The sequence below is a fragment of the Rosa chinensis genome, chromosome 3, assembly GCF_002994745.2.
Source record: "Rosa chinensis cultivar Old Blush chromosome 3, RchiOBHm-V2, whole genome shotgun sequence".
Classification (NCBI taxonomy): Eukaryota; Viridiplantae; Streptophyta; class Magnoliopsida; order Rosales; family Rosaceae; genus Rosa; species Rosa chinensis.
Window position 1 is genome coordinate 35,827,144 of NC_037090.1, and position 72,089 is coordinate 35,899,232.

The following is a 72,089-nucleotide window of genomic DNA, read 5'->3' on the forward strand; positions in this document are numbered from 1 at the left end:
CGGCTGCTCTGGTATCAATCATGATTTTGCTGACTTTGATACCGCTGATGTCTGCCGTAATGTATAGTGGTCGCATGTGCTGGACCATAGCTGGCGTTGGCTTGGCGAAGTGCATGAGTGACCCCTTGTTCGGAATCTCTTCTGTTTCCTGCTAGACTCCATATTCGGCAGGCGTCGCCGCTGCTGAAGTGACCTGCAACGGCTGTACACCTTCTTCTTCTACCCCCACACACTCCTGAGCAGCGACTGGCAATGCATATCTCGCGGGGAGTACATAAACCATTTTGCAAGAAACATCGGCGGTCTCTGCCCCTTCCATGTCATTGTCCAACTCAGGCTTGGATTCTTCGCCCGGGATATCAGTTTGGAATTGCTTAGCCAAACGATCTACCAACAACTCTTCCGTGAGGCCTTTTACCTCGCAATGTGCGAGCTCTTGTGATTCCAGTTCCTGCTCCACAACAACTGGCTTAGCGCTCTCCGGTTCCAAGCGCTCCTCTGAGGCAGAGATGACCATACTTTGGACTTTCTTAGGTCGCCACTGCAAGGTGTCACCAGTTCTTTCCTTGCCCCCCAGCCTCTCAAAGACTGAAGTTTTGACCACTGGTGCTTCACGGAATAGCCGGCGCCTGACATGCGGACGCCGAGTTGGCGAGTTCTCCGTTCGCGCCAGAGGTGACCGCTCTTCTGAGATCCTGTAAAACACACTGGGCTTTGAGGCCCCTGTTAGTGAATCTGTTTGTTTGTTAAAACCACGGGGAGGTCTTAATGGTTTAGCAGCCAACGCTTCCATCTCTTTCTGGTATTGTTCGGGCGATTTGACCAGTTGGGACGGTTTGATCAGGCCTTGATCTAAAGCCTCTAGAGCGCGTTTGGCTTCTCCAAATCTGCGCTGCAGTTTCCGTTTCCTGGACGGGCTAATCTCCACCGCCTTCCCCTTTTCCCTGGTGTACCATCTGCCCTCCTTAATAGGGTTGGCTGACGCTGGTGGTATATAGGGCTTGGTCAGCACATCTGTGCAATCGCTCCTGGACTTTTCCTGTTTTGGACCAACCGCGGCTGCTTTTAGCTTCATGAATAAATTGGAGTCTCTAGGGGATGGTGGTGATTTCGTCTTCTCCCTTTCTCTTGGACTGGAAGGCTGATAGTTCCGTGACGAGGAAGCCCACTTGATTGGTGGCAGGGAGCCAAAGTGAAATGTCTGCTCGACCTCCTCGTGCGGTATTTGGATAGCGCACTCCTCTTTACATCGCGAGCATAAGATCACGGGTGAAGCGTGGTTGGTTGACTCAATTCTACCCCTGGCTGGCGTTTCATCCGCGACAGACTTATCATTCTGCTTGCTCGGAACCAAATCCAGAGTTGTTTTCCGTCGCTGCCGCTTGTTCCAATCCACATTGACCATATTGATCCTGGTATCAGGAAAGGGATCCACGTCAACTAAAGCCGCCGCGGTGCCTGGAGCCTCTACCTGCAAACTACCGTTATTAAGCCATATCTGAATCTGGTCTTTGAGTTTTACACAGTCCGCGGTATTGTGGTTCCACAGATTATGGAATTTGCAGTACTTCTTTCCTTTCAACTGTTCTGGGCGCGGAAAAGGCCCAAAATCAGTCTTCACCATCTTCGCAGAGATCATAAGTGTATGTCGCGAACTCCGGCTTGGTGAAGGCCATTGATTTAAGCTTAACAGGCTCCTTTGAAATCTTCAACTGCTTCAAAGACGGGCTCTTCTTCCCGGTTAGCTCATAGGCTGCTATATCATTATCCTCATCCTCTTCATTGTCCTGGGCCGCTTCTCCAGTATTGTGATTATAATAAGGGTCGTAGGTGGCCGGCTGGTAGCTCAAGGCCGCTATAGTACGGTGTTTACCTGGCACGTACGTCCCTCTGGAAGCGTTCTTCCTCGCATCTGTTTCTCTGAGGAGGTGCTCGAAACTGCCCACCTCTGTGATGAGCTCTCCCATTGACTGAATCATGCTGCCATGCTGCTTCTTTCATTGTCGGGGCTCCAAACCTTTGACCGCCAACTTGACTAACTCCTTCTCGGGCAGAATGACATTCAGTTTGGCTTTCTGGATTTGAAAGCGCTGAAGATAAGCGACTGCCGATTCTGTAGGCTGTTGGGCCATCTGGGTGAGAGAGGCGAGGTCTACTTCAGGTTCAATAGTCCCAAATGTCTCACGGAAAAGTAGTTCCATCGCCAGCCAGTCCGTCACAGTCCCTGGTCTGAGTTTAGAAAACCATCTGAAGGCAACGCCCGATAGCGAAGTGCCAAAGATCCTGCACTTGAGGATGTCATCATTCTGGTATTGGCCACATTGTACCCTAAACCTGGCCAGATGAGTCGCCGCATCTTCAGTGTCCTCCCCTGAAAAAGTAGAAAAGATAATGTTCTTATAACCTCGGGGGAAAGGTGCGAGCATGATGTGTGGCGGGAAAGGTCCTTCATAGACCTCATCTGGCTGGGCTCTAGGGTTTGCCAATCTGATCATCTCCTCTACCTCATCACGTCTTACGTAATCTGGTCCCGGAGGCGGAGGAGGTGCCATTGCGGCTCGATGGGTAGCTTGCCCAGATGCTGCCTGGTTTGCTATCGCTGATCCTGCCCCAACATGCACAGTGCGGGTAGTAGCCTGTTGCTGGAGCGTTACTGCAGGCAAAACCTCTTCCTTCGATAGAGCTGTTATCTTGACCGGGGCGCCTGTCTGGTCGAGCGCATAATAACTCCCTGGCAGTTCCTGATAAACTACTTCTGCTCCATCGCTGTCGTACTGGACGAAAGTCATAGATTTCGACGCAGTTCCTGCGCCCTTCGAGACTTGGTGTTTCTTGGTGGCATGTCCGCTTGATGAGGTAGTCTTTTCTTTGCTGCCATTCATAACCAAGGCTTGTTCTTTATTCTTCACCAGAGCAGTAGCGACAGTAGCTGAGGAAGACACAGCATTTTGGTTAGTCTTTTCGCACTGATTTGGTGGCACGTACTTGCCTGAACCGGACGGCTGGCCAAGAGAGCCAAGGATAGCATTAGGATCCCCTAGGGCTTTATTCAGTACATCTCTCGCCTGGTTCAATTCGGCTCTCTGCATGGCCACCTCAGTTGCCAAGTTGGCCCCGTCTTTGCGCAGATCTGTTATGTTTGACGCAGTCTGCTTGGTATGATCCACTATAGCGTCCAAAATTTCCTTATGACGCTGATCTTGTTCTCTAGCGATACCTGCAGCGTGCGCTTTCAAGGCACTTTCTGACTGTGTGATCTGCTGCCGGGTACTCTCCGTATGTAGAGTCATCCACTGTTTAATTTCGCGAAGAAGCTTTTCCGATTTTGCGGTTTCCCTGGCAAAGTCGGCATCCATCTTCTTGCGATGGTTTTCGACGTTCTCCATGATGATCGCGAACTTGACCTCAGCGGTCGCTCCTTCCAGAACAGGCTTCGAGACAAAAGCCTCTTCTTCTCCGCCTCCCACTGTAGTGTTGACAGTGGCGGGAATAACAGACTCGTTGGTCTGATTGACATTGACGCTCTGACCCTCAGCAGCGGTCGAGCGATTCTCACTTTGTGCAGTTGACATATCGGGTGATTGGGGCTGATGAGAGAATCGTTGTGTCACTTGTTCTTCAGAGAGACCACGACAGTCCGCATGAGAATGCGGTCTGTAACTGAAGGTCTTATGCTTTGAGCAGTTAGTGTAGCCCTTTTGGTAAGGGTTATCGCTAGACTTCCCAATGGTTGCGTTCACAAAGAAACACTATTGTGGTCCCACTGGGCGTGCCAAAATGTTTGGCTCCAAAACCAGTTGGCTTGCAAACTGTCTCTTTTGGGCGAGTGATTGCGCAGGCGTGCCAGCACCGCGGGGTGCAGTCGTTGGGGTAGTCCCTTGATCTGACTTTTTCTTCAAGCGCTGTGGACGAGGAGAGCACCAACCTCGTCACAAAGTTCTTCTCTTGCCTTTTGGGAAAGGACTTTTGCCTTACGGATAAGGACTTTGGTTGTGATCTCTTTGCGTTCACCGTATCGATACTCAACGTTGTAGGTTGAGCAGAGCAATCACTGGGAAGTTGTGAGAAAGCACGGGTTTTGCTAAAGCGTGACTTTAGCTTCGCTGGGTTGCGAGGGCGTTACCCTTGCTTCGCTGGGTTGTATCGGTGGCAGTAGTACTGGCAGTCGGCTCGCGAGGAGACTAAGACTGGAAGCATGGTCGCCGGGTTTCAACGAGGTTGAAGGTTCGCTCCGGGGAGGCTTTGTAATCGCTGGGATTAGTTGAGTTGAGAGAGGTCCTTTCTTTGTCCTTGAACCCTAGTATTTATACCTAGGTCTTCGACTGTTCCTTGCTACCGAAGGATTATTGATTGAAGCTTCCTATTCAATCTCTGCTACTCAACTCCAATAAGGTTTCGTTTTCCTTATGGATTACGGAATGGGCGAAGCTGTAACCCAAACCCAAGTAGGCTTATTTTTGGGCCGCAGTTATCGGCCCGCTACGCTAAATCCACTAAAGGATCTTGCCAAAATTACTTTTGGGCTCAAACAAACTCAACCTACCGCTAGAGTCAAGGGCTACTGCCCTGAGACAAACGACGAAGGCGTCAACCTCGACAGGGACCTCCTAGAAGAGAAACAGCCCAAGGCCCATTTGCACAATTTGCAAAACAAACAACGGGTATCGCGTTTCTACAACGCCAGGGTCAAAGCCCGGAACCTCCAACTGGGGGACTGGGTAATGAAGGAAGTCATTCCACCGCCAACGACACTTTGCCCAACTTGGGAAGGTTCATACAAAATTGTGGAAGTCATTAGCCCCGGCACCTTCTACTTAATAGACAAGGATGGCGTCACAACAACCCACCCTTGGAATACCGAACACCTTCGGTATTACTACAAATAGTCATGTCACTACCCAAGAGCATCTTGACTTAGCTAAATTTTTGCTCAATATTTAGCTAAGGGAAGCTACCCAACGGGTACAACCCTGCTTTTAGTAAACGCTGACATATCAGCTATCAATGAAACGAGGAATTATTCAAACCATTGTCGCCAAGTCCAAGCACAAGAATTAACTGGCAACGAAAACAAAGTTCGGCGGACTACGTCCGCTACATCGTGCACTTGGAACAATTTTAATTCCTTTAATGTTTCATTGAGTCAAAAAAAAAAAAAAAGCAGTCAAAACGCTAGCGGTTCATAAATATTCAAACAATACAGTAGACAAACACATCCACACTTTGCGAAAATTTCAAAAGCAAAGTACCAACTATACATTAAGGGTCAGGACTCCCCGCCCAAGGATATTGTCGAATTACAAAAAGCCTTAGCGGCGTTAAAACAAAAAAAACAGAAAGCCAGGCCTCAGCGGCACTACAAAATTAGGAGGTCTTCATGGGTTCGGCGGAGCTGCAGCGACATTCTCGCCCTCCAGCGGCGGTTGTTGCTTGGATATCTGGCTCGTCTGGTCGGACCCACTAGCAGTGGGACTTGGCGTTATGATGGTACCATCAGCTCGGGTATGGGCAGCCAGCTAGCCGGCACGAGAGACCTCGGACTAAGTGGGAGGTGGAGTTCGCTAAGAGTCATCCGCCGGATGCTCACCACTCTCTCTGCTACCTAAGCGGACACCCTCAGCCTTAGTGGGAACCACACCACTCGTAGGAGGAGCTTTTTACCCTGACGGTCCAGCGGGTTGGGAGGCCTTAACCCAGTCGATGGCGCCCTTTTGGTTCAGCAACTCAATGTTAGCGGCGGCACCAGCCTTCGCCGCATCAGTCATTGCCTTCTTGTATTCCGCCGACTGCTTGAACGCCCCCACGGCTGCAGCCTCAATGCAGCTCATATCCGCTACCCGCGAGCAACCTCAGATTCCAGCCTCTTCACCTCGGCAGACTTGTCGGCAGAATACCGCTGAAGGATCTCAATCTTCTTGACCTTGGCCGCTAATTGATCCTTCATAAGGGCGATGTCCTGCTCTAGCCTGGACACGTGGTCATTCCGCTTGAGGTCCAGCTCAATGGCGACAGACAGCTTGCTGCGGGAATCCGCAACATCACACTCTGCCTTGGTGAGGTGCCGTTCCACGTCCGCCAACGTGTCTTTGGCCTCACCCAACTCCCGCTGGAGACCTTCAATCTCCTCTTTTAGCTGCCGCTCAACCTTAGGCTGGCCTGATGCGTCAAGGAATAGCTCATGCAGCCGACAGACAGATGCCCAAACGCCGAACTGAATGGCGACTGCTGCAGTGTTGTCGGGCGAACGGTCCCATCTAGACCACCGAATCCCAACAGCTCACAAAGATGAAAAAGGAATTCCCTCTCTGGATCTGTCAGGAATTCGGCGTAGGCGCCAAAAGAGTCTAGGCCGCTCGCCTGAGCCTCCTCGGCGACAGCCACAGTCACCTTCGGCGGGGCCTGTTTAGCCTTCTTCAGCTAGCGGACCCCGATGATCTCCTCTTCTTCTTCTGCCTCTTCTTCCTCTGTGTCATTTTGGCGACGCTTCCTCTGAAGCACAGCCCATATGGTTTCAGCGGCGGCAGTCTTCGATCTCTTCTCCGGCTCTAGCCCTGCAATGGTGACTGTTCTCGTCGGCGGCACCACCTTCTCCTTCTAGGGCCCACGCCGAGTAGTGGGCATCCTCTCTTTCTGCTTCACAGGTGCAGCAGGGGCCTTGCTCTCGCCGGCAGTCCCTCCATCGACACTAGCCCCCGCCTGAACCACGGGCCTGCCGTCGGGGCCTAGATGTGAGTGGTGAGGCATCGACAGCACCACGAGAACCTCGGACTGGCTCAGCGCCAGGGTCTGGGGGTCGACGGCAGTGTGCTGGGCTGCCAGCCCAGAGGCGTACATGCTCTCCAGGAAGTTATTGACCTCGGCGCGGTCCATGGCTTTAGTAAAAGCGTCTCGGCTCGCTCTATTACCCGGCGGAGAATCTAAAAAAAAAAAAAAACCGACTTAGCTTGTTGCATACAAAGCTGGAACACACAATCAGCGGGAGCTACTTACCAAGGGCACGCGTCAATTCTTGATCGACTAGCAGCTCCCAACCGGTGAGCAGACGAAGGTTAAGCAAATTTCAATTCTGCCAGCAACCTCTGATCCTTCCCACGCGACACTCTTCCTCGCGCGTCAGGTTATAGCGCAGGCCCGCTACAAAAAAAAACAACGTAATCGTTAGAACAGAATACAGGAGTTATCATAAAGCAAACCGCCAGCTTTTGCCAGCGGAGGCCGGCGACAACCTCGGATAGGCTGGAACTCCGACTTAATCCTGAACGTCGGCGCCCCATCATTTGAACCCGCTTGGTACTCCCACACGGAGGTGGCAACACAGAAGGTTCCCCGCCAGGGAGACATGGAATCCTTCAAGTTCTCGATCAGTTTCGGCGCTCCCTGGCGGCGGGACAGGTTCACTTGACCGCTGCAACCTTGGCGCTTCACATACACGAGTTAGTAGAAGTGTAGCACCTCCGCCACGGTTGGACCCTCACAGCCGGACAAGCGCCATAACGAGTTGAGCGCCATCAGCAACTGCCACATGTTAGGGCAAATTTGCCCAAAGGCAAGCCCAAACTCGCACACCAAAATTTGAAGATTTGGCAGTAGCCGAAATGTAACTCCATGGCGGAAGATTGCGTCATGCACGGCAACGTGCCCCGCTGGCAGGATCGACGCTCTCTCGTCCTTCAGCGGCGGTCGCAGCTTCACTACGCCCGGCAAGCTGAACACCTGCTTCAGATGGTTGACGGCGGCCACAGTCATCCCTCCTTCCGCCTCATCCACTGCAGTACCATTACTCAGAACCCAAGCGGACTCTATCTCTTCCCTGCTAACTTCTCCCCCGCCAGCAGAACCACTAGCGGCGCTGTTGCTCACCAACCTATCCTCACGCCTATTACGAGCGGCAACTTCCTCCCCTGCCCTAGAACTCTCCGGACTACTGACACGACCCATGGCTACTGCCCAAGGTATGGTCTGTAGCGGCTCGGGCAGTGAGGTTCCCGCATCGACAGACGGACTCAATGAGTCAATAAATATCCTATCCGCCACCCTGATCGACACGTCAGACCCAGAATCCTCAATGCCCGAGATCTCTACGACGCTAGCCATCACAAACCCTAAAACCCAAACCAGTCAGTTCACACAAGATCTAAGCTAGCCCTATGTCAGTTTCATCTAAGAACATCAAAAACACTAGCCCAGAAAATGCCAAAACAAGAACAAAACACACCCATACACAAACCCAGATTCGACCATCTACCAAGTCCCTAAACCCCAACTCTGTCAAACACCAAAACCCATCCCCAAAACTCGCTTTACACCCTCAGAACACACCGGGGAAGAACATATTACACCCCAAATCGAAAACCCAGCAACTGACAGAAGCAAACACACAAAATCCAATAAAACAGGGATGGGATTCAGGCTACCAACCTCAAAGATGAAGACTTCGGTGTGGTCGAGGGCGTTCGTCTTCGCTGCAGGAGATCTTCGTCCTTCAAAGATCGATAACTTCACGGAACCGTAGAAATCTTCTTCTCGGGTACTCGGATTTCAGACAAAGCTTGGAGACAACGATGGTGGGTAAAAATACAAAGTGTTAAACCCCCACGTTTTCCCTCTCTTTTATGTCAACATCAAAGCAATCCAGGTCGTCAGCTAAAAAAAGACGCCAAACAACAGCCGAACATGTGGCCCACGATCTCAGTTAATCACCGGATTCACCGAGGCATCGGTTACAAAATCAATAATTACTAGCATTTATGGCGAAGCGACGGGCGTGCTGCGAAGACTTCATTCCACACGCTAACCCAGTACATGCTAGCCACGTGTCGAACGCCGTCATATGAAGCGTCTATCCAGGGTAACCAGTGAAAAGAAAGATCACCAATCAGCAAGATTGTCTCCACCAGCGGAACTTCTCCCTTTTCATCTTGCAAGCGAGATAGTCTCCGCGAAGCGCAGCACCGCTAGCGAAACTTCTCCCTTTTCATCTTGCAAGCGAGATAGTCTCCGCTAGGCGCAGCACCGCTAGCGGAACTTCTCCCTTTTCATCTTGCAAGCGAGATAGTCTCCGCTAAGCGCAACACCTCTAGCGGAACTTCTCCCCGTTGCACCCTGCAAGCGAGATAGTCTCTGCTAGAAGCAACACCGCTAGCGGAACTTCTCCCTTTCCCTTGCAAGGCCGTCACTGTTGATCGCAACGCCATTCACTGGGCTACCGCTAAGAAATTCCCGCGACACTGCTGGCCACTCACTATCAGCAGAGGGACTTCCGCCAACGGCGATTCCCGAGGCAACGCCACACTTGGACAACGACAGCAAAGCGGCGTTGCAGTCAAAGCATGATCCTCCAGGACAAGTAAGGGGACACATCAACACAGTCTTCGACCGCCCTGATCAGGCACGTTGACCCCGCCACTTGGGTATCAAAGATTGGGCTCGCTACCCAACACCCTCTGCTCAGCGCAGCTCCCCTCAACAAACAATACACCGGCAAAACGAGGTCTATCTTAGCGGGGGAGTGGGGGACTCCCTGGGGGCCTAGCAGGGGTCCACCCGAAAGGGTATAAAGCGTTTGCTCAGTGACTCCATGATTGACAACTCACTGACGCTAATTATGCTTTTGCAAGTCTAGCAGAAGTAACGCTTCGAACAGCTAGGCAACTCCCCAACCAAGATTGCCGTCCTTGACTGGGGACTTGGGGGACTTGTACTTACATAGGCATTTGCAAGCATAATTATCTATAATGAACCACACTCATGCTACCGCCAGCGGTACCAACTCCCGCCAAAGGAGTAACCTACGGGAACACAGCCAAGCAGGCTACCGCCTGAGCCCCGGCTTACCCCCAGATCACCGGTCACGCCCCGCCACTCGCTGCGCCAAGATAGCATCAGAAGCTCCAGAAGCTGGGAACTGAAGCACATTAGTCCCACATCGAAAACATGGAAAAGATCAGCTCTGTCCTCACTTATAAAAGGTTCTCTCCTCTCTCCTCATTAATTACTCATTTACTACTTACCTACTGTTACTTTGTCAACATAAATACATTGACTAACTTAGGCATCGGAGAAGAGAAGACAGCCCAACGCGGTCTCCCTCTGACGCCCTCTATATTTTACTTGACAGGTAGCGGAAGCTCTGAGAATATCACAAGTAGCGGTCCGCCCATCGGACCAACATTAAGCTAGGTTTAGCTACTGCTGAACTTTAGACATTAACAGCTCCAGTGCGCCCCCTACAAATGCTCCTACTTGGACTCTAAGAGGCTAGATGATGGAGTCGGGGCAGGACCCGAAGCTACAGTTGTTGATCCGGGCGACGTTGGGGTCGTGATGGGAGAATTCAGCAGCGATTTTGGTCGGCAGCGATTTCAGAGGGGTGATGAAGGAGAGTTTGGATCACCGTTGAGGGTGTCGTTGAGGGAAGAGGTTGTGGTCGGGACGGTCGCCGAGGGTGTTGAGGACGGAGCGGGTCTGGGCGACTTAGGAGACAGCGTGGGTCATGGCGGCGATGACTTTGGGGTCGGAGAGGTGGGGCATCTAGATGAGGAGGTCTGAGGATGGTTGCTGGGGTATGATCAACTGGGGCTGGCCACGTTTGTGTGTGAGTTTGTGTTTATACTAAACAAAATGATGAGCCAAATTTCTTGTTTTGTATTTTGCTTACTGAATGGTTCATTCCGCTTGTTTTCTGAGTTTCTGGTCATGTATATTTTTGGTTGATGGTGTTGAAAGCATAGAGTCCTCTCATTGATTGTGGGGTTTTTGTCTTTGTGAGTTGCTCTTGATTTCAGTACTCTTGCTTGGATGAGTTTATATTTGGAGTATTTGATGTGTTTTGGTATGCATTTGATTTTAGTATGACAATCTAAGTGAGCTAGTAGTGGGGATCGATCTTGGGAAGTTTCTTGAGAATTGAACAAGGGAAGGACTGAGAAGAAGGAGAGTTTGTGTCTATACTTGTATGGGTATTTTGGGAATTTTCCTGTGAAAAGGTACCACGTCAACACCTTAACAGAGAAAATTGACGGAATAGTGACTGAATGGATCGATTTGATGAAATTGGAGAGTGCAAGGACTTTTCTGATTAAATTAAAAGTGCAGGGACTGAACTGACGAACCCTTAAAAGTACAGGGTAGTAAGCAGAATTTAATCCTTATATTTTTAAGTTGATTGGGAGATTAGAAATGAGAACAAACTAGCTAGACAGAGTAATAATCATTTATTTAAGTCAAGTTCTACTAGAAGATACTTGACCATTGAAGAGACAACGAGTAATTATCTTGTTTTGCATTTGGACTGTATTGGTTGTGTTTTTTGTTTTTATTTACTAGAAAATCTATAGAAGTCATTCATAATAAAGTACATAGAATCAATAAAAAGTCTGTTGCTAAAATCAATGGTCTTAAGAAATCAATAGCAGTCTATCAACTTTTTAAAGAGTCTGTGGACTTTTCAAAAAGTCTGTCATTTAAAAAAAAGTCTGCACAAATCCAAATACAATACACCCCCTTAGGTTTAAATGAAGGAATTTTGTCCATTTATCCCATTTCTAGGGATTTTTTTCCCACTTACCCCATTAAGTTTTTTTAATTCCCCTATACCCAAAACACTCTAAGGAAGTCTTCTCTAATAACCCATTAAGTTTTTATTTTATTTTATTTTAAAACTATTTTACCCTCACTCCTTTGTTACTTAGAGAGAGAGAGAGAGCCAGAGTCAATGAAAGAGAGAGAAATCATGAGAGACTTCGCAAGAGCCTCGTCGCCAGAACCCGACCACCGGCCGCGTGATTCCGGTCATCAGCTGTGTGCCCACCAGACTTTTCTGAAAACCTCCCCAGAGGTCTTCAAAGTGGTCGTCGGAGATCTTATAGGTCGCCGGAAAGATTTATTGCCCCCAATAGACGTCTATTGCCTCCCAATAAAGGGGCAATAAGCCTCTATTGACCCCCAATAGACGTCTATTGGGGGCAATAGATGTTTATGAAACCTCACCGGAAGTCTTCAAAGAGGCTGTTGTAGATCTCATATGGGGCCGGAGAGGTTTATTGTTGTAACGCCCCAAACTGCACCTCACCAGCTTGAGTACGTTACAGTGCTGCGAGTCTCTAAAACATAAACCGAAAATTCAATTTACATTCTAGAAATTCGCTAGGCATTTGTTCGAAATAAATTTTGACAAAAATTCGCAATGGAAGCTTTTAAATTCTTTTGAGGTGAAAACCTTTCTAAAACTTTAAATTCAAATGTTCGTCTAGGACTTAACGTTGCAAACAACCGAGGAATAAAGGACTTAGCATATAACAAACAAATTGTGACAAGTTCCGAAAATACAATTTTCAGGAACAAGAATAAGATTGGAACCCAGAACCTGACTTCTATTGAAATCTGCACACCCAGCTCCGTCCGCTCCAATCTCGTTTCCAGTACACAGTACCTGCAACCACACTGTTGTAGGGGTGAGCTTTCGTCCTCGCTACTCAATAGGGGCTTCACCCGACTAGGTTTGAAAACCGACACATAAGATAATAATTTGGGATCCCAGTATGAAAAAGTTAGACCATTTCTTTAAAGAACGAAAAACTTTAAATATCTTTCAGACTCAAAATCAAATGCACGAAACTCAAAGAAATGCATAATACCTGATGGCCAGTCCCATGGACCAACTACACGGCCTTACCTCAAATAAAATCATCACCAAGTAAGCGTAGTGAGAGTGTCCACTTACACCATATCACCTAGAAATAGTGCCACACCTCAAAGGATGTCAGAAACCATTCCGTTCATACGGCCCCTCCGGAGGTTTAGGGGATCGAAGCCCAAGGAATTGCTATGTTCCACTCACTCTCAAGCCATCAATAACCAAACCATGCAACTCAAATATGCATAAACATTTAATTCAAAACTGAAAACAACTAACCGAATGAGTCCCGAGTCTTCTACCTGAATTCCGATGCTTTAACCTTTTACGTTGTCCGAGATTCACGAATCTTCCGTTCCTCGGGTAATTGGAAAACCTAGATTCTGACATAATTAACGTTAATGATCCGTCGAACAAATATTTAAAGCCAACCTTTCCAGGTTTGACCAGGATTGACTAAGGTGTGACCAATCGTAGTAGGTTCAACAATGAACTTAAATAATCGAACATTCACTTGAAATTACAGTACCGATCAACCATATATTAATTTCTTTCACTTTCTATCAATTTAACATATGCACACGCATAGAACATGTTTCCAATTTCATCAACAATTTATCCCAATCCCCTTACACCTGGTCTTTTACTTCCATTTTGTATCTTGTCGCATAGTAATTCAATGGAAATTACTATGGACAGCCAAAACTTTCTAATTCTTATACAGGGTGTGCCCAAAACTTCTAAGGACACCCAAAATCATAACTTGTCCATTTTCCAATTATTTCACAACCAAATTTTCCAGCATAACAACAGACATGCAACGCAAGCAGCCAATGTCAGTCCAAAATCTCAATTCAAATATCCATTCCCAAATTTACTCGCAACAACTCAAAACACTATGATCAAGAGAACATAACAAATCCGATAACAAGTCTTTAATTTCACAATACCAACCAAACTCAATATGGACAATTCCACAGCTTCCGATCACTAACACAAGAAAAAAAGGGAATCCAAGTTCGAGATTATACCTTAGAATGCAAAAATTGACTTTGATCAAGCCAACCTCAGTTCCCAGAACAAAGCCTATTGATCCAAACCCAGTTTCCCAGCTTCACTGCCGAAGATGAACTAGTATCCAGGCCTCAACGTCCACAACCCAGTACTCTTCGAAGCTTCGTACTCTCATTTGTGGTCAGCTTCCTCCTATAGATGCAACCAAGCCAAAACGAAGCCGGGAAGAGCCCGGAAAGCTGCCGGTGTCGAGGAAGTGCAACAACCCTAGACTAACCCAGAACGCAACCCAATCAAAACTCAATCCAAATTGAAAACTAATTACACATACTTGAAGAGCATGACAAGGAGAAGAGGTTTTATACCACAGACGGCCCAGATGGTGGCCGGAGGCGCCGGAAATTGCAGAGGTTGCCGGTGACGGTTCGGGCTTCTCGTCGTCGGGTTTTCTTCTCCTTTCAGTGCTTGGATGATCCAAGGACACAGGGACGTAGGCGAAGTAGAGATGAATTAGTGGGTGCCCGCGCGCAGTCGTGGAGTGGCCAGACGGTGGAGTGGCGGCCGGATTTGTAGACCCCCGTACTTTTTCTTGTTTATTTTAATTTGTCGTATAGCGTATGAAACTACATATTCGTAAGGTACACAAGTATTCGCGCATAGGTTAAGACTTTGAGGCCATTTTAAAGGATCAAGAATTTAGAAAAAAAAAATCCAATTTGGGTTTAGGAAACTATTTTTAAAGTATCGAGGCTTAGGACAAGCCCGGTAAATTTTCCCAAAAGGATTCGGTGAAGTGTCGGAGAAATAAGGATGTTTGAAGATGTATTTTCGGATTGGGCTTAAGGGAAATTAAGAGAAAAATAAAATGGAGCAGCCCAAGCCCACTTGGCCCAAAAGGAGGGGCAGACTGGACTTTTCACATTCATTAATGGGAGAGGTATTTAAGCATCTCATTCTCGAAACCCTAGCCACTCCACCTCATTTTCTCCCTTTCCTCTCTCTCTCTAACCTCTCGCCAGAAATCGCCGCCACCGCCGCTGCCGCCGTCGCCGGAACCCGGATCTCAACCAAAATTTCCAAATTTTCTCCTCTTCCTCCCCTCTTTCCATTTCTCCAACCGAAATCAAGAAATTTGGCCATCCAACCCTCCAAAAACCCTAGAACCTGAAGCTAAATTGGGACTTTTTGTGATTTCCTCTTTCCAAGCTCAAATCAAGGTAATATCACTCCTAATCTAGCCTCTATTTATCCGATCTATACCTATTTCTTCCTCAATCCGAGTGTTTGATTTCCATTTTAATTTTTGGTGCATGAACCCGATTTCTCCTTAAACCATGAAGCTAGGCTACGGGTTTGGCAAGGATTTGTGGTAAGGATCTACCCATGCAACCTTGTTTCGAGATTTTTGGTTGTGATATTGATGTTGGACGGATTTGTAGGTGAAGAAGGCCAAGGAGGAGGATTTGGCCGTGAGTTTTGAAGAAGAAAGGGTAAGGAATGGGTTTTGGACAAACCCTAGAATTTTTGGAATTTATTTGGTTGATTTTGATTTTGATTTGTTGTTGTTGGAAAAATGGTGAAAATTAGATATTTGAAGATGGTTTATTTAGTAGGATTCTATTAGTCTAGTTTTCTAAGTGTTGGGATTTTGTGTTGAGAATTTTGGTGATTGTTGTTGTGTGATTTTGGCCAAAAGAAAAAGAAAAGGAAGAAGAAAAGAAATGTGTTTATTTTGGAAGAAAAAGAAAATAAAGAAAATGGAGCAAAAGTTGGATTAAATGAGTTTTACCGTGGTAAAATGGTAAAAAGGTGAAGAAGGTGAAAGTAAAGGTAAATTCAGTAAAAATAGAGGTAAAAAGGTAAAAGTGAAAGTGTGGAAGTGAAAATCACGGTAAAAATAAAAAGGTGAAAAAGGAGGAGTAAATGGGTAAAAGTAAAAGTAAGACTTTATTTATAATTATTTACTTATTTATTTTTAATAAATAAGAAAAAAATGGTAAATAAAGGGTATTTGGTCAAAAGTCAGAAGTTAAAGTCAAGATCAAAAGTCAACTCCGAGAGTTGACCAAGGTTGACCGACCTCATAACACGAGATGATCGACTCGACTTTGGTCGCTCAGGTTGGCGATAGTTTAGCGGAGCGATAAAGACGTTTTTCCTTTTTAAGAAAGAAGTTAGTTTCCCAAATTGGTAAAAGTTGAAAGAACTAATAAATGGTCTTGTTGAAATAAAAGGATTTAGTGTGCGTGATTACTTAAAGTTGATCACGATGTTTACCTGGATAATTACTTACCAACTAAGTAATGGTTCAGGAAACACGATCGTTAAGGAAGCTTGAGCGGGAAGCATCAAAGTGTGGAATACACCTGCATTTTTCAGGTAGGGTGAGCTGTCTCTTCCTTGTTAGAGGCTTTTCGACATATGTGGAATGCTCTAGTATAATATTATGTTGCCTGCAAGTACTTTTTGGTTGTTCATTAGTCGATGCCTCGTGATACCTGTGATACTTTTTGGTTGTTGATTGTGAAAACCGAGGCTAGACTTGCATGTTGAGATACTGTACCCTTTGTATGTTTGTGTTTGTGACCTGAAAGTGAATGGGACCTAGATGCGTAGATTCCTAGGGATCCCATGGTGTCGATAACCGTGAACCTCGGGAGGGGGCTGTGCTCCTATTTTTACAGACAGTGAACCAGTCATAGGAGACTCAGAGCCAGGAAATGGACACTTTCGCTACTTGCAGTCACAAGAACTACAGAGTAGTTGGCTGGTTCTAGAAGGATGACGAACCAGGTCGGTCACCGATTTATTTTAGTTTTAGCCGGCAGGTAAGTATCTCGGAGCTCCAAGTTGTGTGAAGCATGCTGCATATGATTTCCTGAAACGAAACAACTATGATTGTTTTTGTTTGCATTTGTTTTACTCGATTTTACAAATGCGCGCAACCTATATTCTAGTAGCTATGTTTTACCTATTAGTTTTCAAACCTAACTAAGGTTGGGTCGGCCCCTATTGGGCTAGCGAGGACGAAATGCTCACCCCTACATTTCAGGTTACAACGAGGTCATTTCGGACGATTTGGATTAGAAGTGGGTCGTTGGCCAAGTCCGTGTGTTGCTGTTCCTATTGCTTGAAGTTCTTCCCTGTTGGTACTTTATCGGTTTACTCTTTTCTCTTTCAATGTTGAACTCTGTGAGGTCCGCCTACCTGGGAGCGCGCCTCACCCCCTTTGTTTTATTGTTATTGTTGAACTCCTTTCATTTTGGTTATGATGTAAGCCCTAAGGCATCACAGTGCACTTGCCCACTTTATTTTGAAGCATTTCCAGACTTGTTAATTTGAATATTGGGTTGTTGATTTAAAATCCTTTCTCAAAAGTTTTCTTGGTCTCCTATTTTCAAAAAATTGCATTTTCTAAAGGCCTTGTAGTATTAAGTTGGTAGGTGTACGGTACGTCTACGACGTATCGAGCTCCTATTGGCTTAATATTTACGGCGCTATGGTATACCCATTCGGGTCGCCACAGGGTTTCCTTCTCGGGTCGGTGGCGTCCGGGTCTGGGAACTCCTAGCTCGCTCTCTTTCTCGCGCATCTCCCAGATCACCTGATCTGGTCCAGCAGCTATATAAGCCTCCTCTTCTTAATATCCAACCCTTCTGATCAATTGATGGAATGATGGATGGCTGGGATTGCTTCACCTATTTTCTATTTCTTGATTTAGTTTCTAAAATTCCACAACTTCGGAAAATGGCTATAAATAGCTCGGGTATCCGGAAGATGAGTTTGCTATTTCCACAAACTCGCCGTGTCGTGTACTTTATCGTCCAACTCTTAAATCGAGGATTTCACTTTGTAAAAATTTCTGAAAGTTTCCTCGAGCACTTAGATGATTATCGAGATCGTTAAAAAATTCCTCGCACGATCAACTAAGCTCGATACATTTTTCTGGGGTCTCACAATTGCCCCCTGAATAAACCTGTATTTCCCCCAAATAGATGTCTATTGCCCCCCAATAAAACTTTCGGTCGCCGGAATGGGAACTATTCTCCGTAAAATTAGACAAATAAAACTTTAATTAAGGAAAAAATGAGAACGTTACATCAATTCAAAACATCTATTGTCCCTTAATAAAAATGCAGTAGGTGACCTAATTTTGTTGGATATGGAGATTCACTTCCTAGGTGACCTGTATTGACTTTTATCGTCCATTAGTATTGAGTACCATGATTAGAAGGAGGTGGTGTAGTAGTGACTGGAGGATTAGATGCCAAACCGGTAATGACCTAGTTTTGTTGGATATGGATATTAATGGGGTCGATCCTACGGAAGGGTTTTGTTGTGAAAAATAGACATTCTAGGCCGCCAGGTTCTCGGACCTTAAAAAGAAAAAGAAAAAAAAAAGGTCCTTGACCCAAAGCACTAAAATAGACTAAAACTATCCCGCTTACCCCAGCAACAAAATTTTATTCCTACTAACACAATTAAAGGTAAAATGATAATTTTACCCTCGATCTAATTAATATATTACAAATGCCCCTCTCTCTCTCTCTCTCTCTCTCTCTCTCAAACCAGCGCACAGCCTTCAGCTCTGGTTTCTAGTCTAGATGGCCTGCAGCGAGACGAGGCCAACGATGATGTCGATGGAGGTGATACATCGGTGATGGTGTAGATCCAATAGACGACTTCAAACGCTGCTTCGTCATTTCGCATCAAAACTACACCGAATCGCGCGGCGACGACGACCGGGCATTTATGGTTGACGAGGAGCTCCGGCGCGAGGTCCGCCATCACGATGTTTCGATCGTGTAAAAACTCGCCGTCCCTCTTTAGATTGAGATTTGACTGTGAGACTTCTTTGTTTCAATGGTCTTGGAGATCTGATTGTGTGTGTTTGTATGTGTCTCTTGTGTGTTACAGGTCGTCGGAGTTGAAGGTGAAAAGGACAGAGGACGGAGCTTGAAGGCAGAGCAGTACAGTCAGTCAGCAAGGAACACTTGTCCTGGAACCAGCCAATCTTGTCCTTCAGGGCTTTGTTTTTTTGGGAAAATATTCATTTACCCAAATTTGAGCTACACTAACCCCATTTATCCGAACATCTTATAAGATTGCCCAGTTACCCAACAAATTACATATTTTTTGCCCTAATATTAAGTTATTTTTTTAATTAATTTTTGTTTATTTTTGGGAAAATTTTGCCCTCTCTCTCTTTGTCACTTAGAGAGAGAGAGACTTCCTCAGACTCCGGTCACTGGTCGCCGGACTCCCAAAAAATTAGTAATTGGTAGTTGATCTTGATTACCAAGACCCTCCCTAGAATTCTAGAAAGTTGACAATAATTATATATGCGTTGACACCACTCAGATTAACAGGGATATTAATCCCCAAACATACAATCAAGAAATAAAGATGCTATGATATCCAATGAATGATTTACCTTTAAGAGCTTTACAAAGATCAATTGGATCTTGATCTTGTATTCTAATAGCTTTAGTTTTCACCTCAAACACTCGCATATTCCTAACTTCTAATCTATGCCTAAGACTATAAGAGAATGACAACACATAAAATTCTCATACTAACAACTCTCCCTTAAGATAGTTTCTTTTTTTCCCTCTCTAAAGGGGTAATTTTTTTAATGTTTATCGGAACTCTTACTCGATAAGAAATCTTGAGAGAGAAAAAGAAAAAGAATATAAAGTAAACCATCTTTCTTGAATCTGATTTTTATTGGAACTCTTACTTGATAAGAAACCCTTACCCCTTGAGAGAGGAAAAGAAAACGAATACAAACCATCTTTTTCGAATCTGTGACTTTAATTCTCATTTAATTTGGATTCCTTAATAAGCTGAGTCTCTGTCGTTTTCTTTTCTCGAGTTATATAAGCGCGCCTCTTCGGTTTACACATTCTCTTTTTACGAAATGGAAAAAGCAAAAGGACTTTCACTGTGCTCTCTTCATCTTCCAATGCCTTCTTGATCTTATGAAAAGGGTTCATCGAGCGGGTGACAATCTTGTTTTGTCTTCATGATCAAGTAGGATCAAGAAGTGAGTCATTGAGTAAGAGACTAAAGAGTAGTAATGGGGATGAAGAGTAAGGTGAAACAGGAACAAGTTCCAGAGACAAGAAGCCTTGTGGATTTGGTATTCTCTTGGTCTATAAGGGATGTTCTCAATGAAAACCTTTACAGAAATCAGGTTTGTCTGCGTAATTTCCTTCATGTTTTTATTACAATTTACAAGTACTTCTTCTTGCTTAAGGCCCAGTTCTCAAAAAGAAAAGTAGCTGTCTTAACTTGTTTAGCATCAACTACTGAGAAACTACAAATACTAATGCTAATTCTTTTCCTTCCTTTCATGGTATCCTAGCTTGGGTTAAAATTTGAGTTCTTTGTTTGTTCTGTATTGCAAATGTATGCTTTCATTATTGTAAAAGAGAATGTGTCAAAACTTTCAGCGTTTTTTTTTTTCCTCTATTAGTAAGATTTAGTTGAAGTCTACAATCAAAATGGTTGCAGAAAAGGTCATATTGATATAGCAAAGTAATTTTCAGATTTCCCTAATAAAATAGTTTATTAGCTCTGCATTTATAGTAAGGTAAGTTTGATTCTACATTGACAGCACTTCCAATAATATTGGCTCTGCATTTTGAGTCAATCCAATGCCACAGTAAGGTAAGTTTGATTCTACATTGACAGCACTTCCAATAATATTGGCTCTGCATTTTGAGTCAATCCACTAGTGGCATTGGATTGACTGAATTAGTTTGAACTTTGAACTTTGAAGTGCTTATCTTTTGGTCAATTTATTTCTTTCCTTTGTTCACTTAACAGGTGCAGAGGATCCCCGACACATTTGTGACATTGACGAGTTACAAGAAATCATTCATTCCTTCACTTGTTGAGGAAACTCATGCTGATTTACTATCGAATTTGTGAAATTCTGACAATCGAAGATTCAGATGGAACTCCTGGTGACTTGCTTTACGATGTAAAATATCAGAGAGATACAGAAACTGATGAGAATCACAAAGGACTGATGTATGAGCCACAGGTTGGAGATATCATTGCCTTGACTAATGTTAGACCAAAATGCATTGATGATTTGAACAGGCCTCCAAGGTTCTATCTAATTGCTTATGTTGATAAAGCAAATGATATTGAAGAATTTCCTGATGATCTCCAGTTCAAAATACTATCATCGAAGCCTATCAACTATGGAGAACCAGACATGCATAAGAGCAAGAGAGAGACACTTTTTGCTGTCTATCTTATGAACTTGACAACAAATCTCCGTGTATGGAAGGCTTTGAAATCAGAGGGAAATACAAATATCATTAACAAAGTTCTGCAACCCAAGTCATATGTATATATTTATATTTGGAGACTCATCTAAATTTCCCTCGTCAATTAATTTGTCTATACTTTTCGCACTGTCAACATATTTATCTTCTTTTTTTTTTCCCTTACAGGATGGGGATTCTTGTTCAGTTTGCTTCTCCAAAGAAAAATGCAATGCTGGCATTTCTGCTATATGGCCTACAATTTGCTCTCAAAATCTAAATGAATCCCAAGAAGCTGCAGTTTTGAACTGTATCAGTTTGACTCAATGCCATCACCAGAATTCCGTAAAATTAATATGGGGTCCTCCTGGTACTGGCAAGACGAAGACAATGAGTCTGACACTCTTTGCTCTCTTTCAGTTAAAGTGCAGAACTCTCACATGTGCTCCCACCAATATTGCGGTGCTAGAAGTAGCAGCAAGACTCCGGAGATTGGTTAACCAGTCACTCGAGTATGGCAGGTATGGACTAGGAGATATAGTTCTCTTTGGTAACAAGAAGCAAATGAAGATTGACAATAATGATGATCTTCGTGATATATTTCTTGATCATCGTGTTAAAATTCTCATCAAGTGTTTGGTCCCTTTATCTGGGTGGAAACATTTGTTAGAATCAATGATACATTTACTTGATGATCCTGAGGAACAATATTCTTTGTATTTGGAAAAGAGAGCTGAAAAGCAGAAACAGAATGCACAAAAAAATGAGGAGGATAATCGAAAACATAATGGAGATGAGGATTATCCTTTGACATAAGAGGAGTTTGTAAAGAATGAATTTGATTCAATCAGTCAGGAGCTAAAGATTTGTATGGTAGGTTTGTACACCCACTTACCAACTTCTTGCATTTCACTTAAAGTGGTGAAGGACATGGTCAGAGCTTTGGGTTTGCTTAAGTCTATTGAATCTTCATTGCATACTACTGTTGTTGCTAATGAAGGGTTGAAGTTAGTCCTCAAAGATTCCAAAGTTCCAGGAAGCATTGTTGGTTGCCTTCCGCAGTTGAGAACAGAGTGTACAAACACATTAAAGTCACTTCCAATGGAATTCTCTGTTCCTATTAACAAATATGCATTAATGAACTTCTGCCTAGAAAATGCTTGCTTAATATTCTGTACTGCATCAACTTCTTCCAAATTGCATGATGTAGCAGGAACAAGACCTTTGGAATTGTTGGTCATTGATGAAGCTGCTCAGCTTAAAGAATGTGAATCAGCAATTCCTTTACAACTATCTGGTCTCCACCATGCTATCCTTGTAGGAGATGAGAGGCAACCCCCTGCCATGGTCCAAAGCGAGGTTTTCTTTATCCTTTGCATATTTCCATTCGTTTCAAAGTATGATAGGTGTTTACATTGACAGCATCTTAATAAATGTGATAAATTACTAGATTGCAGCTAGTGCTGATTTTGGAAGAAGTTTGTTTGGAAGGCTGACAAAGTTGGGACACAAGAAGCACCTACTCAATGTCCAGTACAGGATGCATCCATCCATCAGTTTATTTCTAAAAAGGGAGTTCTACAACAACCAGGTAGTAGATGGTCCAAATGTCAAAGAAAGAAGCTATGAGAGGTGCTTCCTCAAGGGAAAAATGTACCAATCCTATTCCTTCATAAATGTAGCCGATGGAAATGAAGAATTTGATCACAGATTTAGTCGGAAAAATATGGTGGAGGTTGTTGTAGTCTCTGGGATAGTAGCAAGCCTTTATAAAGGTAATTATTGTAGTAAGTTGGTCGATGCTTATATTTATGTGATACATTGCAAAGACCTAAAAATTGGGTTTTACTTTTTCTTTTTTGCCACAGAATTTATTGGAACAAAGAAGAAAGTTAGTATTGGGGTCATATCACCATACAAGGCTCAAGTTTATGCAATTCAAGAGATACTCAGAAAATATACTGAAACTTGTGATACTGGATTCTCCGTAAGTGTGCGATCTGTTGATGGGTTCCAAGGTGGTGAAGAAGATGTGATAATTATATCTACTGTCCGATGTAATGGGAAGGGGTCAGTTGGTTTCTTGTCAAACCGGCAAAGAGCAAATGTTGCCTTAACACGTGCAAGGTACTTTCTATAAAATTTCATTGTGGTTGTCCTAAATGATACATCTCGGACATGTCTGATTTCTGCAATTGTTTCTGTAGGTATTGCCTTTGGATATTGGGGAATGCGTCAACTTTGATTACTAGTGACTGTTTGGAAGAAGCTAGTCCTTGATGCCAAGAAACGGAACTGTTTTTATAATGCTGATGAAGACAGCAACTTGGCCCAGGCTATTACAGCTGCCCTGCTGGAGCTTGACCAACTTCATTCTCTGCTTCATATCGACTCTATGCTGTTCAAAAACGCTATATGGAAGGTGTGCTGCTAGTTTCACAAATCTTTCCCTATTGTAAACTTGACATTGTCATAGCATACAACAATCAGAACTTTTTTGAGGGAGAAAATTGTTAAGTAAACAGGATAGATTAATGGGGAGTTACATAACTAAATGGAATTCATCTGTGTATTCTATAATAAAATGTAGTATGCTGTTCATTTGCTGAAATATTCCTCATCAGATTGCCAAAAAAATAAATATATTCCTCTTCTATAGTTGCACGACATATAATTATTTCTCCTTTCTTTCCCCTATAGGTTTGCTTCACTGATGACTTCCGGAACTCCATAACTAAAATTAAAGACATTGTGATTCTTCGGGAAGTACTCGCGTTATTAACCAAGCTTTCGAGTGGATGGCGCCGACCTCACAAGGATAAAGGAAATTTAGTGTATGATGGGACTTCTGCTCAGCTGTTAGAAAAGTATAAAATCAAAGGGTGCTTGAATCTCAGTTGGACTGTAGATATTCTCCAGGAGAATGCACATTACGTCCAAGTTATGAAGTTTTGGGATATTTTGCCATTTTCTCATATACCAGAACTAGCAAAGCGTCTTGACATTGTTTTCGGAAATTTTACAGTGGATAAGATGAACCGCTGCAGGCACAAATGCATTGACAGGTATGTGATCGATGTTTTAAATTTTTTCTTTTCATTCATTTGTTATTCCATGGAACTTTTATTCCATCAATCTGGGTAAGAGAAATTTCAGTTGTCTATGGAGCATATATGAGTACTAAAACTACCTTTTGTCCTTTGTTTAAATCATGTATCATTTTCTTTAGGGATACTGTTGTTCCAATGAGATGGCCAGTGGTTTTCAGAAATTTTCCTATAGCTGATCATGAGGAGTTCCTTTCAAAACCATTGTCTTCTTTCAGCATAACAACTAATCGAGAAACAGCAACTTCAACATATGGGTGAGCATATATTCCAATTTTTTTTTTTTTTGGAAGTCAATTAGTTTTTGAATAATCGAATAAAAGTAAATTTGAACTAAATGATACATAACTCTATTGCTATACATAACGATCATCAATTTGGCTAAAAATTTGCAGACGTGATCTATATATTAGGACCTAAAAACTGAACGGTTGAGATATGGATAAGTGATCGAAAAGTATGTCTAATAAACGATCCCTTAAGTTACCAAAAAAAAATGATCCCTCAGTCCCCCACTATATACTATATATATGTGAGCTAATGTACCACTTGCTTTTGATAGGGAGACAGCAAAAGTAGTAACACCGATTATGCGTCCGAAAAGCAATGTCAATAAAAACGAAAGATGGTTATGGAAAATAAAGGCTGAAGACAAAGTGAAGGATTTCAGCACTTGCCTTGAAGCTGACCCTGTGGAGTTCTTTTCAAAACCATTATCATCACTAAATCTAGCAGATAAGCCAGAAGCATCTACTTCCGCTAACATGTGAGACATAACTATCTATCCTGACATGCATTTAGGAAGTCTGTTAGTCTGCATATAATTACTTTTTAAGAAAAATAAACGTATATGATGCTATAAGTTGTAATTGGTCTCGTCAAATAGGGGTCAATTATTTTGTGTTACATACATTTTCTTAGCAACAAATACATTTGCTTTGTTTAAGTAAAAGAGATTCGAGAGAGAATTGTGTGTCATATTATTGAGAATAGGAGCCCTATATATAGGGATTACAAAGTACTAGTTCTAATGTTACAAGGAATACTAATCCGAGTTGGATTAGGATATCTAGAACCTTCTCCTATTGCTACTCCTAATTTGATAAGGCACACACATAAAACTGATTTTCCTTCAACACTCCCCCTTGTCCTGCTCAAACTTGGTGGTGACGCTTCATCCGTTGCCTCGTTAAAAACCTTGCCAGGTAACAAAAACCCTGTGGGACAAAAATAACCCTGGTCGAAGGACAAAAAGAGCACAACACGTCCTCTAATCTTCGAGATCGAACATGTAGACATTATAACTCCCCCTGATGTCGATATCTCCCCCTGATTGCCACAATCATGGGAGTTCGGATAACTTTCTCAATCCGATGCTCTTCACATGTTTCTCGAAGGTGGATTTAGGTAACGACTTAGTGAATAAGTCCGCTACATTATCCTTTGATCGGATTTGATTCACTTCAATCTTTAGAAGTGATTGTTGTTGCTGATTATAGAAGAACTTAGGCGATATATGCTTGGTGTTGTCGCCCTTGATGAAACCTAATTTCATTTGTTCAATACAAGCTGTATTATCCTCATAAATGCATGTAGGTTCATCTGTGGTAGACTTCAGACCACAACTTCCTTGAATATGTCTAATTACAGACCTTAGCCATATGCATTCACGCACAGCTTCATGTAGAGCAATAATCTCTGCATGATTTGAGGAAGTAGCAACAAGGGTCTGTTTTGTAGACCTCCAAGATATCGCAGTGCTTCCCATGGTAAAGACATAACCCGTTTGGGAGTGACCTTTATGAGGGTCAGAGAGGTACCCTGCATCAGCAAAACCCATCAAAACATCATTGTCGTTTTGATGGAGGGGGACAGAGTGAGGCCGGCCACCTTGGTGGTGGTGGAGGCGTTGGCGGCAATATGACCGGCCATGTGGTTGTGGTGGACGGCGGTTTCATGCCTAATGGGGTCCGATCCCATTCTTTTGTCATTCCTCTTCTCTCTGTAGGGATAAAATAGGCCCATATCAATCGTACCTCTCAGGTATCGAAAGATTGTCTTTACACCAATCCAATGGCGGCGTGTTGGCGCATAGCTATGTCTAGCTAACAAGTTCACTGCGAATGAGATATCCGGTCTTGTGCATTGAGCTAAGTACAATAATGCGCCCATTGCACTTAAATAGGGCACTTCGGCCTCTAATGCTTCTTCGTCCTCATCCTTTGGACGAAACGGATCTTTTCCAGGCTCAAGACTACGACCGATCATGGGAGTACTCACAGGCTTTTCTTTATCTTCATTAAAGCGCCTTAGGATTTTTTGAGTATATGCAGACTGATGGATCAAAATCCCATCACTACGGTGCTCGAGTTCTAAACCGAGACAAAACCGTGTCTTCCCAAGATCTTTCATCTCAAATTCGGATTTCAAGTATTTAGCAGTTTCTTTTAACTCATCTAGAGTTCCAATTAAGTTCATGTCATCGACATAAACTGTTACGACTGCAAATCCGGAACTTGTTCTTTTAATGAACACGCATGGGCATATTTCGTTGTTAATATATCCCTTCCCAATCAAGTAGTCACTTAGACGGTTATACCACATTCGTCCGGATTGTTTTAATCCATATAGTGAGCGTTTTAATCTTATTGAAAATGCGCTCCGTGGTTTAGAGCCACTTGATTTGGGTAATTGAAGTCCATCTGGAACCTTCATTTATATCTCTGAATCTAGATCCCCATAAAGATATGCTGTAACCACATCCATAAGCTGCATGTCAAGTTTTTCGGAGACTACCAAACTGACAAGGTAGCGGAACGTTATAACGTCCATTACGGGAGAATATGTCTCCTCGTAGTCAATTCTAGGGCGTTATGAGAAACCTTGCGCCACAAGGCGGGCTTTATATCTAACCACCTCGTTTTTCTCATTACGCTTTCTAACAAAGACCCATTTATGGCCAACAGGCTTTACATCTGGGGGTGTCTGCGTTATTGGCCCAAATACCTGTCTCTTTGCTAGTAAATCCAATTCAGCCTGGATCGCATCTTTCCATTTAGGCCAATCCGCTCTTCATTGACATTCTTCGACTAAGCGAGGTTCGATATCATCATATTCTATGATTCCTTTTGCAACATGATATGCAAATGCATCATCAATTGCCATAGAATTTCTATCCATCATCTCATGTACACTAGTGTAATTTATGGAGATCTCTCTATTCTCTGGAGTTGGTTCTGACATTGGAGCGTCCCCCAATGATGTCTCTTGGACATAACCATAATCCGGAATATTCTCATGAGATGGATTATTCACATCGATGATTAATGGATTATTTTGGGCCAAACTCACTTTCTTTCTTGGGCGAGAATCCATCGAACCTATGGGCCTCTCGCGCTTCCTGGCAGGAGCCATGGGCCTAGCCACAACGTCACCATCACTGGGGACGTTGGCGCTATGCTCAGGTGCCCTTGAGATGGCGTCATGTCCTCTAATTTTGGGGACATCAATCCTTGCAGGCACGTTTGCAGCAGGTATGTGTGATCTCGTCACTTTAGCGATATCAGAAAATGCATCAGGCATCAATTCTGCTACGTTCTGAAGATCGAGAATTCTCCGCACTTCAATTTCGGGCTGTGCGGTTCGGGGATTAAGATGAGACAGAGTGGGGACAGACCACGACAATTCCTGTCGTTCCTGTTGAACATTTATGTTCTTATCTCCCCCTAACGACGAGAAGACTGTCTCATCGAAGTGACAATCCGCAAATCTAGCGGTAAAGAGATCGCCTGTCAAGGGTTCTATGTAGCGGATAATCGTTGGAGAATCATATCCAACATAAATGCCTAATCGTCATTGAGGACCCATTTTGGTGCGCTGTGGCGGCGCAATTGGCACATAAACTGCACACCCAAATATGCTTAAGTGTGAGACATCAGGCTCATACCCAGTCACCATCTGGGACGCAGAAAAGGGTTGAGTGGCAGTGGGCCTTAGACGAATAAGCGCAGCTGCATGCAATATTGCATAGCCCCAAGCAGAAATAGGGAGATTGGTGTGCATTACCAATGCCCTAGCAACCATTTGTAGTCGTTTAATGGCGGCTTCTGCGAGACCATTTTGGGTGTGAACATGAGGAACTGGATGTTCAACTTCAATCCCAATGGACATGCAATAATCATCAAAAGTCTTTGATGTAAACTCCCCAGCATTGTCTAATCTTATAAACTTAATAGGATGATCAGGGTGGTGAGCCCTTAATTTAATAATCTGGGCTAGGAGTTTAGCAAATGCAGCGTTCCTAGTGGACAATAGCATGACATGTGACCAGCGTGTCGATGCATCAACCAACACCATAAAATATCTAAATGGTCCGCATGGTGGTTGAATAGGTCCACAAATATCACCTTGGATTCTTTGCAAGAATGGTATATTGTCTTTGGTGTCCTTTGCATAGGATGGTCTCGATCCTAATTTTGCTAAAGAGCAGGCTTTGCAGAACGAATGATGGGCTTTAGAAACAACCAATGAGGATTTTGGTTTAGCCCCGAAGTCACAATTGACTTTAGAAGTAGAAGGAGGAGTCAAACAATGATCCATGGCGTCAGTGCCATGTTGTTGCCGTAGGGGGTAGACGGCGCCGACCCTAAGTGGCCGGTCTTGCACAGTCTTGGTGTCGTGAGGCGCAGATGCATCTCCTTGAACCAATTTTTGGTTTTTACTTCTCTTCGTTCTGAAAAATGGATGTCCTTGTGAAGTCTTTAATATACGAATCATCATATCACGACCTGGGTGTCCCAGACGGTTATGCCAAAGCCTATGTGTCAGAATCCCATAAATCATCTCTCATAACATGATTGGATTCAATTACTCGAATAGTGGTTGCATACAACCCACTAGATCGACACATAAGTTTCTCTAATACTCGTTTATGTCCGTAGTCATTAGAGGTGATGCAAAGGAACTCTTGTCCATTCTCACAATGTGTTTCCACATGAAAACTATTGGCTCTTATATCTTTGAAGCTCAATAGGGTTCTTCCTGCCCTAGGAGCATAGAGAGCTTCAGTGACATTAATGATTGTGCCATGTGGCAACAAGAATTGAGCTGGTCCTTGACCATGAATCAATTTAGATGACCCTGCCATCGCAGTCACTGAAGATCGAGTAGGCGTCATCTCAAGAAATAACTGCCTATTTCGAAGTATGGTGTGCGTAGTAGCACTATCTACGAGGCATTCTAGCTCTCCGGGAAACATACTTGAATGAATAAAGTTTGAATCAAAAACGACACTTTATTTCAATGAAAGCCAATGATTACGTCAAAGTGTCTAAATTTAATCCAAAAAGGATAATCAAGCTTTAGACAAGTAGTAATTACTCAATCCGTTTGGTAATTCCAATTTGGTTGTGACCAGGTAAGGTAAGGCGAGATTTTGGTGGAGTGTTGCTCACTTTTAAGACCGTTCTCTCAGTTCAAACCTTTCCTAGTCATCACAATTACTCTTGAGTACGCCTAGTGAGAAAGAGTAATAACCACTGTCTTTGTTGATAGTTTCCAAATTTTTGGATATGGATTGAAACCAATGACGCTTATATGGTCAGATTTTTATGCTTACGAACGCTCTTAGTCCGTAGCCTACGAATGCTCTTAGTTCGTAAAAATCGATGCTCACGGACGCTTTTAGTCCGAAGATTACGAACGCTCTTAGTTCATATGTAGCGTGAATCCCCACGATTCCGCTTTTAGCAAATCGAACCCACGTTATAGAAAGGTGGGATGTAGAAGAAAAAATTTTGTAAGTCCCCGGAAAAATAAAAATAAATTTAAATTTCAAAAATAGGAACAACTTACTAGTGAAAACTTACTCATGAATTTCGGAATTTGAAATTCTCAATACACGCGCGTATTGATGCAGGCTTGTAGGATTGTAGGCGTGCTATCGATCCTGGTTGGGGATTGCAAACAATCTTTCAATCCCTGCTGTGTGACCGATATAGGTCTGGCCGAGGTAAGCCGAGGAGCTGGCTGACAGATGCGTGCGCAGGGGCGCGTAGGCGCTGCAGGGGCAGGCACGTAGATGAGGCTAGCGTCGGCTAGGAGCTGCTGCAGTGATGCTTGAAGGTGGCAGCAGCGGTTTTCAAGGATTTTTTTTTTTTTTGGTTGAAATTCGGAGCAGATTTGCCTATGAACATCTTTCACTTCGATTGGTCTACAAGTCTCAAAAAAACTCCGATAAGGCTGAGATTCAGAGGTTAGATAGAAGAGACAGAGACGAACAACTTTGATGAAGGAAGCATTTTGATCTGAGGTCCCTATCAAGATTTTTTTGGGGTTGCAAGCAGACTGATCTGCACAGGATCGAGCGTCCTGTTGTGCTGCAGGGGCAGCAAGCGTGCGGCGATGCTGCAGGGATAGTAGGCGGCACACGGGTGCGTAAGGGCTGTAGGGGCAGCGTGCAGCGCAGGGGCGCGCAGGTGGGCACCAGCAGCTAGTCTAGCACAGGCTAGATGCAACGGTGAAAAGGTGATGTTGAATAATTTTCTGGTTTTGGATTTTTGATCTCAAGGTTAGGGCTCGTGCTGATAACGTGTTTAAGTAAAAAGAGATTCGAGAGAGAATTGATGAGAGAATTGTGTGTCATATTATTGAGAATAGGAGCCCTATATATAGGGATTACAAAGTACTAGTTCTAATGTTACAAGGAATACTAATCCGAGTTGGATTAGGATATCTAGAACCTTCTCTTGCTACTCCTAGTTTGATAAGGCACACACATAAAATTGATTTTCCTTCAACATGCTTTAACTTTTTAGGTGGCTAGTAATTTCAAACCATTAAATCTTGCATACAGGCTGTTACTTCCAACTTCTATGTTGTTACTTCCAATTGTTACTTCCCTGTTCGGTATGTTGTGAAATTGTGATACTACTTTCACTCGTCCAAAATACACTATTCTAATTGAGCTATTTCAAATGTGAAAGCAGGAGATTTTCAAAGGCATCAATTGCATTTTCTTTCAATATTGTAGGCCTACATTTTTAGAAGCATCAACTGACAATTGATTCTCTGCTTTGTGACTTGTTCAATGTAATTAGTAATCCTGAGGTCTTCTGAACTTGAACCAGCTCTTTTTTCTTTTTTTTAAGTGAAACATGTTAAAATTCATAGACAATTGTTAGCCTATATCCTAACACAGCTCAAGTTTTTAGGGAATAGGTAATAAGCGAACTGCTGTATCACATATGGTTGGGGATTTTAATCAATTTAAACTTATATGTTTCACTGTTATTTTTGCCGATTAGGTTTATTTGTAGACATACAATTTGGTTGATGTCACTTTTGATTTATATCTGAGGTTTGAAGGATGATGTTTCATTTTCTTTATTCTATTTTGGTGCTAGATCCACAGCGATTGGATCATGCCTTTCCAGTACTCCTCAAAGTCGTTCAAAACGCAATGTGAATCGAAGAAGGAGATCATCATCAAAACATAAAGTTTTTAAGATTTGACCTTGTTGTGGAATTAAAAGGTATTCCAGAGGCACAAAACTCACTCCACGGTTTACTGGTCCTTTTGAGGGTTGGGAGATAGTTGGTGAACATTCTTATCGAGTATCACTTCCACCTAAACTACGGTGTCCGTGATGATTCCATATCTCTGTTTTGAAGAAAAACCATGAAGATGCTTCACTTGTTTTGGATAGGAAAGATTTGACAATTCACAAAGATCTATCCTATATATGACGAGAAGCTGGTTAGAATTGTTAATAAAAAAGAACAAATTCTTCCTGGTAGGAACATTCGCTTGGTGAAAGTGTTCTGGCAGTGTCATGGTATCGAGGAAGCAACATGGGAATTGGAGACAAGTCATGGCTAATATCCAGATTTGTTTGTGTGTTTCCTAGTATATAGAGAGACGTTTTCTGTTTTGACTAGGAAATTGTGCACTGTTTAATCCAAAACTTCAAGCTGTGTAAAACATTTAATGAAGTTTCTTGTGTATGAAGTTTTTTGTATTTCTAGTTTATAAGAGATAACAGTGGCACTCAGACGTTAACTAGGGTAGATTGCAAAACCATCCCATGGATCAAATTTCACTTTTTGTTCGCAATGCCAACTTCTTGATTTATGTACGTAGGGGTGTTTTCTCAATCTCAATCCACTCCTTAGCTCAATTGATGTCCCCACTAAACCTCAAAAACGTACAAGAATTTCGAATGGGAACAAGAGGGGGAAATATGTATTTGTCCCCGGTCAGAAATTTTGGACCAAAAACTTGACCACCATATGTAGTGTTCAGGGCAGATGCATCATTATTTAACGAAAAATTGGAAGGAATTTATAACTTTGGGCGGCATCTTTGAATAGTATGGAGATTGTGAAGTGATAACATTGAATGCATTAATAACTCAAGCTCTACTGGTCATGGTCTCTCTTTTCGCGTTATTTGGGTCAAGAATATTCCAAGCACAGCTTCTTCAGCCTTTAATTTGGCTCTTCTAAACTGTAGTTGCCCTAAAGGCTTTTATTTGTAACTTACTTTTCTCTTCCACAAAAAAAAAAAAAAAAAAAACAAACAAACACTCAGGCTCGTCTACCAAATGATATATGGAAGGCTCAAAAGGAAAATTTAGCAGATGCAAAGCTGACATGGATTTCGCATATGCAAAACTCCTATCAAATTTGACTGATGAATCCAAATTTTTTTTTTCCTTTTTTCAAATAAAAGGTTGGTGCGGCTGTCTTCAAGCCTTGATTAATGAAACTGTCGAATACAATGGGGGACAATGAGCCTAAACCCCTGATTACAATAAGCATCTAGAGAACGTCCTAAAATACTATCAGGAGTCTCTACCAAATAAATATATTCAATTAGGCACCAACTAGCAAAGATTGCTCAACTAGCTACGTACTCTATTTGCTTTGACATAGCGGTGACATAATAGAAGATAACTCGATATGTAACTCCATTACAACATAGCATAATTACCATTAACACAAATTTCCTACTATGTTGTCGATGGAGGATAAATCCAACGACACTTAATTTCACCCTGCCACTAGGAGGAAGCGACCATTTAATTAAGTAAGGAACTCACTGCCTACCCAGAGCAGACAAGGCACACAAGATGTGTAGCTCGGGACACAACCTGCTTCCCCTAACCCCAACTCGGGAGGGATTTATTACCAGCTTATAGCCACAATTAACTAAACAATAATAGCAAAAGAAAACAATAATAGTAAAAACAGGCCAAAAGTGGCTTAATATCAACATCCGGACCTAATCACCAACCCAGATTGGGCCTACTAACAATATCCAAGCCCAAGAAACCAAACCCTCAAGGTATTCAGATCCCTCCCTCTTAGTCCAATTAAGCCACTGCACCAACACCGTTGCTTCACCTCCATACGCGCCACCCCACCACCGGCGTCGGACCTCCAACACAAATCCTAAAATAAAAATAAAGGATCAAAATCAAAAATAGAAGACATAGGAAAGAAAAAGCAAATCTGTGTTGTCGACTTCTTCACGGCTACTTCCGAACACTTGAATATAACGTCTTTCAGCCAGGGTACCTCCATTAAATAAAGTTAGTTATTAAATAAAGTTAGTTATATAAACAAGTATAACTATGAATTGATTTACAAAAATACAAGTGAATATATATACAAGTGTAGTTAACCTAAAATATACAAAAATTAAACAAGCATAAATATCAACAAATGTACAACGTATAAAATAATAATAATAATAATAATAATAATAATAATAATAATAATAATAATAATAATAATAATAATAATAATAATAATAATAATAATAATAATAAACAAAAATTAAAAGAATAAACGAAATATGTGTTAGAAGGCAATTACAAAGTCCCATTAGAAATCACAAACTAAGGTTTAGAAGTACTACCTAAGGGTTCTAGCCTTAACACAAGTCCTTCCTCTCAATCTTTTGGTAACTATTTTCAAATATGAGCAGGTAGTAAAGGAACGATTTTGGTGGAGACTAAGCTCACTTAAAATATTTCTTGTATCCAATCAACCTAGACACCATATCCTACTAAGGTGCACCTACTTGAAAGAGAGTTTGAAACAAATGTTAAAAAGAGAATCATTCACCTATTCCATTATGGTCTATAATTCCTAAACAAACTCTAACCCTAAAAATTATCAAAAATATTTATGAAATACACATACACAAAATATTTATAAACGTAAAACCAAGTGATTTTTCAATCCCTAACAACAGCGCTAAAACCTTGTAAAAATATTAATGGATTAAATACTTGTTACTCCTCAAACTTTTCCCTGAAAAACATTTTAGTCCCTCGCCTTTCAAATTAAACTGGATAGTCCTTATTCTCTTTAATTCTCACACAACAGGTCCAAAACAGGTCTAAAATGACTATTATACCCCTGAGATCCTTTTTTTAATTTTTTTTCTCTTTTTAAATTTTTTTTTTTTTCTGGTTCTCTCTCTCTCTCTCTCTCCTCTCTATCTCTCTTTGGGATTCAGGATCCTCTGCCATGGCCTTCATGACAAGACCCACAAATGCTCCAACTACTCATGCAGCTCATCTTCTTCATGTCTCCTTGATTTTATCTCCTTCACATGAAAATCAAGCAATTAAGTTGCTGGGTTTCAATTTGACAGAAAATTTTGAGGAGAGAGAAAGTGGAACTGAGATTTTCTCTCTCCTCCATGACTGGTCTCTCACACTACCATGCAGCTCACCTCCACCACTACTGTACTCACCGGCCTCCGACTAGTCTGGTCCTGCCTCCGCATCATCCAGCGACACCGGAAAATGGTCCACACGCCAACACGCAGGTACCCAGAATTTTCTCTGGGCACCCAAACCTTCTTCTTCGTGGAGACTCATCACCTGCAACAATACAATCGCTGCAACTCTTCTCTTGCCCGATTACACTTCACCACTCGTACTCCCTCAGTCCTTTCACATCTGTCTCAGACCCAAAAAATTTCCATGGGTTCATCGAATTCATATCAAGGAAAGACACAGCAGAGAGAGAAAACTCGAGGAGAGAGAGGGCATATTTGGAATCCACCTACCCTATTCTCGATCAACCATGGCTCAAAACCGTGGCAATGCTCCGGCGAACTGTCTCTGCCCTTCTCTCTCTCTCTCTCTCTAAATGAAATTTCCAAAATGATGGCAGTGGGTGATGAAGGAGAGGCAGGGGGTGAACTTGAGCCAGAGGCGGCGGAGCAAGTGTGGGCCGCAAGTGGAGGACACGGACTGGAGATAGGCCCAGGTGACCCGCTTGACGAGGCGGCTACGGATGGATATCTCGTAGCCGGAGTTGGTGGTTAAGTTGGGCATCGGGGACTGGACCGCGACGAAGGAGGAGGAGGAGGAGGGGAGGAGGTCCTTGAGTGAGGTGTAGGACTCGAGCTTTTGAGGGAGAGAAGCTCCAGGTCGAGCTCCGGCGGCCGATGGCGTGGAGTCACAGCGCCATTTTCGGTTGGGAAACTGCAGTTCTGGCGGGGCTTATTGGTGGGAGTGATGGAGGACGAGGAGGAGGAGAGGTGGCTGATCTTAGTGGGGACAACGACGGAGGTGGATCGAGTGGATAAACTCGAGGTCATATACGAACTTGGAGAGGGAGAGAGAGAAGGAGAAAGAGAGAACCAGAAAAAAAAAAAAAAAAGAAAAAAAAAAGAGAGAGAAATTTAAAAAAGAGAAAAAAATATATAAAAAAAGATCTCAGGGGTATAATAGTCATTTTAGACCTGTTTTGGACCTGTTGTGTGAGAATTAAAGAGAAGAAGGACTATCCAGTTTAATTTGAAAGGCGAGGGACTAAACTGTTTTTCAGGGAAAAGTTTAAGGAGTAACAAGTATTTAATCCAATATTAATTGTTAGTATAGAATAAGTAGGGATTGTTCAAGATGGGGATTGAGGGTGCACCTGCAATTGCATAAACAAATAAAGAATTTAAATATGTATAAGGTATATTTACAAAAACAAAACACAAAAGAGTATATAATCATCAAAACGTAAAAAAGGGGGAATTGAGGATTTGTAAACGCAAAATTGTAAACAAATAAAACCTAAATCATTAAACACATTGTAAATACGAAAATCCTGCAACGAATGAAAGAAGAACACGCGTACAAAATAATATATTTTTATTAATGAATTTGAGGGTTACAATCTCTGTAGATGCTCTTTCACAAAAATCTCCTCTGATTCGATCTCCAATGTTGATTTGATCCAAGGGTGGCGAGCACTTGATCTTGAATCGAACAGTTGTAGTGTGAACTTCTTGTTATATTGACGATTTGAGGAAGACGATTGACCAAGGGCTGTAGAAGCTTGATCTTGATCGGATTTAGGCCACGAGTGGTGTCACGTGGTGAGTCTTCTTCTGCATTGGTAGTGGAGTCACGTGGTGTGTTTGGTGCTTGTTGATTCTCCACGAGCTTGATGAAGAACTTGTAGAGGATTTACTTTGTTGACGACTTGCAGAAGACGGTTGATCAAGGGATGCAGCGGCTTGCTCTTGATCAGATTTGAACCACGAGCGATGTCATGTGGTGAGTGTTCTTTAGCTTTGATGGTGAATGAATCGGCACATGTGTTTAGTGCTTGTTGATTATCCACGAGCTTGATGAAGAACTTGGTAGAAACTTTGCTTTGTTGACGACTTGAAGACAACAAGTGATCAAGGGCTATAGAGGCTTGAACTTGATCAGATTTGACCCACAAGCGGTGTCACGTGGCGAGTATGGCTTTGATGGCGAATGAATCGGCACGTTTGCTTGGTGCTTGTTGATTCTCAGCGAGTTTGACGACTTCTGAACTTGCAGGTGATGTCCCTTATTTGTCTGAAGTTAGTGAAGTGAAGAGACCGACTATTTGGCAACTTGATGGTTTTTCACGATCTTGGGAAATTTCTGAGCTTTGGAGAGATTTCTTCCGTATGCTTGCATCCCTCTGTCTGTCGTCGTCTTTGAGAGAGGATATTTATAGTGTAGGCATCTCTCTCGATTTGGAATGCTTGATGACACGTAATTAATTGCATTTTCCTTAATAGCATAATTAAATCAATCAGCCTCAATTAATTGATTTAATCACGACCATTAAGGAATTAGCTAATTAATTTGATGGTTGATTTTAATTGTATTTCATTAATAGCATAATCAAATCAATCAGCTTTAATTGATCGATTTAATCTCGACTATTATGAAATTTAGCCAATTAATTTAATGGCTGATTTTCATCTTGATTATCAATTTAAATAAATTGACATCTAATCAACAGACGAAATTTAATAATTGATTTGACTCGGAATCAATTGATTTAATTTTCTTGATCCGCTTTAATATCAGCTGATTAAGTTGGAACAAATTTATTTATTGCCGTCGGGATTTTTGTATGCCGCCGCGTGTCATTCCCTGAATTCGCTTGGTTTTGCTTACTCATAAGCCATGTGCGCATTTTGTGGGACCCACATGCCGACTATATTTGTTTGGTCATAATTTCAATTGTTGACCGAATTATTTAATGAATTTTATTTTCATTAAATTTTTGGTGTCTCCACACATATACAATGATGGAGATGGAATGCAAGGAACAAAGTATAAAACCACAATCATATGAATAAATCAAGTTACAATCCATATAGTTGATTATCTATGTCATGTCAAAGAAGTTGGTCTGTTAGGGGATCAAAATTTTGGTAAGTTCACTACAAGCAGATTAGTTTTTGCTTTACTGGACAGTTGTGGGTTTGTGACATTTGGTGCTTTTACTTGCTGCTTAATGTGATTGGTTCAATTTTTAGAAGCATATATGGGACGTTTTGAGCAGGAGCTTAATTAGCTCCATGGAGGCAGAGAATGCTAAGGTTTCCGATGAAATTTGGGGGCCTAGTTCGAACCCATGAGGAAGGTGAGGTTACTATCTTGGTCTGGCATGCTCCTGCACATTGACTTGTAAATGACACATAATGGGATAATGTTTTTGTTTCTTATGAGTTCTGTTTTTGTGTCTGCAGATTTTAATCGGCTCAATGTTGATATTGGGCAGTTGAAATGTTCATTGGATTCTGTTGGATTGCAGGTTGGTTTTCTATTGATAAAAAATTGTTAAAATATGGCATCAGCCTATTTGGTGGTAATGTTGAAAGGAAAAAAAAAAAAAGATTGCTGCGTTGGTACAAAGATAAGATCCCAAGCTTGGATAGAATTCTTCTTGCATGGGGCACTTACTGACCATGCAATTCAAACTTGATGATCAACTCTACGGGATTTAATATGCAAATTCAAATACATGCAAAAGATTTCTTATGCTTCACGTGGACATTCAAATTTCAAAACAAGACTGTTGGGTACTCTTCACCTCCTACAAATGGAAGACCAAGTCAAGATAAGTGAGCTTTGAAATTCACAAAAGCCACCAAAAGCTTCAACGTGAAAGTTGGTTGCTGCTATGTTCATTTCAAATTGACAAATGTGATTATAACTGCAATTTGAATTTGAATTGATAATTATCCTATCTCAAGCTGATCCATTGTTGCCTATAAAAAGGCACACTCTCTACAACAAAGGACAGACAAGGGATACATCAAGAGAAAGGTGAAGCCCTGCTGCAAAGGAGAAGTGCTCAGAGACTTTGTTCGAAGGAGGAGTAGAAAAAGCTAGAGCGGAGTAGAAGCAGAAAAGGCTGGAGAGAAGACACACAGGAAATACATCAAGAAAGAGGCGAAGCTTGCTGCAGAGGAGAGAGGAAGCGTTTCAGCAATTTTGATCGAAGCAAGGAGCCAACAAGCAAACAACACAAAGATTGGGGCCTCTCTGATCCACCCGTGATACTTTCTTTTTCTGTGTAGCATCTCTGTTACCTGTGTCACCATGGAGCTATGGAGGTCCCCGGAGCGGTCACAATCTCGTTTACGATACATGTGTATCAACGGGTGTATGACCAATCCGGTGAAATTTTTTTAAAGCCTTGCAGCAGTAAACAGAGTGTCAATGGAGCTTCAACGAAAACAAGCTCCACCAAAGCTCTTGCCTGCACTCACGCCCGCACCACATACAGAAGCTCTGTCGAATGAGTACAAACTGGTGATGAGGAAAAGAAGACGACACAATTGTTTCTGGTGCAAGTTGCTACTGCTGCTGACGAAGCAGGCACCTCTTCTTTCAGATGTGCCATGCCATGTTCATGAGTCATGACCATTGTCCATGAAGCAAATAAGAAGAGAAACGACTCCTTCTAGAAGCCTTGACTGAAACCTGCAACAAATCCGCAAGGAATGTCAAACAAAAAGGACTCATCTCTTTCGTCCTCACTGACAGCAAAAAAAAAAAAGCAAGCAAAAAGGCTTCCCTGTCAAACTACCATAACAAAAAAATGCGAGCAGAGAGAGTCCTTGAAAATTTGGCTCTGTTGCTCTTGAAATCAAAATGAGCTCGGTGGGTTTTCTCTCAAAGTGAAAGTCAAAGAAGAAAGGGGAAATTGATGACCAAAGAGCTACATGTTTGTCTTCTTCAACAGATCAAGACAAAACCAAAACATAAAAAAAAAATTAAATAAATAAATAAAAGCATAAAGTTTGGCTGTGGCCTTCCAAAACAAAGAAGAAGAGGCTTATTTAAACATGGCACCACCATGAAGTAAAGACAAAAGAAGCAAACCTAATTAAAGCAACTTTTGTTTCTTTGCAAATAAAAGAACAATATTTCAAAGCTCAGTTCGTAAGCCCCAAATTGAAGACAATACTGGAGTTCCAAGGCAATGATTAACAGGAGGCCAAGTGGTCTTCTATCTAATATGCCTACAGTCAAAACTGGAGCTAAGAGTTTCGATGAATCAAGTCTCAAAACAAAAGACATGTTCTTCTTCAAATTAAATCCTGCAATAAAGCTAACATGCATGAAGCTACAAAGATGGATAATTGACTTTGCCACTGCAAAATGATAACACAACACCTGTTCGATAAAATGCGGCAACCAAATTGAACAACCAAGGTGAAGAAACGAGCTCCTAAGTGGTGGGTACTCCCTCGAAATCACTCTGAAGCAAAATAGAAATATTGTTGAAATCAGGGTCTTTGAATTATGAAGACAGAAGCAAGGAAAAAATGAAGAGGGTCCTTACCCAATTCTTCATAGTGAGAAGCAATAAAGCCGAGCGCAAGTTTCAAAGGTGGGGAGGTTTTGTCTCGCAGAAGAGGTGTTTCCATCTCCAAGTTGCATCTTCAGATTGATTGGGCATAAATACCAGCACCAAAACTCGTCTTCGCCTGGGTTCTGAATTGGGGCGATGAAAAGAAGAAAAAAAAAAAAAAGTGAAGAGAAGAAGAAAACGGAGAAAGGAAAAGAAGGAAACCAGCTGGGCCTCCTACAAAAAAAATGGAAGCAAGCCCATTACCAAATGTCTATCCTAAGCCCAAAATCAAAAGTTCGGCTTGTCAAAAGCAAAGTGTGACTTGACATAAAAACTCGACTCCTCCAAATCAACTACCCATTGAAAAGTCTCAGAGCAGACATCAAGCAGTGCAAGGCCCATTTGAAGTCTCAGGGCCAAATTGCAAAGCTCGCACGACAAGCGCCCAAATCAAATTATCAAAGACTTCACCACTATTGAGTTGTCCACCCAAAATGATCGATTGACGGATAGACAAACAAAGATCTGTTGATTACTCGATACAAAACCAGAAATACAAATTTTGATGAACTGCAGAGGTTTGATCCCTTCACAGGATATGTAGGCAGTCTAGCGACCCACTAGATGCATGCAACCGGAACTCCAAACAGAATCCCTAACTCCACCAGTCAAATTCGACCAGTCCCAAATGAATCACTGACTCCAGTCAAATTCTCCCAGCACCAGAAAATCAAATCATTCCCAAATCACACAAAATTCAAAGGTTCTAAACCTTTCAAATCTCCCAAACACAAATCCAAAATAAATGGGTTATCTGCCCATTTAAATCTCGAATGCCAGAACTACATGTGGTTTGATCCCGCAAAGGGTATGTAGGCAATTTAGAACCAAATCTATCTAGATGCAACCGCGTCCTAAACACAAAATCGAATCCCTGGTCCACTTAAACCAAATTCGTCCCAAACATTACTCTCATTCCAAAATCAAAGCCCTCCAATGAATCATTCACTCATTGGAACTCTTGAACTACGAGTGACTTAATGCCTCTCCAAGGGTACGTAAGCAACCCATTCAAATATCTCGGTGCAGCCGCAAAAACCAACAAACACACATCCCATCAATTGGTTTCTTCATAAATGGAATCAAAGGGTATTTCCCTGTAACAAAGGATTGTAATTAAGAGACACATTCTGTCTTGAATGGTTCGAACCTGAAATAATAAAAACTCTATTCACTAAATGAATACGAGTGAAATTATGTTGGGTGACATTTTCGCTCACTATGTGCAATTAATTTTTACTCAAAAGGTAATAAAGTAATGACAACTTAATTGATTGTTAAGAAACTTGGGTTCTAGAAACCAATAATTGGTTTAGTTGGTTGCACTTGAGTTTGATAGGATTTCCACATGAAGCACAATCTTATAGATGGGTGGTTTTCTATGCTCCTGTCCCTGAACTTGGTAGAGAAACTCAGCGATTACTGCTGGATGTGTTTAATAATTTTATAGTTCCTCTGATGTGAGATTGATATTTTTGGGACTTTAGTAGTGTTGGTCCCTCCAAACCTTTTAAAAGCTTAATGGTTGTTTTCCTACCTAAGAATGGTACTGAATTCCTAGCTAAGCTTACCCTAGAACCAATTTGTTCATGCATATGATCATCTCATACCATATGGCATATTGCTATTGTATTGGGTTTAATTGGATACCTATAACCAGATCTTTTCTCATGGGGTTGTGCACTAGACATTGAATTTAGTCATAATTATTGTACGTGTTTGTATACATATTGTAATTTAGCCATTTCTCTAAATACTCTTCAATTGTAACTCTAATATCTAATTTTGCAAAGTTCTCATCAATCCATTGTGCAGTAAACTACAGTTTCTATGATCTCTTGCCTGTTGTTTCTTTTTTACTTTTCCTTTCGTTCATCTATGCAACTTTTGTATGTATATGTGTAAGTATATGTATATGTATATGTACATACACACATCACACATTGTGTGGAGATTCCTGACTGTGACGACGTGGAGGTGTATGTGTAGATTTAGTTATCCTACAAACTCCATCCCACCTTCCTATATCCCACCTTTATTAATTCCAGACTTCAGTGATATCCCTACAATTTGATGTTTTCGTTGGCTGGGCTACGACTTTCTCTCACATCTGTAGTATACATATTAAGAAACATCAACATTATACACTTGTAGCTGGAGCATAGTTTGGATTGAGTGGATGATATCTTTGTACACATGCAACCCAATATTAATCTATAACAATTTGCAGAGGACCACAAGATAGACACAATCTGCTTCAACATATATATATATAGAGGCCCGTTCCAAAGTGGACGTCCGCACTTCGTTAAAGTGCGGACGGCGACGCAGCGGAGGCGATCCAGGCGGCGACGACGGCGCACGGCTTGCAAGAGGGAGGCCGGAGGCATCTCGGACGGTTCTGGGCAGCGTTCAAGATCGGAGGAGGTTGGGGTTGCAGGTTCTGGGCAGCAACCCGACCTGCAACTGCAGGTTTTCTGGGCAGCGCTGCAACGTGTCACCGGCGACTCCCCCGACTCCAGACCTCTCCGCGCGACCCCTGGAGTCCTTCAGGCAATCCCCGCCGCTCCGTCGTGCCCCAAGCCGAGCTGCAGCGTAGCCGTCCGCACTTTAGCGAAAGTGCGGACATCCTCTTTAGAACGGCTCCTTATTTATATATATATATATATATATATATATATATATATATATATATCTGTGTGTGTGTGTGTGTGTGTGTTGATGTACTTTGAGATTTGAGGAAAAAGCTAGCAGCTATGGACTTCAAACGCCGCAGAAAACAAGCCAAGACTAGCAGCAGTTCCTTCTTGGAAGGCAAGTTTCGATCACTATTTCTCCTTCTTTCTCATCACTCAGTGTGTGTGTTGATGTACTTTGAGATTTGAGGAAAAAGCTAGCAGCTATGGACTTCAAACGCCGCAGAAAACAAGCCAAGACTAGCAGCAGTTCCTTCTTGGAAGGCAAGTTTCGATCACTATTTCTCCTTCTTTCTCATCACTCAATCAAAATTCTAGCTTCTTCTTCTTCTTTTTGCTTAACCTTTAATGGGTTCTTGTTCTTTTTGCTTAAACTTTAATGGGTTCTTCTTGTTGCTGCTTAATTTATAATGGATTCTTCTTTGGCTTTCTCATTCTCTGTGTCTGGTTCTCTCAGTTTGGTGTTCATTATTTATGAAAGTTCTGTTGCTAATTGGTTAATTGGGTGGTTTTGGCAGAAGTAGAAGATTGTGTGTTCTTTTTTGAAAGATGGCAAACAAAAAGGGCTGCCCTTGTGGTGTGGAAACCTCAATTTGAGGTATAATGGGCTGAACTTTTACATCATAATTTTGTTCTCATGTATCTACGTTTAGATTCAAATTGGCTGCATTGGTATGGAGTTTGGAATTTGTAGACCTCCGTACTTTTTCTTATTTATTTTATTTTGTCATACAATGTATGGGACCACGTATTCGTGAGGTACGAAATGTATTCGCGCATAGGTAAGACTATGATGCTATTTTAAAGGATTAAGAATTTGGAGAAAATCAAATTTGAGTCTAGGAAACTTTTCTTGAAGTGTTGAGGTTTAGAAAAGCCCGGAAAATTTTCCCAAAAGGATTCGGTGAAGTGTCGGAGAAATAAGGATGTTTGGAATAGTATTTTCGGAGTAGGCTTGAGAGATTTTAAGAGAAAAAGAAAATGAGAGCAGCCAAGCCCACACTTGGCCCAAAAGAAAGGACAAATTAGACTTTTCACACTAGTTAAAGGGGGAGGTATTTAAGGCCTCACATCCCTCAAACCCTAGCCTCAAACCCCATTTTTCTCACTTCCCTCTCTCTCTCTTCAGCTCTCCCTCTCTCTCTCATCCGAGCCTCTCTCTCTCCCCTTGCGTCTTCAGCTGCCGCCGCACCACTACCGATGCTCCAATCCACACCAAAATTTTCAAATTTTCTCCTTTTCATTTCCTCTATCTATTTCTCAAACCAAAATGGGGGTTTTAGTGATTTCTTCATTCTAAGTTCAAATCAAGGTAATATCCCTCCTAATCGAGCCTCTATTCCTTCGATTTACACTTATTTCTTACCAAATTTGAGTTTTTGATTCTCATTTGTGATTTTGGTGCATGAACCCGATTTTCCCTTAAACCAAGAGGCTAGGCTACGGGTTTGGCAAGGATTTGGGGTAAGGATCTATCCGATTTTGGGTTGTGATGTTGATTTTGGACGGATCTGTAGGTCTTCGCTAAGGAGGAGGAAAGGCTGTGAGTTTTTGAAGAAGAAAGGGTAAGGAATGGGTTTTGGACAAACCCTTGAATTTTTGGAGTTTGTTTTGTTGATTTTGAATATTTGTTGAATTATTTTGTTGGTGAAAAATTGTGAAAAGTGGATACTTGAGGAGGGTTTAATTAGTAGGATTTTATTAGTTTAGTTTTCAAAGTGTTGGTAAATTGTGTTGAGAAGTTTGGTGATTGTTGTTGTATAATTTGGACCAAAAGAAAAAGAAAAGGAAGAAGAAAAGAAAAGGCCTCATTTTGGAAAAAATAAAAAGTAAAGAAATGAGTAAAAGGTGAAATAAATGAGTTTTACCGTGGTAAAGTGGTAAAAAGAGAAAAGGGTGAAAGTAAATGTAGACCCCCGTCTTCTTTTTATTTTATTTATTGTTTATTTTAATTTGTCGAATAACGTATGAAGCCACGTATTCGTATGGTACACAAGTATTCGCGCTTAGGTTAAGACTTTGAGGCCATTTAAAGGATTAAGAAATTTAGAGAAAATCCAATTTGGGTCTAGAAAAGTATTTTCAAAGTATCGAGGCTTAGGATAAGCTCGGAAAATTTTTCCCGAAAGGATTCGGTGAAGTATCGGAGAAATAAGGGTGTTTGAAGAGGTAATTTTCGGAATGGGCTTAAGGAAAATTAAGAGGAAAATGAAATAGGAGCAGCCCAAGCCCATTGGCCCAAAAGGAGGGGCAAATTGGACTTTTCACAATTAAAATAGGGGAAGCTATTTAAGCATCTTAACCCCCCAAAAACCCTAGCCTCCCTCTCATTTTCTCCATCTCCTTTCTCTCTCTAACCGAGAGCCTCTCTCTCTAGCCTCCACCGGAAATCGCCGCCACCGCCGGACGCCGCACCGCCGTCGCCGGCCGCCGTCGCCGGAACCCCTCTCCTCACCAAAATTTCCAGATTTTCTCCTCTTCCTTCCCTCTTTCCATTTCTCCAACCAAAATCATGAAATTTAGCCATTTAATCCCCCAAAAACCCTAGAACCCGAAGCTAAATTTGGGGCTTTTGTGATTTCTTCTTTCCAAGCTCAAATCAAGGTATTTTCCATCCTAATCTAGCCTATATTCCTTCGATCTATACATCTTTCTTCCTAAATCCGAGTTTTTGATTTGGGTTTGTGATTTTGTTTGCATGAACCCGATTTCTCCTTGAACCATGAAGCTGGGCTATTTTTGGTAAGGATCTATCCATGCAACCTTGTTTTCGAGTTTTTGGTTGAGATGTTGATTATGGACGGATTTGTAGGTGAAGAAGGCCAAGGAGAAGGAGTATGACATGATTTTTGAAGAAGAAAGGGTAAGGAATGGGTTTTGGACAAACCCTAGAATTTTTGGAATTTATTTGGTTGATTTTGATTTTTGTGAAGCTATTGTTGTTGTTGGAAAATTGTGAAAATTAGATGTTTGAGGAGGATTTAATTAGTAGAATTTTATTAGCCTAGTTTTCTAAGTGTTGGAATTTTGTGTTGAATATTTTGGTGAATTGTTGTTGTGTATTTTGGCCAAAAGAAAAAGAAAAGGATGAAGAAAAGGAAATGGCTTTATTTTTGAAAGAAAATAAAGAAAGTGAATAAAAGAGTAAAAGTTGGATTAAATGAGTTTTTACCTCGGTAAAGTGGTAAAAAGTGAAGAAGGTGAAAGTAAAGGTAAATTCGGTAAAAAGGAGGTGAATGGTAAAAGTGAAAGTGTGGAGGTAAAAGTTATGGTAAAAGTGAAAAGGTGAAGTAAATGGGTAAAAGTAAAAGCAAAACTTTATTTATAATTATTTATTTATTTATTTTTAATAAATAAGAATTATTTACTTATTTATTTTTAATAAATAATAAATAATGGTAAATAAAGGATTACTTGGTTAAAAGTCAGAAGTCAAAGTCAAATGTTAAAAGTCAACTCCGAGAGTTGACCAGGGTTGACCGACCTCGTAAAATGTGAGGATCGACTCGACTTTGGTCGTTCAGATTGGCGAAAGTTTAGCGGAGCGATAAGGACGTTTTCTTTTTTTTAGAAAGAAGTTAGTTTCCCAAATTGGTAAAGGTTGAAAGAAATAATTAATGGCCTCATTGAAATAAAAAGGATTTAGTATGCGCGATTACTTTAAAGTTGATCATGATGTTTACCTGGATAATTACTTACCAACTAAGTAATGGTTTAGGAAACACGATCGTTAAGAAAGTTTAAGCGGGAAGCAGCAGAGTGTGGAATACGCCGGCATATTCCAGGTAGGGTGAGCTGTCCCTTCCTTGTTAGAGGCTTTTCGATATATGTGGAATGCTCTAGTATAATATTATGCTGCCTGCAAGTATGTTTTTGGTTGTTCATTAGTCGATGCCTCGTGATACATGTGTTTTCAGAACTGATAATTGTGGATTGCTAAAACCGAGGCTAGACTTGCATGTTGAGATACTGTACCCATTGTATGTTTATGTTTGTGACCTGAAAGTGAATGGGACCTAGACGCGTAGATTCCTAGGGATCCCACGGTGTCGATAACCGTGAACCTCTGGAGGGGGCTATGCTCCTATGTTTGTCGAGGAAAGGTGAGTACAGACAGTGAACCAGTCATAGGAGACTCAGAGCCAGGAAATGGACACTTTCGCTACTAGTAGTCACAAGGACTATAGAGTAGTTGGCTGGTTCTCGAACTCAGGACGAACCAGGTCGGTCACCGATTTATTTTGGTTTAGTGGGCAGGTAAGTATCTCGGAGCTCCAAATTGTGTGAAGCATGCTGCATATGATTTCCTGAAACGAAACAACTATGATTGTTTTTGTTTGCATTTGTTTTACTTGATTTTACAAATGCGCGCAACCTATATTCTAGTAGCTATGTTTTACCTATTAGATTTCAAACCTAACTAAGGTTGGGTCGGCCCCTATTGGGCTAGCGAGGACGAAATGCTCACCCCTACATTTCAGGTTATAACGAGGTCATTCCGGACGATTTGGATTAGAAGTGGGTCGTTGGCCAAGTTCGTGTGTTGCTGTTCCTGTTGCTTGAAGTTCTTCCCTTGTGGTATTCCATCGTTTTACTCGTTTTTCAATCCATGTTGAACTCTGTGAGGTCCGCCTACCTGGGAGCGCGCCTCACCCCTTTGTTTATTTGTTGTTGTTGAACTTTCCTTTCATTTCGGTTATGATGTAAGCCCTAAGGCACCACAATGCACTTGCCACCTTATTTTGTTGCTTTTCCAGACTTGTTGATTTAAATGTTGGGTTGTTGATTTTAAAGTCCTTTCTTAAAAGTTTTAGTTTTTTTTTTTTTTTTGTGGTCTCCTATTTTCTAAAATTTGTATTTTCAAAAGGCCTTGTAGTATTAAGTTGGTAGGTCTACGGTACGTCTACGACGTATCGAGCTCTTATTGGCTTAATATTACGGCGCTGTGGTATACTCATTCGGGTCGCCACAGTAAAGGTAAAATTGGTGAAATGAGGTAAAAGTGAAAGCAAAAAGTAAAAACCATGGTAAAAGTAAAAAGGTGAAAAAGGAGGAGTAAAAGGATAAAAGTAGAAGTAAAACTTTATTTATAATTATTTATTTTTAACAAATAATAAATAATGGTAAATAAAGAGGTACTTGGTCAAAAGTCAGAAGTCAAGGTCAAAGATCAAAAGTCAACTCCGAGGGTTGACAAAAGTTGACCGGCCTCGTAAAACAAGATGATCGACTTTACTTTGGTCGCTGGCGATAGTTTAATAGAGCGATAACGATGTTTTTCTTTTTAAGAAATAAGTTAGTTTCCTAAATTAGTAAAAGTTAAAAGAAATAATAAATTGCCTCATTGAAATAAAAAGGATTTAGTATGTGCGATTACTTAAAATTAGTCACGATGTTTACCCGGATAATTACTTACAAACTAAGTAATCCTGAACATGATCATGAAGGAAGCTTATGCGGAAAACACCGGAATGTGGAATACGCCGACATTTCCAGGTAGGGTGTGTTGTCCCTTCCTTATTAGAGGCTTTTCTATATGTGGCATGCTCTAGTGTGATAGTATGTTGCCTGCAAGTATGTTTTTTGTTGTTCTTTAGTCGATGCCTCGTGATATCTGTGTTTTCATAACTGACAATTGCTGATTGCGAAAACCGAGGCTAGACTTGTATGTTGAGATACTGAAAGTGAATGTGAATGGGAATGCATCGTGTATGTGTTTTCATTGTATGTTTGTACTTGTGACCTGAAAGTGAATGGGACCTAGACGGGTTGATTCCTACGCATCCCACGATGTCGATAACCGTGAACCTCCAGAGGGGGCTGTGCTGCTATGTGCGTAGAGGAAAGGTGAGTACCAATGGTGAATCAGTCATAGGACATTCATCAGTGCCAAGAAATGGACACTTTTGCTACTTGTAGCCACAAGGACTACAGAGTAGTTGGCCGGTTCTCGAATGATGACGAACCGGGCCGGTCACCGATTGTTTTAGATTAGCCGGCAGGTAAGTATCTCGAAGCTCCAAGTTGTATGAAGCATACTGCATATAATTTTTTGAAAAAGAACAGCAATGATTGTTTTTGTTTGCATTTGTTTTACTCGATTTTACAAATGCGCGCAATCTTTATTCTAGTAGCTACATTTTACTTATTAGCTTTCAAACCTAACCAAGGTTGAATCAACCTTATTGGGCTAGCGAAGACGTTATGCTCACCCCTACATTTCAGGTTACAACGAGGTCATTCCGGATGATTTAGATTAGAAGTGGGTCATTGGCCATGTTCGTGTGTTGTTGTCCCTATTGCTTGAAGTCCTTCCCTTTTGGTACTCTATCAATTTAATGGCTTTCCTTCCGATGTTGATCCCTGTTGAATTTTGTGAGGTCCGCCTACCTGGGAGCGCACCTCACTCTATGTTTTATTGTTGCTGTTGAACTCCTTTTATTTTCAGTTATGATGAAAATAAACCCTAAACCCTAAGACTTCACAGTGCACTTGCCTACTTTACTTTGAAGTTGAAGTATTTCCAGACTTGTTAAATTGAATATTGGGTTGTTGATAGAAAGTTCTTTCTCAAAAGTTTTATTTGTCTCTTATTTTATAAAAGTCATTTTTTTTAAAGGCCTTGTAGTATTAAGTTGGTAGGTCTACAATACGTCTACGATGTATCGAGCTCCTATTGGCTTAATATTATGGCACTGTGGTCTACCCACTCGGGTTGCCACATAATTGAAGTAAGGAATTTGGGGGAATTTGAGAAAGTTGAGGTCTTATTGCTAATTTTGGTATGAGTTTTGATTATGTTCTATCTTTTATATATGTCAACTAATCATACTATTATAGGTGTATTATATTCTTTTCCGATGATCTATTGGCTTGCTTTGAGGAGGAAAAGATCCATTTAACTTCTAAGTTTTGTTTAGAACCACTTTCCTGTCATTCTCTGCGATTCTGCATTCACTAAGCTTTGTAAAAATAAAAGCTAGACTTTTGGTTGATGGGTTTATGTTAATTAAACTTTGAAGTGGAGAAGTGTAGCATCAGAAGTTCTCTGAGCTGCACGCTGAGCATGAAGCATGAAGTACATTTAACTAAACAGTTATGTAGATTGGCATTGCAATGAAAAAATAAAAGTGAAAAGTGTTTGATTACACACAGACATCCTACGCCAAAATGAATGCTTTTTTGCCTCAAGGTTTGCTTTTTACAATCTTAATTTCATTTCATTTTTTGTTTTCAATTTGTGTAACCATAAATTTATCTAAAACAATGACTTTTGGTTATTGATTTGGAAAATGAAAAATGGAATAACCCTTCACCAAGAATATGTTGGATGCAACTAACAGTTGTAAACTGATTTTCATAGCCTTGCTTTTGGTTAGATTTCTGCTCAGTCTGGCCTATTATAGTTTGTCAGTCATCCACTATTGTTGTGCAGGGACATATGTGTCAAGTGATGGCGAAAATCATGGAAGTCTAGGTTGTTGTTAGCATGATTGGTCAGTTTGGTATTGAGTTCTACTCTGCATATATTGTTGCTAAGAAGGAAGAGGAAAGAACTGTATAGAGGAAGTTGATGAAGAGAAGGAAGTGGACAAGTAAAATATGTTTCTGGCCTTTATGTTTAGGTAGGATCAATGTTTTAAAACGCTGAGGCGTACCCCGAGGCATTTTCGAGAGAGCCTCACTGAGGCGTAAGTTTTGAAACGTAAGGCGTAAGCCTTACGATATAAAAGATATATACATATATTTATATATAGCACATTAATAATAGAGAAAAAAACTTATTCATTATTATTTATGAAAGGTTTGTGATGATTATTATTGATTGAGATATAATGATATATATGTTTAAGGATATCTCTATTTTGTGTTTAATCCAAACTCTAGGTTACTTGACCTAGTGGTAATAGGGTTACATTAGAAGGATCTAGATTCCTATTCAATGTAAGATTACTTTCCTTGTATGATTGAGACTCTATGCATTGTAATCCTCTATATAAAGAGGCCCCTATTATCAATGAGAATATACAGCGATTTCCTCTCAATTTCAGTTTCTCTACAACTCGTTATCAGCACGAAGCCGTAACCCTGAAACCCTAATTTCGTAGCCTCAAATTCCAACCTCCACCGCCTCACATATTGAAGCCCCAGCCTCAAGGAACCCAGAACCGGCCGGAAAACCCCTGAACCGGCCATCGGAAAAATTGGATCGGACCCTGCCTTGTGCCTGCCCTGTGCCTGCCTTGAGCCTGCCCTCTGCGCATCTGCCGAGAAGCTGCCGAGACGTGTGCCTGCCCCTGCGCGCTTGCTGCCGACATCTGCCGAGACGTGTGCCTGCCCCTGCGCAGCAGCTGCCGATAGCCCATGCACAGCTCCTGCAAGCCCCCTACAGCAGCCCCGCACAAGCCCTGTACCGCCCTGCTTAGCTCCGGCCATCAACTTCCGGCCAATTTTTCGGCAACCTTTTTCCGGCCACCTCCGTCAACTTTTCCGGTCAAGAATTCCGGCATCTTTTCAAGGTAAACTTTTCTAAAAGTTCCCGTTTTTGAAGTTTTTCAATTTCTTCTTCTTTTTCTCGGGGACTTCCAACATCCCTTCTTCTACCCCCCCTTTCTTCTTCATAGGGGAGACCAAAAGCCGAACTGTGGGGGTTCGTGCTCACTCCGAGCTTAGAGCTTGTAGAGTCCTCCAAACATAGAGTTTGTTGAGAAGAAAACGATCGACCACATACATCGTTGTTTCGATCTAATCCAAAACCCCTCTTGGAATCGGATTTTCTTGGAAGCGACTACGCTCAGAAAATCCCTAATTTCTTGAAAGCGACTACGCTCAGAAATTTAATAGTTTTTTGTGGTAGCCTTTTTCGCTCCGAAACTAACCCTATTTTCTTGTTGTTTTTCAGGATGAGTAACCTGAACAAGTTGAGCTTTGTTCCACTAGAGACAACTGGTGCTGGATACCATAGATGGGTCCGAGATGTGCGCCAACATCTTAAGGCTGATGGACTTCTGGAAGCCATCCAAGAGCCTAGTCAGAACGTGCTCTCCATTGAGCAAGCTACTGCTTTTGAAGCAAAACAAGCTAAAGCCATAATCCTCATGACAAGGCACATGAATGACGCGCTCCAAAATGAATACCTCAATGAGGAAGACCCAAGAAAGCTATGGGTAGAACTTGAGCAGCGATTTGGCAACGTTCGTGACTCCCTGCTTCCTGATTTAGAAGTGCGATGGCATAGCCTCCGCTTTTGTGATTTCAAGTCTGTGCTTGATTATAACTCGGAAGCTCTTCGTATCAAGTCTCTGATGGAGTTTTGTGGCCAAGCCATAATTGATACGATGTTGATCGAGAAGACTCTCTCTACCTTCCCCGTCTCTGCACTGATGACTTCAAAGAATTATCAGATTGATGTAAATGCAGGACGTATCACAAGGTTTCATGAACGTAGCTGAAAAGCACGATAAATTCTTGTGAAGAACTATAATGCTAGACCTGTGGGAACTAAGCCTATTCTGGAGTCTAACCATAGTCGCGCCCCCAATGGAGGACGCAAGGAGCGAAACCCTAAGAGTAGGGACAATTCTGGACATTCTGGTCCATATGTTCGCCCTAAAGAGGAAGGAAATAGCCGAGAAAGGCGTGCACGGAACCGTGGAGGTCAACGTGTGAAGAGAGAGAGAGGCGGAGCTTCCGACCATGGTGGTAACGCCACCAAGAGCATAGGTCGTCCAAATCGTGCCCCAAAGGCGCCTCGATCAAGGGAGCCTGACCATAATGATGTTTGTTTTCGATGTGGATCAACTGAACATTGGGCCAAAACATGTACAGCACCCCAGAATGTTGCAAACACATACAAGACGTATCGTGAAGCAGGGGAAGCAAATTACATGGAACAAGAAGATCAAGATGGCGATCTAGATCTAAGGGTGGAAGATTACATGGATCAAGACCCAGAAACTGGCGATTTTGATTAAGTCTTTTTATTTTCCAAGAGATGTAGGGCGATTGCCATATTACTTTTTATTGGATTAGATTTTCTTTGATCAAAGAAACAATGATGTACTCCGTTGGCTTATGAATAAAATTTCGAGTTCTTTTCATTATGACTCAATTTTGATTCTGAGCATATTACTTTGTGACTACGATGGATGGGCCATCAATATTAATTCAAGGACATGGAATAGCCCAAGTTCCACTTGCCAAATGGCACCTTGATTACAGTTGTCACAGAATCTCTCTACGCTCTTAGGGAAAATCGTACCCTATGAATAGCCAACGAATTCCATGCGAAAATGCATGTAGAGAACGGAAATGAGTTCCTTTGCATTACCTCTAACGATTGCGAACAAGGACGCATCTTAGAGAAGTTTATGTGTCTCTCTAGTGGATTCTATGTCACTATTCGAGCTATTAATCTAATAAAGTTATGAGAGAAGATCTCTTGGATTTAGACACATATTGGCTTTGTCACGATAGGATAGATCATCCTAGTCATGATATGATGATCCGTCTACAAACGACTTCACATGGACATCATTTCTTTCGAGTGAAACGAAGCATGAATCATAAGTTGATTTCTAGACTAAGTGTGACCGACACAGCTGCCTAGGGCACCACCTGCGTCTACCACCAGCCTAGGGCTGGCGCAATCCCTATCCATGACACCATGGATGGCGTCCATCATAGTGATGGCGCCCCAGGTGATGATGCAATCACCAACTTGCTTCAAATAGCGTTTTAGACGCTCAGGCCTAACCGAAATACTCAATGGTTGCTTCTAAGGCCTCTCGCTCGTTTTACTAAGCTCGTTCCTTAGGGAAATTAGGACTGAGACCATCTTATGCAAAGGATATGACAATACTCATTCTGTTCTTACAAAGAATCCGTAGGGATTTTGTGGATTGATTCAACCAACTTGCGGACGCTTAAATATTTCATGATGTTGGTTGACACGCAAACACGCTGGTCACGCGTTGTGCCATTGTCCACCTATAAATGCTGCTTATGCTACACTCATAGCACATATCATATGACAACAGGCTCACTCCCCAGATCATCCTATTTAGTCAATTGGATTTGACTATGCTAGAGAGTTTACATCGAATGACTTTCGATGGATATTGCAATGGGCTTGGTGTTGGACATCACATTCCCATGTACACACCCAATTGGTCTCGCGGAAACGACTACGATTGTAGTCCAAACATTGGTAATGCGCACCAATCATCTTACATCCGCTTGGGGTGATGCAACATCGCATGCAGCTATGCTAATTCGTCTACGACCTACCGCCACTCAATGTACCTCTGCGTTACAGCTAGTGACTGGGTACACGTATTTTGTACTTACGCATATTTAAGTGAGCCATTTATGTGCCAATTGTGCTACCACAACGCTCTATGATGGGTCCTTACAGACGAATGGGCAACTACGTTGGATTTGAGACTCCAACAATCGTCTGCCACTTAATTCCCTTGTAAGGCGATCTCCTTACCGCTAGATTTGTGGGTTGTCACTTTGATGAGACAGTCTTCCCGTCGTTCGGGGGAGATAAGAACACAGATGTTCAGCAGGAAAGACAGGAATTGTCGTGGCCTGTCCCTACTATGTCTCATCTCGATCCCTATTAAAGTGACGAGATCACACAAATATGCTGCAAACATGCCTGCAAGGAAGGACGTTCCTACGAGAGGACGTAGCGCCACCCTACACGGAGGTAGGCATGGCACCAATGCCAAAGAGAGTGGCACTCTGGCGTTATAGGCCATGGCCCCAGCTAGGATGCGTGGGAGGCCCGTGGGTTCGAAGGATACTTTGGCACATTCCAATCCTTTGATCATCAAGACTCAAAATCCGTCTCATGAGTATCTTCCGGGTTATGGTTATCGTTAGGGGACGCCTCAACGTCAGAACCTATTCCTGAGAATATAGAGCTCTATGAAACTTACACTAGTGTACATGAGATGTGGGATAGAAACTCCATCATAATTGATGATGTAGTTGCGCATTTCGTTGCGCATGAGTTTGTTAAGTCAGATGATATCGAACCACGCTCCGTTGATGAATGAATGCCAACGTAGAGAGACTTGGCCTAAATGGAAAGATGCGATCCAGGTTAAGATGGATTCTCTAACGAAGAGGAAGGTTTTTGAGCCAGTGATGCCAACACCTCCTAACATAAAACCTATTGACTAATGGGTCTTCATTAGAATGCGTGATGAGAAAAAGAGATGGTAATCTCGCCTTATGGCGCAAGGCTTCTCACAAAACGCCCTGGAATCGACTACGATGAGACATATTCTCTCGTAATGGATGTCATTGCACTCCACTACCCTGTCAGTTTGGTAGTTTCCGAATAACTGAATATGCAGCTTACAAATGTGGTCATTACGTATCTCTATGGGGATCTAGATACGGAATATACATGAAGGTTCGTGGTGAACTTCATTTACCCAAGTCAAGTGGCTCTAAACCATGGAGCGCGTTTACAAAGAGGTTGAAATGCTCACTAAAGTGACTACTTGATTGGGAAGGGATATGCCCACGCGTTTCTATAACAAGTTTCGGATTCTATCGCGGTTCATGTTGGACATGATCTTCATTAAAAGCCCTTAAAGAGTTAAGGGAAACCACTGAACACTTGAAATCCGAGTTTGAGATGAAGGATTTTGGGAGAACACGATTATGTCTCGGTTTGGAACTTGAGCATCGTGTTGATAGATGCTTAGGCATTTTGACAAGGTCAAACCTTCAAGCACCCCCATGATCGTCCGTAGTCTTGATCCTGAAAAGGATCCTCTTCATTCAAAGGATGATGACGAAGATGCGCTAGGGGCAGAAATGCCCTAGTTAAGTACAATAGGCTCATTATTGTACCTAGCTCAATGCACAAGACCGGATATCTCATTTACCATGAACTTGTTAGCTAAGATATAGCTCTGCGCCAACGCGACGCCATTAGATTGGTGTAAAAGATATCTTTCAGTACTTGAGATGTACGATTGATATGGGCTTGTTCTATCCCTACAGAGAGATGATGGATTTGGACCCATCACACACCAGGAACGCTGCCAACACTGGCCTGCGTCCACTATCCCCATCTCAAAATGATATAAGTGTTTTGGAAGGTTTTGCTAATGCTGGGTATCTCTCTGACCCACATAAAGGTCGCTCCCAAACTGGTTATGTATTCACCATAGGAAAGACCGTGATATCTTGGAGGTCTACAAAGCAGACCTTAGTCGCTACCTCTTTGAATCATGCAGAGATTATTGCTCTTCACGAAGTGGTTCGTGAATGTATATGGATTGGATCCATAATTACACATGTTCGAACAATTGTGGTTTGAAGTCTACCACAGACGAGCCTATGAGCATTTAGGATAATGCTGCTTGTTTTGAACAAATGAAGCAAGGCTACATCAAAAGCGACAACACCAAGGATAATCAGCAACAATAGACTCTCCTCAAGATCAAAGTGAACTAGGTTCAATCTGAGGACAGTGTGGTAGACTTGCTCACTAAGTCATTGCCTAAATTCCACTTTCGAGAAACATGTTTGGTAGCATCGTTTACGGAAATTATCTGAACTCTCATTATCGTAGTCATCAGGGGGAGGCGTAGACATCAGGGGGAGATGTCTACATGTTTGTCTCGAATCGTGAAGGGTGTGTTGTGCTCTTTTTCCCCTTCGACCGAGGTTATTTTTGTCCCACTGGGTTTTTGTTACTCGGCAAGGTTTTTAACGAGGCAACAAGAGAAGCACCGCATTTGGACAACACAAGGGGGAGTGTTTAAGAATATCTCTATTTTGTGTTTAATCCAAACTCTAGGTTATTTGACCTAGTGGTAATAGGGTTACATTAGAAGGATCTAGATTCCTATTCAATGTAAGATTACTTTCCTTGTATGATTGAGACTCTATGCATTGTAATCCTCTATATAAAGAGGCCCCTATTATCAATGAGAATACACAGCGATTTCCTCTCAATTTCAGTTTCTCTACAACAATATATTAGTTATATATATGAGATAATTGTATATGAGTAGAACATAAAAACTAAAATAGTTGTATGAGATAAAGATGAAAACTAAAACTTTTAAACTGTGAATTCAATTGAAGAACAATCCTTATCATCAAAAGATAAAGATAAGGCTCATAGCAATTCATAATAAACCAGGCTTTGTTATGTGAAGCAGGGACCTATGCTCCATCTTCTTGCCGCTTCTCATTCTGTTCCCATCGTTGTACGTTTAGGTTCAAGAATCCAGTTTCCTCTGCCAGAAGTTGTTTCCTTAGAATAACCCAAGACTATGAGTATTGAAGTTGGGAAACAGAAGTTTGACAGTAGAATAGCATATGCGGTTTTACTTAAAAAAAAAAAAAAAGACACAGCGCGTACCCCTTCTGCCTGATTTCTACGCCTTTAAAGTCTCCTAAGCGCGTTTACTGCGCCTTCACGCCTAGGTATCAAAACTCACTCATTTTATCTGCAGATTTGTGCCTTTAACGCTTGAAGATGCGCCTTTTAATACGTTGGGTAGGATTAGTATGTTGATGTTGGAATGATGATGTAATGAATTGGTTTTGAATGTTCAATTAATGGATGTGTTTTCGAATGTGTTAGTCAACTGGTTTTAGTATTATATGTCTTGTGACTCTCTCATGCCATTTCATTCCAAATAGAAATTATTGTCTAATAATGGAACATCATAAAACGGAATTCAAAAATTGTTGTATGAACAATCTAACTACAATACTTTTCAAACACTTTCAATTGCCCAACGAAAAAAGACAAAACAATAAAGTACCATGTTCTGTAGTGTCAAACCCTGTAGATACCTCTACTAGCAAGACTAGTTTGCTATCTCACCAAGCATAAGTAACACGCTCTTTGGGACACCCGCAAGCCATGGTGAGGCCCAACCGCTACTTGCATCTTGTAGCCCTATGTTCAAGCTACGCTACGGTATCCGGAAGTCGCAAATCCGTCGCCGGGAAGCCACCTTCCCGGCCTTGCAAAGTTGCCTTCACAAACATGCTTTCTAGACTAGAATAGTGATTTTAGTCATCCCACATCTAAGAAAATGTAAAGGAGAAGCATTCCTTCACCTATAAAAGGAATGCCTCCTCCCACAACTCAAGACACTCCATTACATATTTTGTAATCCCCTTGGAGGGCCGCAAGGCTCAACACACTAATACAACATTCAAGTGGACGTAGTCTCCCGCTAAGGCGGAGGCGAACCATTATACTTCTTGTGTCGCTCTCCCTCTCCAATTTTCTTTTTTTTTTTGGAAGTCAAATTGTTTTTGAATAATCAAATTAAATTAAATTTGAACTAAATGATACATAACTCTATTTGCTATAAATATTGGTTTTGGCAAATAGGAATCAACTACCATATGTAGAAAAATGGATGAATAATTTTGAGAATGAAATCTTTTCCTCGTCTTTACTGTAGGTGCTCATGTCGTTTAGTGATGCTGAAGTTTATTAGGCCTTAATTTATTTTTTAATAATCATAAACTTAGACTCCAAATGTTTAATGCTGTAGGTTATTCTCAGCAGCATCATGTCATCATGTAGGTCATGCTTTTGGTCACACATATTATTCGCTTTCACTTTGTTCATGTCGATAGGTGATGTTGAAGTTCATGTTCTGAAAAAGAGGCATTCGTTTTCAATAGAAAAAATGGTCATATTCTTATTCAGTACCTGATATATTTTGGAAGCATATATGTGAGCTAATGTACGACTTGCTTCGATAGGGAGACAGCGAAAGCAGTAAAACTGATTATTCGTTCGAAAAGCAACGTCAATCAAACAGAAAGATTGTTATGGAAAATAAAGGCTGAAGACAAAGTGAAGGATTTCAGCACTTGCCTTGAAGCTGAACGTGTGGAGTTCTTTTCAAAACCATTATCATTACTAAATCTACCAGATAAGCCAGTAGCATCTACTTCCACTGACATGTGAGTCATACCTACCTATTCTGAATTTCTGATATGCATTTAGGAAGTCACTCCGCGGTTTGCTGGTCCTTTTGAGGTTTCGGATGTAGTTGGTGAACATTCTTATCGAGTAGCTCTTCCAGCTAAACTATCCGGTAATACGTTTTGAAGAAAAACCATGAAGATGCTTCACATGTTTTGAATTGGAAAGATTTGAAAATTCACAAAGATATCCTATGACGAGAGGAGAGGCTAGTTAGAATTGTTGATAACAAAGAACAAATTCTTCCTGGTAGGAGCATTCGTTTGGTGAAAGTGTTCTGGCGGTATCATGGTATCGAGGAAGCAACATGCGAGTGGCTAAATATCCAGATTTGTTTGTGCTTTAGCTAATGCATATAGTTTTTTACTATTTTGGCTAGGAAAATGTGAACTGTTTAATCCAAAACTTCGTGCTGTGTTGGTACTTTAATGAAGTTTCTTATCTATGAAGTTTGTTGTATTTCTAATTTAGATCCTTTGTCCAACAAAAAAAAAACCTAAAAGAGACATCATTGAAAATCCTTAGCATATTCCGGCTTAAATACAAAATAAACGAACAACTTTCCAGATCTCAGTCTCTAAGTTTTTTCTAACAGAGACAGAACCATGTGAGTGGTGCATTCTCAGCGGTGTCCGTATGGTTCGATCAAATTCAAGGATACGTCTAAAGGCAAGTTCGACCATGAATAATTTAGAGGTGTGGTCGTTTAACCATATCACCGATTGATGCATCACTGGTCCATGGTCCTTTACCCTTATATAATAATTGTCCAAAGATATGCAAAAATCTGAACATAGTTTCGCATCTCAATTACTCCTCCAAATGCTTTACAATTGCAACTAATCGAAGTATACACAAAATGTAACTACATATTATAACAACTGAACATGATATATATCATTAACAGATCTGTATAAAGACGCATGAAATGCTAAAAATATCCCCTTGTATGACCATTCAAGCTACAAACTATACCTACATCATCCCAGATGCTTTTCGTGTCCTTGAAGCAAGTCCTACTCGGGACAACGTCACAGTCCCCTATTTCACAATTAATGAGCAGATGGAAGTCCAAAATATACAGACAAATAAGACTACAAATAATAAGGTTCAAGCAACAAGGGTTCTCACACCCGCTTTCCCTTCAGCTTTATGGTGAAGGCATGGCTTGCTCATTAGTTGGTATTCTGGCAGTGGTGAACAGTGAATTTGCTCTCAAACTCCCAAAAAAAACAAAAGCATCCACATGTTCACACAGATCTTAGAAAGTCTAATTTTCTCTAAAATTGGTGTGTTATAGCACATGGGGTTTCCAGCATTCGGTATATGCTTCTCACACAGCGGACCCTGATTGGGTCCCATATCTCATTTAGGATCCCAAGTGCCTCAAGTAACGGTCAGCAGCTCATAAATATCTAAGCAAAAAAAGAGTGCTTATTTATCATTAGCAACAGTGATAATAAAACAAGAATGAGTGATTACACAAGTTCAAATCGCAAGTATACACAGCAATACAAGAGAGCTGACAAATAGCCGCTAAATATAAATGTTGAACAATCAAATTAAGCACAAAAGATGCTAAATTGGAGAGGGGGGAATACAGTGAAATGCTAAACGAAAAATAAATAGCAACGAAAAGTTGCTGAGGTGTCTTGAATTTTGTTGCATAGGGTTCATCTAGCAATCAGGATTCTCTCCTGCATTGGTAATTCACTATAATATATGTACAGAAACTCCCCGCTTTCTGATTGGGGAATAGGTTGCAAAGGAGGAGTTAATCAAGGAAATTGGGAAGCATAATCGAATAGGGAACTTCATATTTTTGTTACTTCCGAAGAATCAAGTTTTGGTTTATAACCAGAAGAAGAAAAAGAAATTTAGAAAATAAATAGAGCAGAAGTACATTCAAAAGGAGAAACAATCAGATTCACCTAAATTCTCAGTTCTCGATCAGTCTCACTCTCACAATATCGACATAGTACCCACGTAGACACGTATACCAGAACCTATAATCAGGGAATCTCACCTCGACATTATCTCCATACAAGTTGAGTCTGTGGTTTTCATTATTAAAAACTTGGGCAGGGAACTTGCTTCTAGCATTACAGGCTATGTCACCTGCCAGCATAAGTATTATCCTCTCATCAGGTATTCCAAGTGGCTAACCGTCCTTTAAATCAAAAGAAAACATAACTATTTACGTGAGAAAAGAAAAGAAGATCATCTAGGAGGAGAAGACCTGTGTGCTTACCTGTACACAGATAAAGTATTGGCCATGTGTCGATAATTAAACCTGACCAAAAAAAAAAAATTTGGAATCAAAAGGTCAAATTGCCATTCAACAGAACTATTACAACTCAAGATTTTTGCACTACCCCAGTATGATTCTTAAAGAATATAGTAGTGACAGAATGAACCCTTCAGATGTAACTACTTGTCTTAGTACCCTTTTGTCATGATGCAAACAAAGTCATGAGGCAGAACAAAAGATGAAATGTCTGTGGTTTCTTACATCCTACAACACTAAATTATGTGGATACAGAAGCTTCATTCAGCTCTGCCCAGCCGCAAAGTAGCTGTCTATTACACAAGTTTAAACTGATTCCTAAGCCGAAGTTAACTTAGAATACTGGTACTACTTTGCTTCCAAAACCAGAAAATGGTTATGGTCACATGAAGCATATCTTCCAACTTCTCTTCTTTTGCATTGTTGATAGTGCACAACTTAAGCAACTAAACATGAACGTATTCAAATGCACGTACGTCCAAGAAGTCAAAACTAAGACCTTATAAGTTTCATATGAAGCACACCCCAAGTTTTGCAAATTTCACATCTTCTCAGAGAAGATCAACAATTAAAGCAAGCAACTTTTTACAGGGGTATGATTCAGGACCAAAAGTGACAACATGGGTATCAATTTTTTAAACAAAAAACTGTTAATACAGATTGATCAAACTAAAATGAAGCTTTGAATTATAGTTTGAAACAAGATGTGAAACCTGAAGAGGCAATGACCAGTTGTAAAGCATAAGTGTAGAAAAGATTATAATTTCAGCAAATTAAACAGCACTAGACTGTGACAATAGAAGAAGAAACTAAACTAGCAATTGCAAATAAATGAAGAGGCATACTGGGGCTCAACAGGGTTGAGGAGGCACTTCCTCCACCAGAGTTGGCATTGGGTAGCGGCAGAGGGGACACATGTGACTGATCTCCAATGACCGGACAATGCAATGTTCATGATAATAGTGCGAACAGGGCAAGTGGATAACCATTTGATCAACACTGAAATCCTCCAAACAAATAACACATGGATCTTCATAAGGCAACGTATGATCGACGTTCACTCTCTCCAGGGCTTCAATCGATGACCTTGTCGCGGGAACAAGATTGGGCTTATACATGTCCATGGCTTCAGATACGGCATCGCTGCCGAATAGAAAAGTCATGTCCCATATGGCCACGTCAATAGGCAGCTCGGTGGAGACTGTGGCGTCAAGCACCTCCAGTAACTTGTTGATGGCATTGGGATGTTCCTCCTCGGGGACACGCATGAGTGACAGAGATTCTGTGATTGATTGTGCGCACCTAGTCCTGTAGGGGGATGAAACATTCTGGACAGATCGGAGCTTGACCCAAAATTGTCTCGAATCTAGGAGCGTTCGCTCCTCCCAAATAACTGGGTAATCAAGGCTACTGCGGCTCCCAATTGCCCTCGAAAACCTTACTTTCACGAGAATATAATCCTCGCTCACCTCCCCCCGATCTGGGTATGGGCTACTTTCTTGTTTCACTTTGGTGGATAACCGAAGCACCACCATCTCCTCCATCAGCTTCGAACAACTTCGTCTCCTTGATCTATCTAGGGTAGACACGAGGATTTTTATTTATACGCTATAATTCGACCACATAAAGGTCTTCCACACCCAGAAGGAAACAAATTCTCATGTAATGTGGATTCCAGGAAAAACAAAAAAAAACATATTCCAGAAAAAATAAAAATAATTATATGAAAACATTTACTCTTATAAATTAATTTGAGTTAATTACATATAAATCTATATCTGAATGTTATTTTAGCTATAAAGTCACCAACTAATTTTTTTTCTCATAAAACCACTAGATTAAAAATGGTGTTATATTTTGAATATAAAAACCAACATATTTACATAAATGCCACTAGAGTAAAAAGTTAACAACCATTCTCTCTCTCATCTCTGGCGAGGTCTCCGGTCAACTCCGGCCGACCTCCGGCGGGTCTCTGGCTAACTTTCAGCGACTACAAAATCTACTATCACTAGCAATAAAAACTACTCTGATGAGATTTTCGGCAACCTCCGGTGAGGTCACAAAAGTTTCTATCACTAGCAATAAAAGCCATGACTGGAATCCTGAATCCGGCTACCGGACTGGTGTCGGGATTCCGGCGTCTGAATTTATTGCCCCCCAATAATACCTAGTAATCATATTATTGCCTCCAAAAAATCATATTATTGTCTCCTAATAATCATATTATTGTCGTCCAGTGAATTGTATGAACTCTCAAAACCAAAATGAATACACTACAGACACAATTGATCAATTTATAATCATATTATTGCCTCCCAATAGTCATATTATTGCCTCCCAATAATCATATTATTGCCCCCCAATACAAAGTCCAATGTCTCTACTGCCTCCCAATAGACCACCAAAAATGCACCATTTCGTAGGATTCACAGATAATTTGACTTTAATAAACAGAAAAAAACAGGTAACTTATCAAAACACCACACTATAGTGATCTCTGTCCCTTATATCAAAGTCTACTGGGGGCCAATAATGTGTCTACTGCCCCCCAGTAGACCATCAAACAAACCCCACAGTTACATTGCAATGTCAGATTACTCACATTGTTGAACAAATAGTAGATCATTGGCCTCCAATCCAATAGACATTCAAAAAAAAAATAATATATGCAATTGCTTGCCAAAAAAAAGAACTGAACAACAATACTTACAAAAAAAAAAAAAAAAACGCAGCAACCGGAGTAATCCATGTCACTCCTCCGGCGACACCAGCATGACCAACAACGAAGACCCAGAAACGAGCTCCACAATATCGCCGGGAACGAGCTCATTGGCCCCTTAATTTTTCATCTCCCCTCCTTCAAACCTCCTGTCAACATTGGGTTGTTGAAAGAGATCAGATCGCCGGCCTCACTCAGCCCAGAATAACGAGGACCTGCAGCGCCGTCGCGAGCTCACCGGAACCTCCGTTGTGGAGTGAGCAGGGGTCGGAGATGTCGGGTTCGAACATTGGTTCGTCTTCCGAGATCAGATCGTAGGTGATTCGGAGCTTTGCCCCACTTAGCCCAGACGAACGACGACCTGCAGCGCCGTCGCAAGCTCACCGGAACCTCTGTCATGGAGTGGGCTGGGGTCGGAGACGTCGGGTTTGAAATCCATCTCGGCGGTGGGGGAGAGAGAGTGAGGAGGTGTGCATCCGATCCAGGCGTCCAGATTCGTAGACATGGAGAGAGAGAGAGTCTGAGACGTGTTGAGAGAGAGAGAGAGAGAGAGAGAGAGAGAGAGAGAGAGAAATCGGTGAGGGGGAGGAGAGAGAAAATAGATCGGAGGGAGAGTCTGAAAAGAGATGTAATTTATTAATTAAAATAGGGGCAAAATTGTCAATAAATGTTAGATTGGGTAAATGGGTTAAAAAACTCTTGGTGGTGTAAGTGGGCAATTTTTAAGCAGAAAATGGGTAAGTGGTCACGGCCCTTTTTATTTATACTCCATAATTCGACCACAGAAAGGTCTTCTACACCCATAAGGAAACAAATTCTCATGTAATCTGGATTCCGGGAAAAACAAAAAAAACATATTCCAGGAAAAACAAAAATAATTATATGAAAACATTTACTCTTATAAATTAATTTGAGTTAATTACATATAAGTGTATATTTGAATGTTATTTTAGCCATAAGGTCACCAACTAATTTTTTCTCTCATAAAACCACTAGATTAAAAATGGTGTTATATTTTGGATATAAAAACCAACATATTTACATAAATGCCACTAGAGTAAAAAGTCAACAACCATTCTCTCTCTCCTCTCTGGCGAGGTCTCCGGTCAACTCCGGCCGACCTCCGGCAGGTTTCTGGCTAACTTTCAGCGACTACAAAATCTACTGTTACTAACACCAAAAACTACTGTCACTAGCAATAAAAACTAATCTGATGAGATTTTCGGCAATCTCCTGTGAGGTCACAAAAGCTACTATCACTAGTAATAAAAGCTACTGTCACTAGCAACAAAAGCTATGCTCGTGAGATTTCCGGTGAGGTCACAAAATTTACTATCACCAACAACAAAAGCTACTATCACAAACAAAAGGTACGCTGGTGAGATTTCCAACGAGGTCACAAAAGCTACTGTCACCAACAACAAAAGCTATTGTCACCGACACAAAAAGATACTCTCACCAATAACAAATGGCTATTGTCATCATCACCAGCAACAAAAGCTACTTTCACCATCACCAAAGGCTACTCTCATCAATGCCAAAATTTATAACCAAGCAGGACAAAAACTACTATCACACAGAACAAAAGCTACTCCAAGATATTGAGAGAGCTATTATCAACGACTAACAAATCTATGGAAATGTAAAAGATACAACCAAAACAAAAATGCTACTGCAATCGAGTAAAGAAAACATATTCAATGATATAAAAAGTATGCAACATTCAACAATGATATCACAATGTAAAAATTAACTTCCATAGTTGTCAAAAGTCACTACCATAGTGGTGAAAATCTATTACAATAGTTGTATAAAACTACCGTCAATATTGTAATGCTATTATCAGTTTTCAATGGTGATGCTCTAAACCCATAGGCATAATTTTGCCACCTTCAGCACGTTCAACATTTTTTGGTTGGCCAAATAATCTCTTGGTCAATGGAGGCTTCAATATCCAAATTCACATGATTTTCGAAATTGACTACTACATATGCAAAAGAATTCTGCAATAACAGAGATACAACAAGATATTAGTATTTGAAATGAATACTAAAAACAACAACGTATCGTTGTGCCGCAAACGTGGCACTCTTTATGTTTGAACCCAAAATGAGCATTTTGGCCTGACAAGGCGTGTCTTGGAGAAATTGAGCCAATGTCAGTGGCTCAAGCTATATATTGTCAACAAGTTCGAAATATATTATTTAGAGGCTAAAATATGGAAGATTATGCAAGCTGCAAGAAAAGGCACGCACATGCAAATATTCATACTCCATTCAATGAAGGAATATGGCATGCACGTGGGGAAGCATTCCACTACATTTCATGGTGGCCAATAGGGAAAACCTATCATGATTTCATTAGTGCTTAAGTGTTTAAACCACCATGATTCAATTAGTGTTTAAGTGTTTAAACCACCATGATTCCATTAGTGTTTAAGTGTTTAAACCTCCATGATTCCATTAGTGCTTAACCCATCATGATTTGTTTAAGGCCAACCACTATGGCTTGGTAGCCTATATATAGAGGCTACAACGAAGTAACAAGACACACAATTCATCAATTAATCTCTACGATTATCCAAGCCTCTCCGGAGCAATCCCTCTCCTTCTCTCACCGGTGACCACACTCCAGTCCCAGAATCCTCAGGAGCCGACTGTCAGTGCCACCAAACCCTCTGTCAACGTGCTTCAGTCCTAGTCTCCTCACTGTAGTACCACGACCACAACGGTTACGGAACCAGCCGAGCAAGGGTAACACCCTCGCAAACCAACCAAGCTAAAGTCACGCTTTAGCAAGTTCTCCCCACTTCCTAGTGATTTTCGCTCTGCTCGATCTATGACGTCGAGTATCGATTGTGTGATTTTGAAGAAGCTCAGCAAAAATCCTCACCATAAGGCACAAAGAATCCCGCGATGAGGTTGGTACTCTCCTCGTCCACAATCGCTCAAAAGAAGTCAGGTCAAGGGACACCCCCGACGACCGCACCCAAATGGTGCTGGCACGCCAGCGCAGAAAAGAGACTATTGACCAGCTACAACAAAACTGGAGCCAAACACTTTATCAACTAGATAATGAAAAATAAGCAATCTAAAAAAAGACTTTCATAGGTACAAAAATCTACTATAGCACATGTACAAAGCTACTGAACCAGTAATAAAAAAAACTATTGACATAGGTATAGAAAACTACTGTAAAACATGTACAAAGCTACTGGTTCAGTAAAAAAAGCAACTGACATAGGTATATAAAGCTATTGTAACACATGTACAAAGCTACTGGACCAGTAATAAAAAGCTACTGACACATGTACAAAAAACTACTATAACATATACAAAGTTACTGGACCAATAATAAAAAGCTACTGACATAGATACTGATTGCACAAAACCAACTTATAATAAATGTTAATAGTGTAACACAAATTCCAACAAGAAATGGTAGAGATATGGGTCCGGCCCATATAGAAGAAGGATTTTCAAAATGTCACTATAAATCGTGAGTTGTCTCGCTAAAACCTCTTGAGCTGCTTGGTTTAATTATGACATATGGTTGTTTAGTGTGTATCAGTGTGTAATTGTTTGTGCACTCACTAGTTATGGAAGGGCCCCTTACTTTTGTATACACTCACTACACATTTCTGTGCATCCTCTAAATAAACATTTCATCTATCAGCACAGAGATTCCAAAATAAAGAAATATGTATAGACCTCTTAAATGAATCAATGGACTCCAAAGGATGCAATCATTTATACACACTGATACACACAAAGGATGCAATCATTTATTTATTCGATAGATAAACAATGAAGCACCAAGGCATTGTTTTGAAAACCGAGACAATATATTTGTCAGACATGTGCATCCTGTTCGTTATTACGACTCCATCCTAAAGAACATATTGAAGCAAACCAGACTCCATAATTAAACTTAGAGATAATGATTATACACTACAGAATTTTTATGTGAAGGCATTCTTTTCATGTTTAATAGCATGTAGTAGTATGCGAAGCCAAGCAAGCACAATCGAAGCTTATAGTCAAAATTTTATTAATAGTATTCTATAAAACTTCACAAATGCCAATCAACCAATATTGCTCCGATCAATTAATGAATATACACAAATCCAATGCCCTAATTGAATCCAATTTCAAATTAACCCCAACAATTTCAACTCAAAACCCAAACATAGAAAGAATAGGGACTGACCGTGATGGCTGGACATTAGGCGCCGGTAGAGCATTGACAAAATTCACCAGCGAGAAGAAAGAGGTAAAAAGATGAGTGGCGCCACCGGAGATGAGCCGATAAGCCGGATCAACGACGTTGGACAACCAACGCTTCCCTCGCTCGGCTTTGTTCGGAGGTGGACGAGAATAAGGAGTCGTCAGCGACTTGCGGGACGGTAGCTTGCGGCTTGAGATCTGTTTGGACCCAAAATGAGCATTTTGGCCTGACAAGGCACGTCTTGGAGAAATTGAGCCAATGTCAGTGGCTCAAGCTATATATTGTCGACAAGTTCGAAATATATATTTAGAGGCTAAATAAAGCCTACTATGGAAGCATGAAAAGTCAACTTTAGCACATTTTCCTACTTCGACTAGGAGAAACAGAGCTAAACAAGGAAGGAGGGGAGGAAGACTAACCAAATGAAATCTAAATGAGCTGAAACTTTCCATATTAATACTAGACATCCCAAGGATCATTTCTTATGAAGAGTGCCAGAGCTAGTTTTAAGTGGAAAGCCTTCAAACAATCAGCCCAATTTTCTATAGAAGCAAAACTGGAAAACTGGACCTGTAAGAGGTCCAGCAGAATTTCCGGCCCAACCACATGGAAATAAATTCTGAAATTTTACCAAAGTAATCTACACTCATGATGGATAATTTCATATGAAGAAGTCGAAGGCTCATTATGAAGTCTTGTTGGAGAAATAATTGAAGGAATAAAGGGGCAGAAACTGACCTAAAACTAGCTCAATATTCACATGTTCATGTTTCCTACCCACATGAAGAAAGCTAGATGCTTTTCTTTTTTTTCCTTGGATATATTTTTCTACTACAATCTCTTTAATAGATCATCATCACTTCCATGTTTCTGCACCTTCATGCTTTGCTTTCATTTCATCATTTCTCTATCTTTTCCATATTTTACAAATCACTTTCATACTCCACTTTCATTATTTTTCTTCCACTCATCATTTCACTCTTCTTTTTCTTCCCTATATAAACACCTTCTCCTCTCATTATCAAACACACATTCACACATCAAAACATCTCTAAGATGATCTAAGTTCTCTCTAGAGCAACCTCTCTAAGAGCAACTCCTCTCCTTCTCTTTCTCTTACCGGTGATCACACTCCTAGTCCTAGTCTTCTCAGAAGCCGACTTTCAGTGCCACCAAACCCTTTGTCAACGTACTTCGGTCCTAGTCTCCTCGAGAGCCGACGGTAGTAACGCGACCAAACACCAACACCAAGACACATTCACAACAACAACATCTCTAAGATGATCTAAGTTCTCTCTAGAGCAACCTCTCTAAGAGCAACTCCTCTCCTTCTCTTTCTCTTAGCGGTGATCACACTCCTAGTCCTAGTCTTTTCAGAAGCCGACTTTCAGTGCCACCAAACCCTCTGTCAATGTACTTCGGTCCTAGTCTCCTCGAGAGCCGATTGTTGTACCATGACCAAACACCAACACCAAGACACATTCACAACATCAAAACATCTCTAAGATGATCTAAGTTCTCTCTAGAGCAACCTCTCTAAGAGCAACTCCTCTCTTTCTCTTTCTCTTACCGGTGATCACACTCCTAGTCCTAGTCTTCTCAGAAGCCGACTTTCAGTGCCACCAAACCCTCTGTCAACGTACTTCGGTCCTAGTCTCCTCGGGAGCCGACGGTAGTGCCGCGACCACAATGGTTACGGAACTAGCCAAGCAAGGGTAACGCCCTAGCAACCCAGCCAAGCTAAAGTCACGCTTTAGCAAGATCTCAATACTTCCCGGTGATTTCGCTCTGCTCATTTTGCAATATTGAGTATCGATTGTGTGAACAAGAAGAAGTTCAGCAAAAGTCCTCACCACGAGGCACAAAGAATCCCACGACGAGGTTGGTGCTCTCCTCGTCCACAATCGCTTGATAGAAGTCAGGTCAAGGGACATCCCCGACGACCGCACCCGAACGGTGCTGGCACACCCGCGCAGAAAAGAGACTGTTGACCAGCTGCAACAAAACTGGAGCCAAACAAGATCGTCGAGTTCGACATTCCAGATTGGCAACCCCAGGGCGAGAGAGAGAGAGAGAGAGAGAGAGAGAGTTGAGGGCAAAATTGGTGTAACAAAAAAGAAACTGATGCTTTTGAGCATTAAACTGGCCTTATGTGCAAAAAAAATTTAAGTGGCCTTATGACTAATATAAGTTTTAAAATGACACTTATATGTAACTGACGAAACACATTATGTTCCTTCGTCAAAGTAACTGACGAAGAGGGAATCAAGGAATTACGATTACAGCTCAATCAGCATTTACTATCATTATTGTAATTGATATTTCCATTGTAATTTTATCCTTATATAAAGGGACTATCAAATGAAATGAAATAAGTAGACCAATTCTCATTTACTTTTATACATTATTAGCACGAGTTTCTAGCCCTAGATTCGAAGAGAAAAAAAAACCCAAACCCTAGAAAAAAACAAACTTTCTCTTCTTTCTGCTGCCACCCTTAAAAAAAAAAATTGTCCCTCTCAAGATCGGCTTCAGCTTTCCAAATCGCCGTCATCTTTTCACGAGAAGAGAGAAAAGAAAAAAAAAAGAGGGGTGACCAGTAATTGCCCTCAATAACCTTAATTTCACGAGAATATAATCCTCGCTCACCTCCCCCCTATCTGCGTATGGTCTACTTTCTTCTTCCACTTTGGTGGATAACCGAACCACCACCATCTCCTCCATCAGCTTCAACAACTTCATCTCCTTGATCTACCTAGGGTAGACACGAGGATTTTTATTTATATGCTATAATTCGACCACAGAAAGGTCTTCCACACCCATAAGGAAACAAATTCTCATGTAATCTGGATTCCAGGAAAAACAAAAAAAACATATTCCAGGAAAAACAAAAGTAATTATATGAAAACATTTACTCTTATAAATTAATATTATTAATTTTATTGGGCTCACAAAATTTATTATTTTTGTTAAAGGAAAAGCACATTATGTTCTTTTGTCAAAGTAACTAACGAAGAGGGAATCAAGAAATTGCGATTACAGCTCAATCAGCATTTACTATCATTATTGTAAGGGTTTTTTCCCGTATACCCAGAAACACCATGTATTTTGCCCACTTGCACCAATAAGTTTGTAATGTACTAAAGTACACTATTCTCCTAGGAAAAGACTTATAAGGGTAGTCCTATTTAGGGTAGTGCCTATTGTATCCTCTGTTGACTTTTGGGTTTGGATTTTACTTTTTTTTTTTTTTTTTGAAAAACCTAATTTTAAGCTTTTAAGAAAAAACAAAACAAGCCTTCAACAATGCAACATGCCCAAGTTTTTCACCTAACAGTTACTTTAATAGGCGGAATCACTACTGCTTGTTTTTATCCTCAACCAAAACTAGTACTTCATGTGAAACAGAAAATCTAAACTTCAAGGTTCTATACAGACATAAAACAGGTAAACAATATAAACATAAATCATTCTGAACTTGAAAAATTTTGACGAAGTGGATAAGCAATCTAGAATTATTTATTTAAACATAATTACAAGCCGAGAACTCAGAGCCTCATTCTTAGGTAAACAGCTTATCCATGAGGATGATTACATATACTTACATGAAATGAAAGCACACTACTCCTACTAGACGGGAAGGAAAGAACACATTGTTACTATGGCTTTCTTACTTCTTGAGAGTAGACTCTTCTGCTCAATTTTCTGATGCCTTACAAACTGAACCTAAGGCCCCTTATATAGGGAGCGGAACTCAAACTTTAATTCAAAACAACAAAATGTACAGCACAACTCCATTATTTTCTGCTCCAGATGATTAAGGTCGAATGATGAAAAGCAGATTCCTTTAGGTAAAATATTTTTCACCTTCTTCTTTTTGAAAAGAAAAAGCATCTTTAGAGAAAATGCCAAA

At 41.3% G+C, this 72,089-nt stretch overlaps 2 long non-coding RNA genes and 1 pseudogene across 3 annotated transcripts; 1 reads left to right on the plus strand and 2 right to left on the minus strand.

Moving 5' to 3' along the window:
- The first annotated feature begins 19,545 nt into the window (after positions 1–19,545).
- On the plus strand, positions 19,546–31,429 carry LOC112195321 (annotated as a pseudogene).
- Positions 31,430–38,195: 6,766 nt separating this feature from the next.
- On the minus strand, positions 38,196–40,370 carry LOC112195323. Its single transcript, XR_002934460.2, has 3 exons — positions 40,179–40,370; positions 40,010–40,094; positions 38,196–39,313 (listed from the first exon to the last, which is right to left on the minus strand). It is a non-coding gene; the product is annotated as an uncharacterized LOC112195323 (long non-coding RNA).
- A 19,502-nt stretch (positions 40,371–59,872) lies between these two features.
- On the minus strand, positions 59,873–62,873 carry LOC112193760. Of its 2 annotated transcripts, XR_005808599.1 has the most exons (4): positions 62,073–62,873; positions 61,192–61,233; positions 60,967–61,058; positions 59,873–60,355 (listed from the first exon to the last, which is right to left on the minus strand). It is a non-coding gene; the product is annotated as an uncharacterized LOC112193760 (long non-coding RNA). The 2 variants fall into 2 exon arrangements; XR_002934012.2 differs by lacking the exon at positions 59,873–60,355 and having other exon boundaries at positions 60,381–61,058; positions 62,073–62,871.
- Positions 62,874–72,089: the final 9,216 nt, after the last annotated feature.